This window comes from Liolophura sinensis, chromosome 1 (genome assembly GCF_032854445.1).
Source record: "Liolophura sinensis isolate JHLJ2023 chromosome 1, CUHK_Ljap_v2, whole genome shotgun sequence".
In the NCBI taxonomy this organism is placed as follows: domain Eukaryota; kingdom Metazoa; phylum Mollusca; class Polyplacophora; order Chitonida; family Chitonidae; genus Liolophura; species Liolophura sinensis.
The window spans coordinates 66,011,804-66,083,892 of record NC_088295.1 but is presented as its reverse complement, the minus strand read 5'-3'; the positions used below and the strand labels follow the sequence as shown (position 1 = coordinate 66,083,892).

At 39.8% G+C, this 72,089-nt stretch overlaps 5 protein-coding genes across 7 annotated transcripts; 4 read left to right on the top strand and 1 right to left on the bottom strand.

Moving 5' to 3' along the window:
- The first annotated feature begins 16,325 nt into the window (after positions 1 to 16,325).
- On the top strand, positions 16,326 to 36,219 carry LOC135481846 (ras-related and estrogen-regulated growth inhibitor-like). Of its 2 annotated transcripts, none has more exons than XM_064761580.1 (5): positions 16,326 to 16,462; positions 25,832 to 26,131; positions 29,374 to 29,433; positions 31,333 to 31,406; positions 33,930 to 36,219. In XM_064761580.1, exons 2-5 carry the CDS (start codon positions 26,029 to 26,031, stop codon positions 34,371 to 34,373), a joined length of 681 nt encoding a protein of 226 aa, XP_064617650.1. In that variant the 5' UTR covers positions 16,326 to 16,462; positions 25,832 to 26,028; the 3' UTR covers positions 34,374 to 36,219. The 2 variants fall into 2 exon arrangements, with proteins under 2 accessions (XP_064617650.1, XP_064617651.1); XM_064761581.1 differs by lacking the exon at positions 16,326 to 16,462 and adding an exon at positions 25,652 to 25,705.
- Positions 36,220 to 41,529: 5,310 nt separating this feature from the next.
- On the top strand, positions 41,530 to 47,904 carry LOC135481756 (serine/threonine-protein kinase dst2-like). Its single transcript, XM_064761435.1, has 5 exons — positions 41,530 to 41,787; positions 43,261 to 44,774; positions 45,123 to 45,205; positions 46,952 to 47,058; positions 47,610 to 47,904. The coding sequence occupies exons 2-5, from the start codon at positions 43,327 to 43,329 to the stop codon at positions 47,829 to 47,831; spliced, it is 1,860 nt and encodes a 619-aa protein (XP_064617505.1). The 5' UTR covers positions 41,530 to 41,787; positions 43,261 to 43,326; the 3' UTR covers positions 47,832 to 47,904.
- A 453-nt stretch (positions 47,905 to 48,357) lies between these two features.
- On the bottom strand, positions 48,358 to 51,908 carry LOC135461713 (protein LTO1 homolog). The gene is made up of 6 exons (XM_064738914.1): positions 51,799 to 51,908; positions 51,267 to 51,372; positions 50,629 to 50,699; positions 50,071 to 50,185; positions 49,652 to 49,804; positions 48,358 to 49,196 (listed from the first exon to the last, which is right to left on the bottom strand). Exons 1-5 carry the CDS (start codon positions 51,906 to 51,908, stop codon positions 49,727 to 49,729), a joined length of 480 nt encoding a protein of 159 aa, XP_064594984.1. The 3' UTR covers positions 48,358 to 49,196; positions 49,652 to 49,726.
- A 2,847-nt stretch (positions 51,909 to 54,755) lies between these two features.
- LOC135462134 (uncharacterized) lies at positions 54,756 to 63,235 on the top strand. Its single transcript, XM_064739503.1, has 3 exons — positions 54,756 to 54,885; positions 60,878 to 61,117; positions 62,706 to 63,235. The coding sequence occupies exons 1-3, from the start codon at positions 54,879 to 54,881 to the stop codon at positions 63,074 to 63,076; spliced, it is 618 nt and encodes a 205-aa protein (XP_064595573.1). The 5' UTR covers positions 54,756 to 54,878; the 3' UTR covers positions 63,077 to 63,235.
- A 901-nt stretch (positions 63,236 to 64,136) lies between these two features.
- On the top strand, positions 64,137 to 71,185 carry LOC135461379 (uncharacterized). 2 transcript variants are annotated; one of them, XM_064738444.1, is made up of 6 exons: positions 64,137 to 64,399; positions 66,675 to 66,901; positions 67,753 to 67,890; positions 68,141 to 69,407; positions 69,707 to 69,758; positions 70,407 to 71,185. In XM_064738444.1, the coding sequence occupies exons 1-4, from the start codon at positions 64,335 to 64,337 to the stop codon at positions 69,211 to 69,213; spliced, it is 1,503 nt and encodes a 500-aa protein (XP_064594514.1). In that variant the 5' UTR covers positions 64,137 to 64,334; the 3' UTR covers positions 69,214 to 69,407; positions 69,707 to 69,758; positions 70,407 to 71,185. The 2 variants fall into 2 exon arrangements, with proteins under 2 accessions (XP_064594514.1, XP_064594513.1); XM_064738443.1 differs by lacking the exon at positions 69,707 to 69,758.
- Positions 71,186 to 72,089: the final 904 nt, after the last annotated feature.

Sequence of the window (72,089 nt, the reverse complement as noted above, 5' to 3'; positions counted from 1 at the left end):
CCGCGCTCTTGTAATCAATACGCGACTGGGAGGGAAGGCTTGGGTGACAGCTGAGTCTATCAACTCTTTGGCAGGTCGTTGTCCCTCTGATAAATCATCACCACGTTTTATTGTTTTCTTGTTATTTTCCCAACCCAGCGCTAAAGCTCTTTCCCCAGGGGTAGGGTTTCTGGGTGCAAACTTATCCAAAGTCCGCCTCATTGGTAGTTGTCTTCCGAATCCGCCATATAGGTCAGGTTTATCTGACAACTGCCTCAGCCATCTTGGGCTTAACTCTTTATTAGTCTGTCGAGAACTGGGCAGATAATAATACTCCAGGTTATTTTGCGTGACAAGGTTTTTGTTCAAATGATAAGGATAACTTATTTCCGGGTGCCGGTACAACTTGTCGTAAGTTTGATTTTCGATTTCCAAACCGTACCGTTTAGAATTTGCACCATTTAAGTGTTTAATACTACTGTCTGCGCGCAGGAACAAAGCCGGTGTGGTTGCAGGACCGCAGTAGTCTCCCCCTGGCTCGGGCGTCTGTTGCAGAGGCAGGAGGTCCTCTAGCGACACGTGTAACTCGTCAGAACTCACGGAATAATGGTCATTATCTTCTTCTCTTGTGGTTGCCATTACTGTTTCTGAAACAGAAAAGACAAGTAAATTTTTTTGCCATGGTTTTCATTTTTTTAACAATTTGTCTTACTAGTAAGATACAAGTAAAAAAACGTTTTCAAACCTTTGGCCTATTGATACGATATTTCAAGATTTTTTTTCCTAAATAATGGGAAAAAAACGATGTTTTGTTAAAAAATCTAAAAACGGTATCCTACTCCAGTTACATTGAAATATCCTTTTTGCATTAGACACTGTAGAGTGGGGAAATCACTCTACCATAAAAGTAACTTTCTGAAAAATTCTTGAGCTGTGCACCAATCAAGAATAACAAATATCACTTTCAGCCTCATACTTCCGCTCCGCGTGTTAATATTAATGATAGTTAGACGACCACAGGTACTATCAACAAGGATTCACGTATGATTTCGCCATAGTTGTCACACGTTGCATAATACCATACCTTAACATTTATCAATTCTAATTCATGATAACACTTATATAACGCAGAACGGTCTATATATGTACTCACACAAAACTATGTTTCCAAAGAAAGGAAGAAAAACTACAGCGATTCCAACTCTTACTATAGGAGCAACTTGTTCTCCGCAATGACTTGGTTTGTTCACTGTGCTGTGGATGCCACACAGATTATGACAGAAATACAGGTTTCAAACTTGATAAAATATGACGACAGTGATCACATTATATGTTTATGTTTTACGTATGAAGACAAACGTTGAACAAAACGAGGCTTTGACAGCACGATGAAACACACACATGAAAGTTTCAGTACAGATATTTTTCTGGTTAACGTTGATCTCTATACTTGTAGATTAAGAACACAGAAACGTTGAACGAAAATCGGCGTTTTTGATCGAGAGTGCATTTTTGGCAGGTTACTACAAAACAACCATCTTTTTGGACCAAGTTTTATAGAAATCATTTAAGTTTTATTTTACATTTAAATTTACAGAACTGTGCTGGGATTGTGAAATTTGCACTTTTTTATCGTACCTCTCTGTGGCTGATTCCCCGCCTTACCCGTACCAGGTCCTTTATAGAATTGTGCTGGGATTTTGAAATTTGCACTTGTAATATACATTAAGAGTAAGTCCGTAGGGCTTTTATAATACTCGTCTAAAGTAATAGCTATACCACTACGTTTTTCCATATCTTGTTCACGTTGAAGGAAACCACAGACTCTCCAAATGGCACATCGTTTCTGGGCCTATATTTTCTCAAAGACCAAAATGGTTCCTCTCTTTATGACAACAGAGATAGTTTAAATTTTTGCATTGTATTAAATATCCCTTACTTAGACATCAATATACCGAAGGGTCCTGCATATGCTGGTATAATTTTCGTGTAATTAAATATGAACAGTGCGCCCAGAATCGCTGACAGTTTGTTTCATGGTTATGTCTAATTCCGCTTAACTCGCGGGAATAGAGACTGTATAGTCATCATGTTAAATTACATCGCCACAGTGGATATATCAACGGTTGCAATCACAGCGCAACTGAGATATATATTTTGTTGTCGACAGCTTTTATACTAGCATGGTACACGATTTTGAACACTCATTTCCACGCATACCTTGCGTCTTTTCAACATCACTGAAAACTGCTGACTGCCTAACGTGGATATTGGTCGACGGCTGATATACGGACTGATATACGCACAGATTCACAACTAGCAATACAGCTGCTCATGTAAGAAATCCTTTATCCGACCAACTGAACATATAAGACTCACCAGTGACTGGCCGTCTGTCGCTCTCAGTCCAGCAGAACTATCTGGGAGAGATGTGTTGGATCAAGATAAAGTACAGCAGAAATATCAGGTGGCTTTGGAATTTTTAACTTCAAGAGTGCTCTCAAGAGTTTCAATAGTTTAAACGCTGACAAGCATATCTACTTTATATATGAGTCTTTGTGACGTGAATGATCATCGATCACAGTCACCGAGCATTAGATTCGCTTGAGGGTTATAACGAGGTTAAACATCGCTATAATTAGGGAGGTTTTGAAACTCCTACATTGACACTCTTCCATGCGAACACGGTTTGTATAGATGTAACGATGTAATGAGCTCTCCCTTTTTGTATAACTACTGTCGATTATTGTAAAAAAACAGGATCTGTCGCAAGGTGTTTATTGGTGTTTAAATAAGCCTGCATCCATTCAAGCCTGACTGCGGGTTTCAAATATACAAATATTCTGACAGTTTTGTTGTGCTGCACGGTTTTTGACGGCGACATATATGTTTATGATCGGAAACAATGTACTCTAAAGGTCGCCATCTTTCTTTACAACAACAGACTGTTAGCCTTTAATCAAACCGTGTACATTCCTGTCACAAAGTTATAAATTACCTCCCTCTACACGCCTAACAAGGCCAAGGGTTGACTATCGAACTGAAGGTCATATCACATATCTCAAAAAGGGGGATGTTTATGTTTCCTGGTAGAGTTAGCTATACTTTAATAACCCGGCAAGACTGACATTAGTTATGAACATCGCGCCTTATCACTACCCTATATCTGTCTCCAAATTCACACCACGCTGTCGTTGGTATATATAAATGAGATGTATATTACACTGTCAGCTGTCGTGTAAGTAATAAATTACCTCAATGTGGTAAAATCTCACCACGATCTATACATACATTGTCAACTTTGATCTCAACAACTGATGAACAGGTAATCAGGCAACGGAGCAATTTATAACAGGTAAAGATGAAGCACTATAATAAAGACGATTTGCAGCAACCTTCTTAAAATGATTTTATAAAACGTAATAAAACCACATAAAAATAAAACGCGTTCTGAGACATTTTCAGAATATTTTTAATTGTATCATTTGATCAAATTGTGACCTTTCATAGACCTGTAAGACGTTCGCTGGCAAATGGATACGATGATTTCTACCGAAAGTTCTCCTTATCCTTGATCAATGCGGTCGTAGCTTCGAAGCCAGCTCCGGCTAGTTCGGCTACGATTATAATTTAATAGGTTTGTCATCTTCTTGGCGACAAACGGTACCTTCACCCAAATATCTACCCGCTTTCCTTCAGTTTCTACCACAGTTGCCATCGCGTGAGTAAAAAGTTCTTGAGTACAGATTTTGACCCCGTTAAGCATTGGTCAGATACACAATAGCACGATGGTAATACCGTGGTCTCATCAAGTTATAGTATACTACTTTAAGATGCAACAAAGCAATCAATCACGTTACATTTATACCTGGTTGATCAGTTCTTTACAATTCATCTCACCATAGAGTGCTCGAGGAGAATTACATCTGAACATTTATAATCTCATTCTATATCCTTTTCCACAACACCGCTGAGAGTCTAACCGCGGCGTCTGGTGGCAAAGACAGAAAATTCCCTCAATACATGATCTATGATATTGCTTCACTAATGGTCATTCTACTGATATAACAAAAGACTTGCACAGAGAGTAAATCAGTACTGCGACGACAGTGTGCTAGTTGGTAAATGATGACGCGTAACCGGCGAAACACGGCCTCTTGTTAATGTCACGGCCTCTTGTCAATGTATATATATATATATATATATATATATATATATATATATATATATATATATATATATATATATATATATATATATATACATTTGTTGGTCCAATAGATATTTATCCGTTAGCAGCAAAAATGTAACAATATATCAGCCTTATTATCCCAACATACCGAAGCCGAAATCCTCATGGTGGATTGACAGTCTTTAGCCGGATGTATCTTGGAATTTCGTCTTGATCTGTTTTGCGCATCTCTCGTTCTCCTCAGAATTGTTACTGTCACATCTGTCTGAAGTATGAAGTACGATACATCCCAAACTATTCTGCAGGTGCTACTTCGTTCTCCTATCGTAAATCCACCCATCAGTTTGACTCCTTACAAGTGTAAAGTCTTGCATATGTATACTATTTACCAGTAGCGACCCCGTGAAACCTATATAATATAATACGGGTATAAAGAAATAATTAGTATGATCATTTCATGGTTCTACATGATTACCTCCCTTGACGTCTTTGACAAGGTCTAAAGATTGTAATACTGTCATATTAATGGGTGGCTACAAAGTCTTACAAGTCTACACACGCTTATCTGACAAAATAAATCTATCAGCACAAGAGCTCTTCAGAAGACTTCTATAACGATTAGTCACATCCGTAGTCCAACTGACCCCGGGGAGGCCTGATCGACGTACAGGGCTTGTAAATGTACCAGTGCACACGTCGAGTATATACTCACGTATATACACAGTTTCCACTGTTTCCTTGGAGTGTATATAGATTGATTGTTTGTAGCCTTTAGCATTAGTGTTAGTAAATAAAGAATGCATACCAGTCCTGCGAAACAAAGTTAAATTGATTTTTCAGAACGGCTGGCTTTTGTTTTGATAAAGTAAAAACCGACAAATCTTTCACAGCCTTGATCGTCAAGCATAGGCCTACAATGGACCTTAATGGAAGCGAAGTTCCCCACAACAATACCGCTATGACATGTATGTTGTCGATCAATATGGGATATGGAATGGCCACATATAACATGTTTTCCGCCGTTACTAATTCTGGACAGGTTTGTTGACAATTAGTCAGTATTTTTTTTCGCTTAACCAATGAGTTTTTTTCCTTTGTCTTCTGTTTTAGTACATTTATTTCAGTTTTTCTCATCATATGATGTTAAGCCCATATGTTGTTTTACATGTCGTTGTTTGGTACAAACATGTACATAATCATGGGTAGTTTTACCCAGGGCTTCGCGGTATGATAACCCTTATTCAGATCTATTCAATACAGTTGTTCTTGGTTCAGCGAGCCAAGTAAGAGCCTCTTTGCTGTACTCGGTGGCATAAATTATCCAACTGTAGCCCCTGTACAACATAATTCCTGTCTATCCGCATGATTTGGTACCGTTGTAGCGCGTATAAACTGCCCAATTATAGGCTAGTCATTGTCAACCACCTAGTGTGACGGAACACGAGTCCTAAGAGAGCGTAGACAAGATACAAACACACGAGAAGAATGCTTAACCTTATCGCAGCTTGTATATCAGACACTTGTACTCTATTCCTCGAAGGTCCTTTTATTAACTGCACAAGCATTTTCATAGGAATTTTTCAAGCGTCCGGTATTTTTGAACACCAAGCTACAGGGTATGAACGTTTGCTGAGAAGACGTGCAGACTGGTGTAAGGGTGTGTTACAACCTTCACATGCAAGATTGTGAGATCAAAACCACTTTTCGCTGAATTTTATTTATACATGATTTATGATGCTTGCAACCTGATGATATGAACAGAAGTAAATGTTGAGAGTGTATGATCGACATACAAACCAAGCCAAAATAAAAAATATATGTCTTTTATTCAGTCATTTAATCGACAAGATCAGAAATTTGTTATTGAAAATGCAACGTACTTATCTGCGAGCTACCTATCGTAACAGACATCCGTATAGACCCAAGATATTATTAGTTTGTGGTTTTGTAAGGAAAACTGCAGGTAATCGTTCATTTTTTTGTTTTTTTCGGTGGCCTCTGTGCTCTGCTGGCTAAAAGATGAGCAGGTTGTTAGTTACTCAAAGCTTGTAGAAATGAGCTTAGCTTAACGGAACACTTGTTCGTTCTCCGTATATGTTTCCTTGATGTCACGTAGAATGTCTTTAGCACTTCTCAATTACCATCCTCGTTCTGGTTGGCGAGACGTCAACCGGATCCACAACTTACATAAACGCCTTACATCTCTTAAAAAATGGAAATCATATTCTTGGGATGAACGCGGGTGGTGGAGATGGGGGTGGATGCTCATCGGGACTAATGGCTTCGGGTGGTAGGAAAGTATCAGATGTAGCCATGTAGAAAAAAGCGGTGCCTGGAGTTGATTGTTTTGACTGGCGCGAACCCCCGGGGTTATGTATGCCCCCAGCAAGAATAACATTTTTGGCAGGAGAACATTTTTGCTTCCGTTACTCTCTTTAGGCTCGGCTTGTACACTTTGCCGTTGGTATTTTGACACAACAGCTGCTTGGCCTAGCCTTGCCTCCTGCCACAGGTATCAGTTTGGATCGAGTCAGGTACATTCATTATCAGTGGCTCGTTATAGGACTTAATTATCCGCAAAAATACTAGAACCAAACAGGAACAAAGCATAACGCAGATATTCATCTTCAAAAGACTTCCAAGAATATTACGGAGTGTTATTTCCGAATCCATGAAAAGGCAAAAATCAACCGCTTTTAACAGCCAAAGTGAAAATGTAACATCTTTAATTAACTCTCTTAAATTACAATTACACTTTGGGAACTGTAAAAGGGACAATTAAAAAAAAATTATATATTTTAAATATATATATATATATATATTTATATTCACACAGTCTCGGATCCACAATATTTCCATTTTCATTGAACCAATGAGTCCAATAGCAGGTCATTCTGCATATCATGTACTCGTACCTTAGGACGCCTTATACGGCAAAATAAAATGGTCATGGTGAAAAGGCAAGATCATCGTCTCAATAAAGGGTAGTAATGGCAATTCCGTTTTCGTACGGCTAATACAGGCAACAATGTGTTCGGTGACCAGTAAAATTAAAGCGCAGTTTTATAGGTACACAACTGAGGAAATGAGCATATGTAAATAGCCACACTCGTTATTGTTTTGGTACATACTTTACGTAATGGATTGATAACAGTGCTGCTTACCTTGTTAACCGTAGAAGTAAACTGGATTGACTAAAACACTAAATTATAAGCATTCTTACTTAATTGTATTTTAGCAAATCTAGTAAATTATTTAATTAAGTAGGGTAATTATTTCGACAAAAATGTTTTGGCTTTAACATCATGCAGTTTCTGGCGAGATTTCCATGTCTGTCCATGTGATACTAGTAAAAACAGTGCCCAATACATGGCTGAGAAAATACAGGCCTACAGTTGTCACTTTCTCGGAGTTATGGGTTTAGTTTGGGTGTAAAAAGCCGTCTTTTGTTGAATATAAATCAACGTTACCTAACGTGTCAAGTAAGAATAACGTCGTCGAGCGGCTTATATGGTCTCAGCCAATCGTATCGGTTCCTGTGTTCGTTTCGGCAGATGTATGAGTGGGCAGAAAAAAGCAGAACATAGGCCCATCATGACGTAATCACAAACATTTTCGGCTTGTTTATTCTGAATCCTTTGTTGTTGCAGTGATTTTATCGATAGACGTATTAGTATGTTCTAAATGTGAGCCCTCATAAATACCCCACCCCACAGCATGCCCCAGGTACGGTACTGTATGACTGCGTAACGAGTTGATTGTTAAGTCAATGTATGAATGTCTTCTACTTTCTCTCCCCTTGTAAATCGGGTACCTGACGTTCGCCATACGTCACCCACAACACTTTCATTACCCTTGTGATTTAGTATGTACTTTAGATTAATCAAATTAACCACTTAAGGACTTTCATAGCTGGTTTACCTTATTCCCAGTAACAGCCGGATAATTATTTGAGTGACTTACAGGCATTACCTAACCCAGGTTTCAGGGAGCTTAATAATTATATTCTCCAATGCAAACAATTTAAGTGCATCCTAACTTGTGCATAAGTGGTGATACTTGGATCTACAGATCTTCAGCAAAGTATCAGCTCCTCTTATTAGCTGGGTATACGTAGAATGTAAGGCAATTTAATCAGTCCGATGTGTTGATGTACATTTAACACCTCAACCATGTGGTCGCATGGCAACTGCACTCTACTATAGTTGCCTGAATTCATTATATCAGTGGCTCTCACTTTTTCGGTTTTCTTGGGTATGTTCTCAATGCCACACACAATTACTCAGTATTCTGTCTGTAGGCATATACAGCTGAAGGCATTAGGCGAGGTTCGCGTTTTTTCATTCTGACATCAGGTATGATTTCCTTAACGAATCACCGCTTTATGCGAAAAAAGGAAACGTGCATGGAGTAAATGTGATTTTTGGTGTTCATCTTTAATAGCATTCTGCTTTCAGTTGTTATTTTTTCCGTGTGGACAGAGTTTTCGATAACCTTGGAGAAGTACTTAGTAATGAGTTATACAGGTATTCTTCACATTACTCATATATGTATATTAGACATAAATGTCGTTAATAAGACAAATACTTGGCAGCTAATTGATCGCTGTCATAATAATAAACTAATCTTGTGTAGCAGGTTAGGAGATAATCAAGTCACTCAAGCATGTATAATATACTATCCCGTGGCTTCAAAAGAGATACTGGGAATAATATGTTTTTGAAGCGAGAGAAGCATTAAGTGAAGAAGGTAAAAAATGTAATTTCCAGTTAATTGTCCAATAATTTACTAAACATGTCATTTTTATTAGAGTTTCCATCATAGTTTCTCTCTTCAAACAAATTTACTTCTCGCTTTGAAAAAATATTTCACTTTTAAGAAATATTTCATCGATCGCCAGAATTGTCCTTGTTCATCCTCAATCCAGATGTTTTCCGTTTCATTTACAAAATAGAATGATCCACATGTATGTTGGAAGAAGCAGGTGTGCAGAATTGAACTGCCCCGTGAAGCAGCTTGATGCTATTCTTAGTTTTGAGCTCAGTTTGTGATAAAAAAATTTCAAGGAGCAGATACATTTATTTATTTATTTGCTGCGTGTGGCAACTGTGTGTTTTGCACAGAGTTTAATAATCACCATGCTGTATGTACTTGTATTGTTCTTTAAACCATATTAAAAAAACCATAAAAACCATACTGAAATGTTTCAGTACGGCGTAAAACACCAATGAAATAAATATATAAATTAAGTAATTACTTAATTAAAGAAACATTAAATATTGGCAGATGGAGATGAAGTAGTGGATTAAATATTTGCATGGTTTAACAATACTCCGTACAAGGAGATGCATTCATTGGCTTATAAACGACAGATATAATTATGAAATTTTTTGAAGTCTGAATTCTGAATGTCTGAAAGATTTACAGAGACACTTGGCAAATATTCACAAAGAATTTCCGGTCAAATCTGTCGTCTGCATGACAGAAAAGCATCATCTAGTACTTCCGCTCTACCACACTCTATTTTTCGTTCTTTCGTCTAATTGTGTGTCAGTCGTGTCTCCAGCTGTCAGAGACAGCTGATTCCGTTCTCCATTAATAATGCGCCACAGATGGTGCGCATGTCTGTAAAACATTGCTTTCTCTTTCCGCCCTTCCTTCACCTAATCTGTAACATCGGCCATCGTGTGTCAATAGAAAGTATTTCTTAACTAGAATACGTCCCAGGTAATCTCGTATGTATTCTAGTTCCAAACCATAAATTATAGGTTAGAAGTACTTTCCATAGCAGCCAAGTGCAGAAGTCTGCTGGTTATCTGAATAAGCATATATTTGATATGAAAGTGAAAGGTAGCTAGCTATACAACGAAAGGGTTTATGTCGACTCACTTTTTCCATAAAAGTTACATTATACATGAATCTCAGTATACACTGACCACATTATACAGGAGTTTCGGTATACACTAGCCACATTATATAGAAGTGTCGGTATACGTAATTCACATTATACATAAACCTCAGTATACACTGGCCACATTATACAGAACTCTCTGTATACATAAGTCACATTATAAACTACCGGGCAAAAGAAACGCCTAACTTTTAAATGCAGTTTTTTCTATGGAAAAATAAGCTGAATAAGTTTGAACGTTGTGCGAATACGTTTGCACATAAGCACCCTGTGCACACGTTACTTTTTAACGAGATTCATTGAAACTGGTGTAAGACATCATGAAAAATAGGAAAAACAGAGTTTCGGGCCCTGTTGAAAATTCTCGATAATGACCGCCGTATAAATACCGATGTAGCACATGGTAAGGGTGCAATACCATAAAAAACATCTAAGAGATGCTGAGACTCACACAAGCAGAACGTGATAGAGCCACTGGTATGGCCGACATGGGGGCCAGCCAACACCACATTGCCAGAAGATTCAATTGCAGTCAAGCCACCATCAGCAGACTGTTGGGTCGTTACCACCTAACAGGCAGGACACAAGATCGTCCAAGATCGGGCAGGCCAAGTGTTACAACGCCTGGCGAACACCGGTACATCCGCACAATCCACCTGCGTAACCGGTTTGTGACGGCGACGTCAACGGCGGAAATGGCAGTGGGACACCCCATCAGCAGACGCACAGTCTTACGACGACTCCGCGTGAGTGGTATCAGAGCCTATCGCCCCTTCCGTGGAATGGCATTGACTCCTCTACACCGTCAAAACAGGCTGCGTTGGGCAAGAGTTGTACGTCGATGGCAGCGACGAGACTGGGAAAGGGTGCTGTTCACTGATGAAAGCCGATTTAACCTCTTCAGAAATGATGGTCGAATTCGTGTGTATCGACGCAGGGGAGAGCGATTGGCACAAAACTGCATTTAGAATGTCCACCCTTTTGGTGCTGGTGGGGTGCTTGTATGGGGCGGAATTTGTGGACAGGTGAGAACGAGATTGGTCATCATCCAGGGAAATCTGACTGGCCAAAGATACCGAGATGAAATATTGGAACCTGTTGTGGTGCCATTCGGGCATCAACAGCAAAGGGGTATCCTTTTGCAGCAGGACAATGCACGACCTCATACCGCCAGAGTTGTACTAAATTATCTGGACACCGTTGATGTCAACGTATTGCCTTGGCCAGCACGATCGCCGGACATGAATCCCTTAGAGCATCTGTGGGATCATCTTGATCGACGTCCCTCCCCAACAAAACAGGCAACAGCTCGAACAGGCTTTATTTGAGGATTGGGACAGAATTCCTGATGGCGTCATCCGGCGGCTGACGAATTCCATGAGGAGACGTATTTTGGCTTTAATTGATGCAATGGGTGCTCACACACGCTACTAACGATCTGTCTTATGACATGATAGGACATTAGGTACACCTTTTTAAGGGAGTCCCTTTACTTGCATTTGTGTAATTTTTCAGATTTACCCCATGCCTTCTTTACTCGGCCTGACAGCAAGTGTAATATCCATATGGCTTTGGATTTTTTAACAGGACTTGGAAAATGGTTTATTGCAATATAATGCTTATCATGTTGATACTGTCTGTCTTTCTTTCTCTTTCTTGTGGTGCTGAACAAGATTATACGTTTCTTTTGCCCGGTAGTTTACATGAATCTCAGTATACACTGGCCACATTGTACTGAAGTTTCAGTATACATGTCACATTATACATGAATCTCAGTATACACCGGCCACATTATACGGAATCCTCGGTATACACTAGCCATATTATACAGGAGATTCGGTATACACTAGCCACATTATACAGAAGTTTCGGTATACATAAGTCACATTATACATGAATCTCAGTATACACCGGCCACATTATACGGAATCCTCGGTATACACTAGCCATATTATACAGGAGATTCGGTATACACTAGCCACATTATACAGAAGTTTCGGTATACATAAGTCACATTATACATGAACGTCAGTATACACTAGCCACATTATACAGAAGTTTCGGTATACATAAGTCACATTATACATGAATCTCAGTATACACCGGCCACATTATACAGGAGCCTCGGTATACACTAGCCATATTATACAGGAGATTTGGTATACACTAACCACATTATACAGGTGTTTCGGTATACACTAGCCACATTATACAGGAGTTTCGTTATACACTAGCCACCTAATTCATGAATCTCTGTGTACAGCCCCATGATACACGAGTCTCTGCAACAGATTTCTCTCAGTCAAACCATTCCTCAAGGTCTCTTTGTTGAATATGTCTTTTTGTTTTCTTACGAAATAGTAAAAACAACCAAAGCTATTAACAGTAAGTTGTTTCAAAAGTCGCCCCAACATTCCAAGAATTTTCCTTCATACCTTCGGTCTAATTGGGTGTATGGTAAGACAAGATTGAGACGACTATCGGACGTGCAGTGACAAGCGCTTCCGAGTGAACGTGTGGAAGCAATTAACTTTTAAAATTCTTCACCTGACTTTCTTTTGATAACAGACAAGCCTTGATGAAAATATAAACGTATGAACATATTTTGTGTCGCATAGCCTGCATGACTAGACTAGGAAAGCGAAATCGCTACTGCCTACCGTAGAAACATAATCAATGCCATTTGAAAATTTTAGTGTGTGTGTGTTTAATTTGACATCTGGTGAAGCAAGGGTTCGAAGTTGTACACACCAGGCTATCTTTGCTGGCATTATCCTTAAAACCATGCTCGTTTTATAGTACATTTACATACATCCTTTAGGTTCACCAACGTTCAGCACCTCAATTTTTTCCACCGTTCGTCTTGCCAAATATTTTTTGTAAAACTTTTTCAGGCTGTTATTTTATGGTAAATGTGGTCAGCGACTAAAAGGCGCGAACTCGAAACTTCTGTACTGTACTCACCATTTACTTGTACTCACCATCCAAATATATTCACCGTTCATTTGTACCTACTTTCCATTTTACTCACCCTCCATTTGTATTCGGCCTCTGTTTGTACTCACCGCCATTTGGTATACCCACTGTCTTTCTGTGCTCATCATACATTTGTACTCACGGTCAATTATTTTGTACTCGCCATTCATTTGTGCACTTATTCTATGTTACGGGTTGTCATATCTGATGCTCACACACATCTATTTTGATACCGATCGTTATGCTCTAATTTTCATCCGAATTTAGTCAATTATATTTTAAATGAGTACTTTTAGTCTATCTTTGTTCACTAACAAACGATTTTGATCTTATGACCATATTGCAACAGGAGTTGGGATGATTTGTAACAGGAGTTGGGATGGCTTGTAGCAGGAGTTGGGATTATTTGTAACAAGAGTTGGGATTATTTGTAACAGTAGTTGGGATGATTTGTAACAGGAGCTGGGATGATTTGTAACAGGAGTTGGGATGATTTGTAACACGAGCTGGGATGATTTGTAACAGAAGTTGGGATGATTTGTAACAGGGGCTGGGATGATTTGTAATAGAAGTTGGGATGATTTGTAACAGTAGTTGGGATGATTTGTAACAGGAGTTGGGATGATTTGTAACAGGAGTTGGGATGATTTGTAACACGAGCTGGGATGATTTGTAACCGGAGTTGGGATGATTTGTAACAGGGGCTGGGATGATTTGTAACAGAAGTTGGGATGATTTGTAACAGTAGTTGGGATGATTTGTAACAGGAGCTGGGATGATTTGTAACAGGAGTTGGGATGATTTGTAACAGGAGCTGGGATGATTTGTAACCGGAGTTGGGATGATTTGTAACAGGGGCTGGGATGATTTGTAACAGAAGTTGGGATGATTTGTAACAGTAGTTGGGACGGTTTGTAACAGGAGCTGGGATGATTTGTAACAGTAGTTGGGATGATTTGTAACAGGAGTTGGGTTGATTTGTAACAGTGGCTGGGATGATTTGTAATAGAAGTTGGGATGATTTGTAACAGTAGTTGGGATGGTTTGTAACAGGAGTTGGGATGATTTGTAACAGGAGTTGGGATGATTTGTAACAGGAGTTGGGATGATTTGTAACAGTGGCTGGGATGATTTGTAACAGAAGTTGGGATGATTTGTAACAGGAGTTGGGATGGTTTGTAACAGGAGCTGGGATGATTTGTAACAGGAGTTGGGATGATTTGTAACAGTAGTTGGGATGGTTTGTAACAGGAGTTGGGATGGTTTGTAACAGGAGTTGGGATGATTTGTAACAGGAGTTGGGGTGGTTTGTAACAGGAGTTGAGATGGTTTGTGACAGGAGTTGGGAAGAACTGTCCGGCTTTTGTCCGTTGCCGTTGCTCCTGTTGCTCCCAATGCTGAGTCAGCGAAAAAGAATGCTTTATTCGATTCAATCTGATTATTATTTCTTTTATTGTTCTCACGAAAAATGTTTTTCTTTTTTCTCCTTTTTTATACTCGTCGTGAGTGAGCAATCCACTAAATTCCTTGGACATCGGCCTTGGTAATTGTTTCATTATACAAAAGCTATGTATATTACTTATGAGTCACAGTTGAAGTATCAGCGTTTACCAGACAATCTACCAAACTGTTTCTTATCGTGAAGCAAATCGTACGGTTATATAAGTGAATATTTCAATTTCTTCGTCGCTTCCTTGATTTCACATGCAAGACTATCCGAATTGCTCATAAATCCATTCACAGTATAAGCCGTAAACATCCCCCATCAGTTTTAGACGACCCTTCAGAGCAGTACCGTTAACGGATCTTTGCTTCCGTTATCCTTCACACCTTTCCTTTGATCACACTTAAGAAATATGTAGTTTATGAAGACAGGCGCTGTGTAAATTAGAGTTAGCCGATGGCCTGTGGAGAGCCCGTCCGCCTTCGGTCGCTCAGGGAACACAAATAAGAGGCTATAACTGTCGGCTGTGATTTGTATTTCTTGCAACCACGTGCCACATCCTGGACTTCAGACAGACAAAGACTGACAAGGCTTTGGCTTACTTCACCCGAAACCTGGACCATTTAAGCTTTCACACCGCAAACTTGAACGAATTTTAAACGGTAAAGTATGGTGAAATCATGTCTTGATGGTATTGCGTACATGACACAGGTTTACCTGGTCTGTATTTTCCAAAAATAATAATATAACTTCAATTATCCATGACAGTCCGATTCAGGTACGAACATCCACCAACTTAGGAGCTTAGCAATTAGCCTTCAATCAGTTGTGGAGTGTGTTTGAATTCAACTATTTACAGTTAAGCTGCGACTTTGTGTCACGGGTTGTCTATAGGTTATAATTGTTTGAGATGCATTGGTGCTCGTTCCACAAAGCGCGCGTAACTGCGACATGCGCAGTCTTATGGCGACACATCTCTTCAGTATGTGCTACCATGAGAGTTACGCTTGCGCCAAATTGCGCATGTTTTGTAGGATGGGCCCCTGGCCTTCTGAGTCCGATTCCTTCCAGCCAGAAAGTGACAGCTGTCATATAAGAGGAAGATATTCCTCAGTTCGACATGAAACATCAATACACTAAATGAATAACGGGCAAATATTCTCGTGACGTTCTCGTAAGTAACTCCACAGGAGTTTGTCTAGTTTAGGTGTTCGGAAGGTATGTTAATTGTTTATTTATTTATTTTTGATTTCATTTTTGCCATACCCAACACACTTTTCACACCATGCACGATAACGGTCAGTTTTGTGATTCGGCTGAATGATACAGTGTTTTTCTGCGTAAATTCTGTTAGTGTTTATGTGACTTTCCAGTACCGATGACTCATACAGAATGGTTGTTATTATTGCCATTAGTAATAACAATAAATCTTGAATGCGTGTTGTTGAGATTTAAACAAGGTAATGTATATTTGAAATTGTTTGGTAGTGCAGAGAGTATTAAAATTTTTGCCTCTTCTTTAAATACAATTAATACGTAATGTTCAGTTGTATTGCTTTTTAATATCGACTGACATAGCACATCTTGGAATGAAGTGCAATACTTGCGATGACGAGTTGGGATGAATAGCATAAACATAAGATTTCGAATAGTGACATGTGAAGGCGCATGCACAGTGATGAAATGTTCCCATCACGGTATGTGTATGGAATCTCCCAGAATAGCCTCATTCGCTCTGCGGGATTCCCTGTTGGGCGAGGTGGCTGGGCTTGGTTGCCTGTAGCCAGTAGCCGCACGGCCTATATACCCAGAGCTCTCTTCAGATACAGACGTATCCTCTTGCTCCACAGTGTTATACGATTACAATATTAGCCTGAAGAAGTTAACCTTATTACAAAGGTTAATTGTAAAGCTATAGTCAGACTCAGCAGCCATAGAACAGGAGACATCCACCCTCAAGGTAAGCCTCCCAGTGGGTATAATGTATGGAATTTGGTCTTTTTAGAAAAACGTTTCCATTGATCTTGAATCCGTTTTACCTTTCGGTGTCTGTGAACAGCCCAGATGTTTTCTAACACTGCCAAGGCAATGATATGCCTGCGAATTTCTTTTCGGTGTTCTCTCCGAAAGAAAAAAAGAAATGAAATGATTCGCATAGTAAAGATGCATTCTCCATTCATAAATGTTCTTACGCAAATAATGCTAAAACCTAGGAATCTGGACCGAGCGTTTTTTTTTTTTTGTTTTTTTTTTTTTTTTAGCATCTTGTTCGTATTAAGGTGTTTGTGTTCGGTTGTTTCTATTCTATTCCCTATTCATGAGGTAACGGCGAACCATAGCATTCATGCATTACTACTTTGAACTGATAACTGTGCATGGGAGTCATTGCCTGGATGAAACCCTACTGAACCGTTAGAGAGCAGTTATGTCTGCACTGATAATACACGAATATTTAGTAATGCAGAGGAAGCATGGTGAAACGCATCAAAACTCATTACCATCTTGACAATCATTATAGAATTTATTCATTCGAGTTTCCGGTGCACCTTGAAGTAGTAACAACATTTAGATTGCGTATTTTATCAATGCATATAGATTGCTTGAGACCCGAACTCATTTTCTTTTTGGCAGTCATTCTTTCATGTTGTTATTCTGCTCCGCATGCAATGTGCAACTGAAATCCATACGTTAAGGTTCATGGTTGCAGATTGAGTATAGATTGAAATCAACGAAATTCTTTGCCCACAGTGCCCTCTATAAGTAGTTACGTTACACAGGTTCAGTTCAAAGGCAAGATGAAGACACATACTATGAACAAAGAATTAATGTTGCACTAATTTTACAACACTTTTGTATATAGACTTTAACTTTTAATAATTAGCCAGATCGTACAAAGTTTAGTACTAAATCTCAGTGGCGATATTTTGAACATTTAGCTTAATGTTCCTGCTTTTTTAAGAGGAATGTCCCAGATGATAAAAATAAAAAGACGCTATTGCTTGAATAGACATCGCTTTCCAAGCACACATCCAGTTAATTAGGACATTGATTATTCCATTAGCTCGGATAATCACATGTCTGTTGGCTTCATATTTCACATCTGATTATATGGGCACCTCATCCAGAATCTGTAAACCAACAGGGAAACGGCTAAACAAGGGATTCCCCAGTACTTCCGTAATCCAAGCGAATTGTTTTATCTGTGGTTACCTTGATGGCTAATATTTACAAGCAGTCGCCATGTTTCTCTGAAACCAATCTGTAGGCCGGTAAAGAGGACGAGTTGTACAATCAATGGTTTACACTATGCCTCCAATTAAGCTATCTAACCCAGTTCTGTCTGTAACCCGATTTGACCGACATCTGTAACAGTGTGATCCTGGGTCTTTGATAACTCTAATAACAGTAGCAAAACACTTTACCTATATTGCATTTTAAGGACTATCTCTGTCGTTACAGAACTTCTTACAAAGATAATCTAGCCTAGACAAGCCGAGTGGGAGATGTTATAGATTTTTTTTTTTTAGAAAAAGAGAAATAAAAAACTGTGTAATAACAGTTTGGACGTTCTATTCACCGCTATCCAGTATAACAGTAAACCTACATATGCCTATTAGATAAAGCCCATGTAGGCTATATCAACGCCATAGTCACATAATCATACACCAATGTATCTATGTTAGTCGCTTTTAAAATTAGTAAATATTATGATGCTGGGATATATTTGATGCCAAGACGCTCTGGGTTGTGTCATATTCCAGCATACAGTAAATGAGCCTGTATAAACCGTGTTTAAATATCGCCTTACGTGTTTACATGTTTAACTGTTTATAGAGAGCGTGTCTTGTTTTTACTCCAAGAGCCTCTATCATCGTCTAGAACCTTTATGCAACCGACAGGTCTATCTCACTACAATTATACGTCAGCTTACTCCACCACTGTTTGGCTGGTTGCCAAGAGTTGAAATCACGAGCGAGACGTATGTCGTTATGAACGCCAGAGATGTAGTTATATCTGTCTGCTAAATATCCAGCCTGGCGGATATATAAATATGATATGATATCACGTGATATTTATACTCATATTTATCGGTTAGTGATACGTATATCGCTTTGGACACCCAATCGTCTTGGGCAGGTAAACACCCACCTTTCTGAATCCGCACAGAGCAGCACATGATCTGTCTGTTTTCCTATTACCATTCTTTGCAATTATACATCGCCTTCTAAAATTCCTGGTTATCGTCAGCCCTGTGTGATGTTTGCGGCCATTTGGGCTATTTTAAGCTTCTTTTATGATCAGTGAATGGCAGAATCTCCCGTGGATATATGAGTGTTGCTCAATTTTGGGGAATTTAGGGGAGGGTTTTTTTTTTTCTTTTTTTTTTTCGCCTTCCTCCAAAACATGACTACGAGAAGACTGCCAAGAAGTACAAGAACTCTGGCAAATGGCATTAAACGAGTGCACACACACCGGCAAATTACGTAAACCTTAATGGCTGAAAAACTGACGCCTGTTAATAAACTGTTTGTACCAGATGAAGATGTGAGTCTGCCTGAATAAACGTGTCTGTCACTGCATGTAGAGTTTAACAAGCCATGTCTGTTCCTAATTGTTGAAAAACACTTTCCTGCCGTTGATGATCACTTATCCACTGAGGTGGAAACTCTTAAAGTGTGTTGATAAATATCCACGGGTCCTCAAAAAGTGCCTTATTGGGATGTGCCAAGAATTTAGTTGATAAGTTCTCTTTCACTATGGAAAGAGCACTACCCTTCCTTTCTGTTATGAACAATTCTTTTTGGACATTCATTACTTTTTTCAATTCTATCCTGGCAAGAATGAAGTGAACATTAGCCCTGGCTGCAGAAGTAAGCTAATCTTTACGATCCTTACATGTTGTTCTGTACAATTATTCCCAAAATATAAGCTATATTATACCCTATTTCACCAATGTTCTGTTCATCAGTTGAAATCAGTTAACAGTGTCGACTGTAACTTGTGAAACTGTTGTCAAACAATGGGTAAAATTCCTGCTCGCCTGTATCAAGACGATCCAAAGCTGTTTGTATCAAGACGATCTGAACTTATTTGTTCTTTCCTCGAGTCTTCCATTCAGACACTAGCTGTGTAATCTGGTGTTCTTTCCTGTCTTTCCAATGGTAATTTGTGGGCAAAATGGTAATTTGCACAGTATATGGTTCTTATGTATCACAAGAAAACAATACCGTCAATCCAGCTTGGACCTGAGTCGCCATTGCGCGGGAACATATTTACCCCTTTTATACCCAAAGTTGTGATAGAAATTTAGTGTGTCTGCTTCCTTAGGTTATAAATTCTTCTAGACATTCATAGTTTGTTTCTTTTTTTTTTCTTTTTTTTTAGTCTACTCTAACAATGATGAAAAGACCGGCCTTAACAATCCTTGCTTGTCGTTCTTTACAAATATCCTCATAATATAGGCTACATTGAAGAGTATTCTAGTCATCATTTGAAATCCTAAACAGTAGATAATAAATTTGAAAACTGATGTCGAACAATTGGTTTAAAGTAATTCGGTTCAAAATATACTACCAGGCAAAAGAAAGGTTTCACCCACTTCTTGAGCCCATAAAAGAAAAACAAAGGCAGATATAAGAATTAAGAGGATTGGTTTATAAACAGGAATCATTGTGAAATATTCTCTGAAAAATGCTTTAAAATATTGGCATTCAATTGGCCACAAAACACAATGAAAGAGACAAGGGGTAAGAAGAAAAAATTACACAAATGTAAAGTTAACTGGCAAGTGCATGTAAAGTCACAGTATCCACAGAAATGAAGGACTACAGCCATCAGTAGCGAGTGTGGCCACCCTGGGCATCAATGCAAGCAAGCACACGCCTCAGCATTGACGTCGTCAGTCGCCGGATGACGTCAACAAGGATAAGGCTCCATAGGTTTAACAGAGCTTGCTCAAGTTCCTGTTGGTTAGTTGGAGGAGGCACCAGCTGTCTCAAACGGCGGTCAAGGTGATCCCAGAGATGCTCAATGGGGTTCATGTCTGGTGAGTTGGCTGGCCAGGGCAACACGATGACGTTTGCGGTCTCGAGGTAGTCTGTAACAATGCGGGCAGTGTGAGGTCTTGCGTTGTCGTGTTGCAAGATCAATCCTCTTGGCTGTCGTTGGAGGAATGGAACGACGACAGGTCTCAGTACCTCATCAACGTATCGCTGGCCAGTCAGATTACCTCACACAATAACCAGCTGCGTCTTCATTTGGTCATAAATCCCTCCCTAAACCATGACGCCTCCGCCACCAAACTCTTACGCAGTTTGGCGCGAGACGCTCGCCTCTTCGTCGGAAAACTCGAACTCTGCCATCGTTCCTGAATAGACAGAACCTGCTCTCGTCTGTAAACAGCACTCTTGCCCAGTCACGTCGCTGCCACCGACGTACAATACGTGCCCATCGCAATCTGCGTTGACGGTGTAAAAGGGTCAAGGCCATCCCACGGAAGGGGCGGTAAGGTCGTAAACCAGCTGAACGAAGACGACGCAGTGTTGTTCTGGGGCTGATGACATGGCTTAGTGCCGTCGACGCTGTTGACGTCGCCGTGACGAATCGGTTTCGAAGGTGGATCTGCCTGATGTAGCGATCATCAGCCGCAGTTGTTACCCTCGGTCTTCCCGATCTTGGTCTGTCTTGGGTCTGGCCTGTCTGCTGATAGCGTATCAACAACCTCCTGATGGTGGTTTGGCTGCAGTTGAACGTTCTTGCAATGTGACGTTGCGAGACTCCCATGGTGGACATACCGATGGCCTGGCCTCGTTGCGTTTGCGTAAGTCTTGGCATACTGTTGGTGTTTTTTCGGTCACTGAATGTCTGCTCTTTCGAGCAAGAGTATTTATGCAACATTACCGGACGTGCATCACGAGCCATGCCTCAAAAGGACGTTTTGTATGTGGTGGCAATTTCACAATTCCAATTGCTGCGTTCGTGACGATGCGTTCTGGTAGAGGAAACGATGCAGTCATACACTAAGTCCTACTTAGAATCAAACCCGGAACCGCGCTTTTACTTTTTTTATGACAAAAATACGGTGAAACCTTTCTTTTGCCTGGTAGTTTAAAACTGAGACCTCTGTCTAGGCGAATTAGTTTGTTGTTCATGTATACATTTACGATGTTGATTTGTATGCAAACTGGCAACAATACGGCCAATCCAGCTTGGTCCCGGGTCACCATTGTTCGGGGAAAGGTATATGATGTGTAGAAATCTCCTCATTCTTTTTTATCATTGTAAACGGCCTAACTTACTTAACAAGGACAATGTGTTTGAGAAAAGTGAAAATGTCCTATGTGTAAAACATATCACCTATATCTACATGTACCAAAACAAATTCTTAAATTCCGGGTTGAGTTTCTATAAAGCTACGTAAAAAAGCACGGTGACCGGAGACAACTACAATTGTAATACTTCCAAAAGTTTTCTTCATGAATTAGTCACTGTTACTTATTGACAAGAAAAGATTTTTTTCCAAGGTGCTAATATTCGGATATTTTGAGAGCATAGGTTGGTCTTGCGCGGTGCCAAATTCCAGTTATATCACAGGCTGGAGTAAACAGAGGAGGTTGAAGATTTAAATAAACGACCTGCATGGGGGTTATTCCAAAACGATCGTCTTGGGAGAAAGTCTTGTGTTTTCACAGAACGATGAACTTCTGTTAGCGATAAACATGCTGAATTCCTCGCTACTGTACTGACCGGACTCTCAGGTCAAGGTTAACTGGTTGTATGTACCAGCTGTAGTAGTAAGGTAGAGATAAGAGACAGGCAACAGGTTTCCTAGGCCACGGGGATAAAATCTGTTTACTGAGTACTGAGTGAAAGTGATGAGAGAGAGAAAGTGAGATTGGATAGGAACGCAACAACCTAATTGTTAAGGAAGGTAGGGTAAGGGGGTGTTATCCCCGCTAGAAAATGTCCGATCATATGTCCTTAAAGTTGAGCACTTATGAATGCAAATGCGGCTTGTTTCAAAATTGCAAGAAAGGATAAAGAAGAAAATTTTTAATAATTAATATCAAAGCCTTTTATGGTCCAGCCATAAGGACAAGTTTATTTCTATATTTATTTGTTTATTTGCATGTTTCATTGGTATTAAAAGCGGTACCGGCACTGCAGAATTATTAGCTCATTCACTTGACGGGGGCCAGGCTTAGGTGGGAGAAACCAGGCAAAAAACCAAGCCCCTTACTTAACGCACCTACTGACTTAAAGGTAAGGCCTGTCTCTAGACGATTTGATTTGACTTGACTTGACTTGATTTAAATACAGATTTCAACTTGTCTGTAACTGTAACAGTCAACGGGTTTACCCTATATTCAAATATGACCTGATATTGAATATGACAATGAGCTGTAACACAAAAACTGAAATCAGTCCTTTAGGAGTGAAATTTTCAAAATAAGCCTGAAAAAGCTGTATTCATCTATACTCGCCTGTTTTAAGGATAAAACTATATGACATATGGTGTTTCTATACCAGCAATCTACGCGCATCACTCGCCTCAAAACTTGGTACATGAAAGAAACAGTGTTGATTGAAGTGAATGGTTGAGATTGGGGCAATGTTCTATGGCCAATACGGCATCCCTCCAAAGCAATTCCATAGAGCAATGTTTGGCGTTCCCTACACCCACCCCCTCTCTCTCCTCCTCCTCCTCCTCCTTCCCAAATTCTCTGCCCTCGTGTGACCCCATATTGTTTCCCCACGTGTTTGGAATTGGCCGGGTATCACCGTTTGTTTACAGGATTCCACTATATGACATTATGTAAAACACACATCGGCTGATGAAGTCTGTAATCAAACAGGGTTACTGTGTTACAGATGAGCATCGTTCTCTAAGCCTTTGATGGTGGAATTTCTGTGTGAGGTAAAACACAAGCTTTCTCAATGAAAAAAAAAACCTTCTCCTCTGACTTCGTGGTACCAAAAACCTGTAGTCGACATCAAGTGTTTCTCATTTTTGTGCTCGACACATCCCTTCTCGGTGTCATGTTCAAAAGCACCGACATCGCTTTGACATTATACAAGAGTTTTCTGTTTGCTTTTACTGATACTTTGAGTGCAGGCTGCAGGTTCTTTGTACACAAATAGTAACAGGGCCTTGTACTGTCTCAGAGACAAAGTGTTTATGTATTAAGATGTACATTAACTATGTTAACAACATCGAGATGCATTTCCTCCAAGCATCTCGCGATTCGCCAAACACGAACATGCACTTACGTGTACAGGCAATAAGTGTTGACAAATCCACTGTTCTTCAAGCTGTTTATATACAACTTTGAAATTTGTTTCAGAATTTGACTTTTTAACCGGTTGGGCTTTCCAGGGGTGATAGAAAATTACGCCTAGGTTAAAAACTAAACACTGTTAAGCTCATCTTGTGCATTTTTAGAATAAATACAGAATATATAATAATTCTAAATATATTTAGAGATGATAATTTTTCTTCCTTTCATGCAAACTTAAAAGTACGACATTTATAAATGTGGACCCTTTGCATTGTATATATATTGCTTCTTTGGAGTTTTCGCTTTCAACGTTACTTCTGTTATTTTACGACAGTGCTGGCTCACTGCAAAGCCATGCCCAAGGTGAGGACAATTGACGTGACACCCTACCAGTCACTGTATACTGACACCTTAGTGTCAAGCTAGAGAAGAGCCAAGATTTTCCCTTATACGGGGTTGAACCCCGCCTCACCCGCATTCGAGACAGACGCTCTTACCACTCAGTTGGCAGCAGGATAATTGAATGAGCATGGCATTGTGTTTCTATAAACAAGACTATAAAATGACTGAGTATTTATTGTTTACGACATGGTATGATATAATAAACATGATTACAATCCTATAACACATTCCGTATGGCCAAAACAATTCCATGGCAACATGTGGGAAGGGGAATGCTCACACTGTCTGGCGATGTATTGTGTGGAAAGAATGTGTCAGTTGTTTGAAGCCCAGGTTATTACTTAAACAACACTAGTTGGTTAACACGCCTGAGAAAAACCAACGAAGCCTCTATATAGCTGACCGTGCTGTTAACTGAAAATGACATTCTTGTTCTTCCTATGCATCGGCTATGTTCAATGTGGCAAAAGTTAGAAATCCACCGACGCTATCTCCAAAGCTAACATGATGAACTCATAGTTTCTTATATGATTCATTCATTCATTTATTCATTCATTCATTCATTTATATTCAGACAGATGATGCGGCAGGGGCTTAGACATTACATAACGTGATAAAATACTCCTGGAAATATATATCTATATATAGGTCATATATCAGTTAAGATTTCTTGAGTGCGCCATTCAACACCAATCAAATAAATATATAGTGTTTATTGTAAAGCTATGTACATATATATAAACAAAAATATTGTGAGAGCAATGGCGCGAAAAGTATCTCATCAGGCACGGGTATGTCTGGTATTTAATACAGTCCATGAGGCATAGGCCTATATTGACAGGTAAGAATACTATACCTGTACATACATTGTAGGTTAGTGCCCAACTAAATTATGTTCCTGGAAGCGTTAATACAAGGTTGTTGGGCAGAAAGGACCAGACGTTCAGTATCATAGGAAACCGATAAACTGAAAGATACTGTGTTATTCTTGAAGAAACCTCTTGTTGTGGATGAGACCGGTGAGGTAGATTGAACGTAACTGCTAGTCAATAGGACTGTTAGTTGTATATACCAACATATAACTTGTATATAATCTGACTGTCCATATTTTCATCTTAAGCTGTCCATTATAGTTTTCAAGTAGCACTTACAATATGCACATGCATGTGCCCAAAAGATTTTTAAGACAATATATGGGACTGCTACGCAGGGACAACGAAAAATGACGAATCTTTAGTGATTAACGCTGCACTCAGATAACTTAGTACTTAGTGTTTCTGTAAAAGTTCACCTAGTGTAGTACATATACATGTAAACTATAATCGGAGGTATAAATAGCCAGCACGTGTACTTACAGGAATATGGTTAATTTTTGTGGAAGTTATTTTCGAGTTAATGCGTCTACAGGCAGCCAGGTTTCGGGCCATAATGCTTATGACAACACGGTCATCCAGGACACCATAGGTCCAGAGCCAACGGTATAGAAACCCGGAACAGCAACATTTCTAATAATAGCTAGACCAGTAAGGCGAAACTCAATTGTGGCTTTTTGAGAAGATTGACTTCTGAATAACGCACATTCCGTGTTTAACTGTTTGTGTGCTGCTGGTTTGCTCATTAAACAGTCTCCGTGTTTGTTTTATTTGCAGGCGCACAAGGCTAGCGTTTGCTACCGCTTGTGAAACTGTTATCTCTGTACAGTACACATATAGTGTGGGCAGTGCACAGCTGAGGTGAGAGAAGTGTATATACCCTCTGGGGGACGTCTGAAGGTGTACTGAGATAACAGATCACGAAGATCTCAGTGGGGGATGCTGACCCGATCAGGGATGCTCCGAGGATCATAATGAACGGAGTACGCGGGAAGGCCCTGGCGGTCAACGGTGGCGAAATGAGGGATGTGAACGTGTGTAGGATGGTGATTTTAGGCAACACCGGGGTGGGCAAAAACAGGTGAGGCTTAAAAGAAAATGTCTAGTTTCCTCAAAGGAAATGAGGATCATACATCGAAATCAGAATCCATCTTTAGTGTCATTTTATACGCTAGATTCAGCTAAGCCTCTCAAAGCCTCATTCATTATGTTCTGCATATAGATAGCGCCGGCATTCGTGAGCGTATGGTTAACGGTAGAGTGCAATGGCATATGGACGTCAGCAATCATGAATATATTTCCAGTTTACTCTAACTTAATACGAGATAGAAAACACTGAAAACACCCAACCTGAAAATACTCTGAACACAACTTTATGTAATATAAATCGAATAAAACGCACATCGTATGTTCATACCTAATGGTCAATAAATATTCTCTGACAACTGCATTATGACTGTTGAACAAATTTTTTTCTGAAAAATTCAGATGTATTACGACGGTATGAAAGTATATATGAATCCAAAGTAGCAAAACAAATACCATATACATTTGTTATTTGTCAGCGATTCTCTGCAGGCGCTAAGCAAACTCATTTACGCATAATATTAGTCCATGCATGTCTTCTCAAGGGGTATGTGCATGTACCAATGGCTAGAGTATGTTAGTCATAATTCTAACCTGTAAACAAAGCAACGAGATATTCCCGTCTACCTGCATCTATATTGATATATCCGCATGGTGAAGCATTCTACTGATACATGAGATAGTGAACATACAGTACGCGTAAATAGGTTGTGCTATTATATTGTGTTTATGAGAACAACAGACCAGATGCTTCAAGGTTTTTCACATTTCGTTTTTCAAGTACGGTTTGCAAAGATATGAAAATTGTCATGTGGATGGAGCACATCATTAACTTTACAGCATCCAAATTGTTCATCAGATTAATAATGACTTCATCAAACTGAAAAAATAAACAAATTGGATGTCATAAGCTTTTCTTCAGACCCCTACGTTCCTTTTCCAGTAGTGAAGTTCTGTCTCAGTAATTAATTCAGCGGTAGAAAACAGAACATCTAGAGCTTGGAACCTAGAAGTATGGAAACGTCCTGAATGGAAAGTCAGAGAAACTACCCTAAATATTCCATAAATTCGACCACGCACAACGTGAATATTTTGGCATATCAGAGGAATGTTATTTGTCCAGGTTAGTTTATAATTATACTTTACTGGTCGAATTTATTGAAGGTCGAGGGTATAGACTTTAAAAAAATCTATTAAAGTTAACAGAAAGTCTCTCTATCTGAATGATGGTAGAATGTATTCCGCTATTGCAGCCGATTATTCTGTTAAATATTACACTCATATTCTAATAATTCTACATAAATATTCTATTACTCTAAGAGGATAGTATCTTGAAAATGACAGAATATTGTGTTATGATAACAGAATATATTCACTCAGACAAGAGAGTTTCTGTTAAAATTGACAGATTATTTTTTTGAGTGTACCGTTTGGGTGAGCTTAGTGTTTATTATGTTGCCAGTTTCCCAGTTCCTACTGTTTATTTAATCTGAAATTTGACACGTATTTTGTATTAATGCATGAGGAAGTCGTTATGTGTATTAGAAGGCATGTGAACTAGTACAGAGATTTACGGTTGTGTTGTTAATTTTATACAGCAACTCGCTGTTACCCTAATTTAACCAACTTGCCCTCACGTCGTTCCTGTACAAGGTGGTGGCAAATATGGTTTAACATAGGACGGAATATGCATATACTCTAACTAATTATTGTGGACACAGAAAGAAATAAAATAAATATTACCAGATGTTTACAAACTCCCTGACATGCTTAACTTTCTGTGTCCGTCTTACATGAATCCCACCACTAGCATATTTGTGGACAGAAATCTTTATCTACTCCAAAAATACTCGAATCGCGTTGATGAAGCAGGAATTAAGTTCAGGAAGAAAAACCTAAACACTTTGTTGCAGATCCCTTTTATTCAGGTAATGATTCCAGTGGAGGTTTTTGAATGGATTTGAATTGATGGAAGTCAGTGTAAGGACAAAAAAAGTTTTGAAGCTCAATCTGCACTAGATCAAGGGTACCACAAGGGATCGACAGGTCAATATCGTCTAGTGCATATGGTTGTGGTGATATGAAGCCAGCGCATGCGCTTTTGGAGAGTTGAATGAACTGTATGTTGTATATATCACTTTAAAAAAACTTAACCTGTGCACTTTTGGTGCCAATAAGGGAATTGCCAAGTTGCACATGTCACTTAAAAAAAAACATGCGGTGGTATCAATAAGGAAACTGTTATAAAAGTCTTGAAAATTGGTATATATGTGTTTGACCCAAAATATTATATGCACACACTGTAAACTACTAAAGCATGGTCAAATTTCCTCATTGCCAACATCAACATTTTTTTATGTAATCACTTGCTCATGGCTAGTACGGCACATTATCTTAATTAAAACTGCGAAGTCAACGTCAGCATGCAATATCACCTTACAACTGATGGTTTTTGTGTATAATTAGTGTAGGTGATGAAGTTATGATAACATTGGTCACGTGTTCACAGTAAACACCTAGCCATCTTCTCAATTGCTAGCAAGCCTTGGATAACTTGTAGTGTGAGAGCGGGCAAAAAATGCGTGGCAGTTGTCAGTCCGTGAAGAACTCAAACACACCCTATCTAGCTAGGAAATGAACGTACACCGAATACAGGATGGAGATATACTGGTATATGCCAAAGAATGAACTTTGAATTACATTCAGATACCTTCAAGGCCAGACATGTATCATAAGTTATGATGATGTTAAAGATTGCTGTGTGCTGTGTTGTTGTTGTTCCATGTAATGCTATTTATGCCAATATTATATGCATGGTGTTGGCGTGGAAAAACATTAAAATTAATGATACTAATTTGCTCTTTGACACCTCCTCGGCAATCTGATTTTCCATTTGACTGCATAACGATGGCTGAGTGATTAGAGTGTCCCGCTGAAATCCTGGTCTTTAACATAATGGGATATTCTAAGTACATGTAATTGTTATCCCTTTAGTCCGTGTGACGTCGTTTTTTTTGAGAAAAATTACGCAATATTGATTTGCAAAATGTTATGAAAGCGGTTTCAGCATTGTGTAAATGTCCGAGCTGTAATATATGACATAAATAATGTTGAAGGTGACATTAAGACGAGAAGGAACGCTACCACATTTACCAGAGGGAATATACGAAGAAGTTCTACCTTGTACAAGTTGTTCTTGTTAAAATAAATCAGTTTGTCTATCGTTTACATTTCAGCCCTTACAGTGCGTTTTCTTACAAAGAGGTTTATAGGAGAATATTGTCCGACACTGGGTGAGTAGAGATCATCTTTTTGTAAGATACAGTGTAACATGCAGCTTGTGTAACATACAGTGTAACATACAGCTTGTGTAACATACAGTGTAACATGCAGCTTGTGTAACATACAGTGTAACATGCAGCTTGTGTAACATACAGTGTAACATGCAGCTTGTGTAACATGCAGCTTGGGTAACATACAGTGAACATGCAGCTTGTGTAACATATAGTGTAACATGCAGCTTGGGTAACATACAGTGTAACTGCTGCTATGTGTAAGATGCTTGCTGCAGGACAGAGGCTTTGGTTTGAATAGACTTTTCCGAACTGTCAATCAAGAACACGCAATTGACCAATCATAAGTAGTATTGTTGCAAAGACGTCAACCGGACACTTTATGCGACGTCATGACGTTACAATTGGTTCCACCAGGAAAGTAATGTTGTCACGAGAAGGGGTGGTGTGACATCGGATGTGGTGGATCAGTCCATTAGGCACAGCAAAGATGTCCCATTTATTTTGTTTATCAGAGCATAGTTGCTTGAAATAAATCTGCTATATCCAATTTGAATAAGTTGTAAACAAGGAGCTTTTCCAGAAAGTATGGACTCTACCCTATGCTTGCTTTGAAATAAGCCTATACTCGGACGTGGTTTTGTTTAGGGCTATAGATATAACAGTGTGTACGCTGTTCAAAATAGGTGAAGAAGGCCAAAGAAACGTCTCCAGAAGAATTTTTCTGACTTAACTGTAAGGCCCACGCAGCTGCTCTACTAATCAACTCTCTTAATCACTTTCAACTCCAACAGGATAACTTACTGCCCTGTTGTTCAACTCAAACATATGCATTAAGGTGCAGCAGCTTTGCATGCGGAGAGCTGCATCAGCGCAGACTTGCACTTCGACGCCAGACAACTATTTTTATTCGGCCTTTCTATGCACTCTCACATAATTCTAACTCTTGCACTATGTAAAAAAAAATGTTGCAATTTTCTTTCCTTCATCACACACGTAAGCAAACAACAATTTACTCTCAAAGATGGGTACGTGTGCACAAGTCAGAGGTTCACGAAGTAGAACAGAAACGGAACACAGGTTTACAAGCATATAATATGTACATGTAGGTACGTGGAAATATGCCCCGCATAACACATTTTATGTTTCCCTAATAGACAACGTTTTATATTTACCTTCGGAGTGCACAGCTACATTATTTAGAGTTATTAAATTTGACGTACTTGTGAAAGTTACAACTCTAAAAGAATACATTTATTTATTTATTTGATTGGTGTTTCATTTAAAACAAACAGATACACTCTGAGTTTTTGCAGAAATTCTGTTGAAGCTAGAATGTATTCTGTTTTTATAACACAATGCTGTGTCACATTCAACATAACATCATTTTATAGCCTAATAGAATCTGTATGTTGAAATAACACCATGTCCGTGTTATATTTAACAGAATAATCCGTTGCAAAAGCAGAATACATTCTAGTGTGACTCAGGCAACAGACTTCTTGTTAAACTTAACAGATTAATTTTTTGAGTGTACATGCACTTATGTATCCAAAAACACACATACTGTGTTCTAAACCTGGTGGCCTCCGTGGCTCTGTTGGTTAGCGCGCTATCGCAGGAGCCTCTCACCATGCGGTCGCTGTGAGCTCAAATCCAGCTCATGCTGGCTTCCTCTCTGGCCGTACGTGGGAAGGTTTTCCAGCAACCTGTGGATGGTTGTGGGTTTCCCCCAGGCTCTTCCTGGTTTCCTCACACCATTAATGCTGGCTGCCGTCGTATAAGTGAAATATATGATGGAGTAAAACACCAATCAAAATAAATAAATAAAATAAATATTCTAAACCTAGGACTGCTATCCATCGCTATGCCATTCGATGTTGTGACCTTCTGTTTCAGAAAGTATATACAAGTATAACACATGCGTGGATGACGAAGAGGTTCGGTTAGAAATACTGGATACTGCTGGCCAGGTATGTTATTCTGACTACCAGAAAGCACGTAACTCCGTTAAGATAGTGCAATATGGCGTGTGCGTGTGTACGTAACAAGTCACCTAACTTGCCAAAGGGCAGTGGTTTAACCCAGGCACTACGATTTCCACCATTTACAAAACTGGCCGCCATTGTCTATGTAGGTGAAATATTATTAAGTATGGCGTCAGGGAAGTTTTGTTTTTCCAGATTAGGTCTGGATATTACTTGATTTTGTTCTCCCGGCAAATTTAAGTTTCTCTTAGCGTGTATGTTATTTGGATCGTGGGAGCCAATATCATATCTTTTGCGTATTCTTTAAAAACACAATTTTATGTGCAGTGAAGCTCTTGTTAGACAAAACATTGTTAGCAACGAAAATACTACCTCCAGTAGACTTATCTATGTGTTGTGTGTTTAAATTTAAGAAATCAAAACAAATAGTTGACATTTACAAAAGCTGGATTTGACCTCACATCCGACCCATTGTTGATGGGCTCTATATAGTTTTAGGTTTTAGACCTCTCCATCTATATTCTTTGCCAACAAATGAGGAACTTAACTGCATTAGCCAGTTGCTCTTTAGGCATATTAAGTCATGCTTTTAAAATCTACGAAAAGGTTTGTAAACTTTAGATTAGGCAGTGCCTAAATGTAGTAATTAAAGGACACGCAGCAAAAGATATATATTAAATTATAGGAAAAAGGACTGTTCAATTCATTCATTATTTAACTTTTTGTAAACAATTGTTACGGAAAGGCACGAGTGGACATTTTAGCTCTTCTGTCAACTCATCTTTACTTGCCAGTGTTATTGTAGATATTATATTGGCTAAAGGCTCGTATGGAATGCCAGAGTACATTAAGATGCCTGCTAAAACGACTCTGGGTTAACTGTGATAACAGTGCAGGGGGTGCCACCGACAGCTGACCTATATAATTCGTTACAGCTATCTCCCCAGCCACGTGCCAATCAGACCTTCAACCGGCCCTCATTGGTGTACTCTAAAATAAACTTCAGTTCACCTGACGCGATGCAATCTCTGGCTTGCTATACCTTATCATTTCATTAACAGCACCGTGCAGTCTGCGGGCCAGCTAGTTTTATTAGGCCTTGATACTTAGTTATAACGCCCGCATCTCAATGAAATTGCTAAATCGTCACTCGTCAAGCACGCTATAAACCGTGATTCCTTCGCAGCTGTCCGCCTTGTATATGTGCCATGATAAATAATGGTGCCCATGGAATTTATGCCCACGGCTTCAGTTTAATATAATAAACAAATCTAGGTCATTTCATCGCTAAGGTGCATCATTTTGACAGATTCGTGATATAGTTCTGAGAGCTAACTTTCCACACCGCTTAACACAACAGCTTTACCCCTCCCCCCCCCCCCCCCCCTTCACACCCAGGAGTGCTATATGGTGGCATCTCCAGCAGGGATCCACATATTTCCAAAAGTAGTTTAGCAGGGCTGATTTAGTGATGTTCATGTGCCGTAGGTTCCCTAAGATCAGTGACTTATTACCGAGGTTTTCGTACCTTTGGTGGTCCATGATAAGAGATTTAGTGAGGTTTGTTGATTTCTTAGCCTGAACCATTCAGTATGGTTTAAGTTCTATGGAGTTCTCAAGATGAGAACACTGGTGATGATTTACGATCATATAGTCCTTCATTTATCTATTCTCAGTACTCTTTTAGCGTATTTTTCTGGTCTGCTGAGGTATGTTGTGGTTTATTTATTAATTTGTTTATTTACTTGATTGGTGCTTAACGCCGTTCTCAAGAATATTTCTCTTATACGACGGCGGCCAGCATCATGGTTGGTGTCCTGGGGAAACCCACGACCATCCGCAGGTTGTTGCCTGACCTTCCCACTGACCGCCGGAGAGGAAGAAAGCATGAGCTGGACTTGAACTCACAGCGACCTCTTGAGAAGAGGTCTTGGAACATTGTTGATTGCTTATGCTGGACGATTTTGAGAGGGTTTAGTTCTGAAGATTTTTTAATCCTAGCTGCTCTGCGTTGTACATGTTCTAATCTTCGCCTAACTTAGTAAGGTTAGCCCTGTAATTATCAAATATCACATCTGCGTATTCTAAAGTATATCTAACAGTATTGTAATATGGAGTAGTGTTTTACTCTTGCCATGAGACAAGTAGCATGCAGGTTTAAGATTGTCGGGTATTATGACTTAAAATGTTGGACAAATTTCGTTTTTATGTGTACAAACGTATAACAAGGCAATTCCGTGTTTGTAGCCGTAGAATGTTCCAAAGGGAAATAACATGGGAGTAAATGATCTCAAAATTTGACGAGTAAATAATTTTCAAAGTCTTTTGGCCGCATTGTCGACAACAAATTAGACATTCGCTGGCCTGGGGAGGCCTGGGCCAACAGTGTACTCAAAATGAAAGTCTATTTCTGGTCAAGTACAAAAAATTGTTGTTGTGTTCTTATGGTGTCTACAAGTTGAACCCTTTACAGTTTCTGTCACTTTGTTTCCTTCTTCTGTTTTGCAGATGAACGAGGTGCACAGGGACGGCTACGCGATGTGGGGAGATTGTTTTATGTTTGTATACTCCATCACGGACAGGCCAAGCTTTCAGGAGCTTGCTTCACTTAAAAAGTATGTAGAGAATGCCAAAAAATCGACCAGCATCGTGGGCATGGTTGTGGCGAACAAAGTGGACTTGCTTTACTCTCGGACAGTCTCGTGCAGAGAAGGGCGAGAACTCGCCGAAGACTTAGGATGCAAATTTCTAGAAGTGTCTGCGGCTGATTGGACGCAAGTGACTTGTGTGACAGACATGTTTTTGGATTTGTACCGGGAGTACAGGAAAACTAAAATCACTCATAATAGCAGGCAAAGAAAGACAAGTTCGTCCCAGAAATTCAAACAAGCGATACAAAAAGTGATCTCCGGGAAGTCGTCGTCCAGTAAAAAGTTGAGTGTGTACCAGTGACACGTGACTGGAACTGAAATTGCTTGGAGAAGGGAAAGTGAAAGTGACCTGACCGTGGTATGCAATGAGTATATTATATATGTACACGATTCTACAATCACGTAGCCTAGTAGAATTAAGTGTGATCTCGACTAAGTACTGCAAGTTATGTACTTAAGGAAGGAAACTTTTTTCATATCGTGTGATCTCGCTCAGAAGTACAAGAGAATTTATCGCTTTCGACAAGATGCCCTTGTCCAAAACAAGTGCAACAAAGACAAGCATACGACGTGTATTTCTGAGTCCACCAAGGAGCCCGTCTAAAAACTCGAAATCAGCCCAAACATATTACCTCACAGCAACGTTCTGACATGGCGTGGGTAATACATGTCTCACGAAGTTCACGTAACGTCCTATTTGGGCTGACAAATTGCCTGTAGACTACGTGATAGCAGTTAACCATGGCGACCCACCCGTCATAATGGAGGTGCCAACCATTTATACAGCTTTCCCCAAAGACTTAACATTCATTACAGCCAACAATACACCCTGGCGCGTGTCAGTCCGTTACTGAAGTACCGACTTCTGGTACACGCTGAAGGTCCCTGGATCCCGCGCACGCTGCGGTTTTATGTATTAAAACAGATGCTTTCGGCGTTTCTCGGTGGAAAATGCTGTCTGACAAACAGCGTACAGCAATTTTCTTTCATCCCTCTTAAACATTCGTTTAAAGGATTTTGTATTAGAAACTATATATTGCACTTATGTATGACTAAACAACTGTGTAAAGTACGGAATATATGTGTACTACGTTAACACAACTGACCTTGCTCTACTTGACTTTTATCACGACCAAGCGCTATATTCATTTATTTACTTATTTATTTCATGAAAACATTTTGATTGGTATATACATGTAGATTACCAACGGATTTTTCTAAGCCCTTGATTCGTTCATTTGATTGATTTGTTGATCCACTGATCGGAATTTTATAAATCAAACGAAAAAAAAAAGAAATATAAATTTTTCAGATTTAAAATGTAAACATTTTGTATTGTTCTTAAGAAGAGATTCAGTTTTATTAAGGTCAGTCAAAAAATTGAGTCACGCCTCTTCAATTAGAAGGCCTAATTCGGAGGGATCGTATTATTTTTTGGCAATAAACGGAAATGTTACGCTACATAAGACGTAGGTTGAACCTCTTTGTTGCAACTTCGGCTTCAGGTTTTGTGTATAGTATAAACGTAGACGCGTCTTCAGTCGTCTGAAATAAAACATTTGCGTAAGCTGGGTGCAGACAGCTGTTGTGTCGTGGGTATATTTATCAGTGATCATCATGTTATTTCAGTTGTTGAATGCAGAAACCTGCCGGGCATAGAACAACATTATCCGATTTTTTGTTGCTTGCACAAAAAGAAATATCCGTTCGTTTTATCTTCACACCAGCGAGTTCCAAGTCAAATATTACAAAACCTCGTGTAAGTTTGCTTGTCTAATGTATCGTCTCTAGGGCAGCTACTGGGCGTGTGGATCTTTACCTGGTTCTCTTATCACGCCGAACAAGAACACCCAATACAGATAAGAGACTATCTTGAAGACAAGAAAAGCCACAGCTTTACCACGCATGTGTCACAAGGGGGCGCTGTTTCTCCTAAGACTGACTAAGTGCCAATAGAGTCATCGGGGAACGTTTTGCTAACCCCTTCTGACGTAACTGCACTAGCTCTACCTGTCAAGGAAGCGCTTATCTGAGAAGTTACGGCTATAGAGTAGTATGCAAGTTGCTGTTTTCGTGCACTCACAAGAATAGAACATGCTGTGTAAAGCACGTGGGCTCTGCATGGTATACGAGATAAAACTGATTACAGAACCAACAGGACTTGTTATCATTCTCCCTAATAAATGGATCGAAGTCGTACACAGAAAAACCAAAGTCGAGAAACGTTCATTGAATGAGCTACTAAGCTTTAACAATGAAAGTATTTCTCGGATAGAATGATCTAAATATGCGCTGTTTGCTTATTTATTTATTTTTTTATTTGATTGCTGTTTTACGTCAAACTCAAGAATATTTCACTTATACGATGGCGACCAGCATTATTGTGGGAGGAAACCGGACACAGCCCAGGGGGAAACCCACGACCATCCGCAGGTTTTTGCTAGACCTTTCCAAGTACGGCCGGAGGGGCCTCCGTGGCTCAGTCGGTTAGCGCTCTAGCGCAGCGTAATGACCCAGAAGCCTCTCACCAATGCGGTCGCTGTGAGTTCAAGACCAGCCCATGCTGCCTTCCTCTCCGGCCGTACGTGGGAAGGTCTGTCAGCAACCTGCGGATGGTCGTGGGTTTCCCCCGGGCTCTGCCCGGTTTCCACCCACCATAATGCTGGCCGCCGTCGTATAAGTGAAATATTCACCAATCAAAAAAAAAAAAAAAAAAAAAATCAAGTACGGCCGGAGAGGAAGCCAGAATGAGGTGGGCTTGAACTCACAGCGACTGCATTGGTGAGAGGCTCCTGGATAATTACACTGCGCTAGCACGCTAACCAACTAAGCCACGGAGGCCCCTCGCTGTTGTATATTATTAGTATTATGAAGTATGAAAATGTTTGACTTTAGGTTTTACGGTCGAAACAGACTAGATGTAAAGGACTACAGCATATAGAGTAAAATAAGAACCGCTCAGTCAGTGAAATACGGCCTGTTGCCCACTACCTCAGTCAGGATTTTATACTGATTGTTCACGAAAATGTTTAAATAGTAGCAAATGAGATGTCTCTATCCCCATGGCCTAAGCAGAAATAGGTTAAAAAAAGTAGCAATTTAACTGTGCAAGTTAATGATAGACTATAACCAGTCGCACCTAGCTGCTCGTTTTGATACAGTGTAAGGTACATGTACATGAAAATACGTTGATACGTAAAGATATTGACTGATAGTGTTTATATATGTAGATCTACGAATAGTTCCATCTAAGCTCCGCTCTGGTATACGTATGCTACCAAATGTGTATAAGTATCTAAAGAATGACATCAGATCTGAATAACTTACATAAAAACATATCGACTTCGAAATTTCTCATCCAACTTGAGAACTTCTAAATTTCTCATCATTTCATTCTGAACTACCATTCTGCATTACCATTCTGCATAGTTATCTCCGTGAATAAGTATTCATGGAGCCCATGGCGCCTGTGCTTCAAAAGGTCTGCACCTGCATGTGTACTTACATGATTTCAAAGTGCAGTAGGGCGGTAGTGGCTCAGTCGGTTAGCGCGCTATCGCAGCGTAATGACCCAGGAGCCTCTTTCCAGTGCGATTGCTGTGAGTTCAAGTCCAGCTCATGCTGCCTTCCTCTCCGGCCGTAAGTGCAGTGGGTCTGCAGCAACCTGCGGATGGTCGTGGGTTTCCCCCGGGCTCTGCCCGGTTTCCACACACCATAATGCTGGCCGCCGTCGTATGAGTGAAATATTCTTGAGTACGGCGTAAAACACGAATCAAATAAATAAACAAAACAAATCAAAGTGTAGTGGAAAGTGGGTTTTCCGCGCGCTCTGTCCGGTTTCCTCCCTCGATAATGCTGGATGCCGTCTTATAAGTGTAGTATTCTTGAGTACGGCATAAAACACCAACCAAATAAATAAATGTACAGCTTGCCTGCTATAATCGTCTGAATATAATGTTATATTTTGAAAGCATTTGCGTGGGAGTCAAGAGAATGTAGGTGAACACTAATGTGCTAATGACCGGCCGCTCACCACCCCACACGAAGCCTGTCTAATTGTGTGTGGGTACTCGACGGTAGATGTACACGGTACATTAAGGCAGATCCGAACTTTAGTTGAAGCTGCTAGATGGATGATGGAGCATCTCAGAAACAATACCAGCCTGATGATAGCCTTGGACAACTCTCGCCTAAACCATGTTTGACACATCAGACCCAGTACCTTTTTTTAACCTCGAGTACCTCGACTTCCTTTTCAGCTCACATCCGCTCCCCAGAACAAATTGCTTTGCTTCTGGACGGCCATCAGGTATACAAACCAGCAAATTAACACGGGCAGCTCGAAACGTGCCTGCCTAAAGTTACATTTCCTTCAGCCTAATGAAGGGTGTAGAACGATGTGGATACAGCCTGCTGTATGTGTGAGTATTGAAATGTCAGCTTTAGAACATACACGGGGTTTGTTAACGTGGCAGTACGAAATGTGCATGCCAATCGTTCGTAACGCTAGATACACGTTCCTTGTCTGTGTGTCAGAGATGAGTCCATCGTGGCTTCAAAATTCCAAGTCTCCTTCCTAATTTAATACATGCATTTGGGTCTCCTTCCTAATTTAATACATGCATGTAGGTCTCCTTTCTAATTTAATACATGCATTTGGGTACTTCATGCACGGTGAAATGATTTAACTTCCGTACATATACCGGATTGGTTGTTGTCATTATGAGAAAGTGTCCACTTTATAAATGTCCACTTTCCAATTGACATTTACCAGTCTGATAGTCTCAGCTATTATCACTGGGGTAATGCATGTTCGCCGTAAATTCCGCCGGTCAGTAACTCCTATCAAAGACCGGTTGGTCAAATAGCCTAGGTGGCTAACAACTATTGCATTCCGTTATGTCCATGACTCTGAGGTTGTGTGTTACAACACGGTGTTGTCACCGCCGATTTTCAGCACTAGAACATGTGTTACTATTATATCCAGAGAGTGGAAATCCCAAATTACAACCAAACTGTTTCTTCAGATACGTCGACAAATCTTCACGTCAAGGATACGGCTTAATTGTCTTGTATCAGTGAACTTTGTTGTAAAAGTAGTGTACTAGAGATAAGTTGTGCTCTAAATCTGAACATTGTGTTTAAGGTAGTTATGGAAAATATGCGAGGACATATTTATAGTTAGACGTTAATGCGTAGTGTCTGACGATGACGGTTTGCTTTTCACCTGTCTGAAAGAAATCCCAGTCAAATCGGATAAAAATATGCCATATGACGATGTTTATTTATTTGCTTGGTGGTTTACGCCGTAATGAAGAATATTTCACTTATGCAACGGCGGCCAGCTTTATGGTGGGAGGGGAAATCCACGACCATCCGCAGGTTGCTGGTAGACCTTATCACGTACGGCCGGAGAGAAAGCCAGCATGTACTGGACTTCCATATGGCTATATGATATGATGTTGTTTGGATCTTCGTGTTGGAGTGAGTGACAGATCTAATAAAAAGACGGGTTGTTTGATTATTGTTTTAATTTACCCATCTTTTGATTTTAACATAATCTGCTTCAACATTCGAAATCATTTCAAACAAGACTTACATATAGCAATAACAATGTATGTGCTGTCGGTTAAAGGTTTAATTGTACTGGATACTCCAGGTGACAAATTGGAATTCTTATAATTGGGCTATTCTATAGCATTCTTAGATGGCCCATTAAGGAACAAGCGTACATATATCCTGTATAGTTCTAACCGTGACTCCGGGGTCAGATTGACAGCTGCGGGAGATGAAATTACATCCTTACACTAAATGTACACTACAAACGTGGATCCGCATAACAATGTCTTTACCAAGCACATTGAATATACTCAACCTCAGACAACATTGTCTGGTTTTAACACATCGCCGATAACACAAGCACTGTCCTCTAGGTTCCAACTACAGCAAAACAATACAGAAGGACATACAATAATATCATCATTACAAGCCAACACTTTGTCTGAATATTCAACTTGCAAAATCAAAGTCAAAAATATAAATTTATATTTATAGATTTAACAAGAGTTAAATCAAGGCAGCGTCCACAATGTGACAGTTAGCAAATGGCCACACTTGCCAAGTGAAATAAGTCCTTAATTTACCTCAATCCGGATTGCCTTCTAACTGTTCATGTAACTGCTGAGAAACTGTTGCTCCATACATGTACGGGAGAGTGGATATAGCATTCAAAGTGCTCTACATGTGGAAGACAGTTCGTAAAAGATGTAAATGATTTATAGATTATGCATTTCACCTGAAAGACGAACAGTACATCAGTGCATATGGCATGAAAACTCCACTGAACATTGTATCATTCATTAATTATATTTATATTAATAATATGAAAACATGTAAGGATCAAGCGCCAGTGTATCCAAGCGTTTTAGAACAACAATGTAGTAACCAATGTGGTATTACATACGAGATATGTAGTAACCAATCTGGTATTACATACGAGATATGTAGTAACCAATGTGTTATTACATACGTGATATGTAGTAACCAATGTGGTATTATATACGAGATATGTAGTAACCAATGTGTTATTACATACGTGATATGTAGTAACCAATGTGGTATTACATACGAGAGATATGATGCCATCATCAGTTAAAAATATCCTGATATATCATAATAGTACATAAATAATAAAAGTATGCATTGAACCGTTTAAAATTCCATTCGCATCATAATATATTTCGCAATAGTAACTCCTTGTTATCATAGGCTATATACATTGTACACTGTCGCAGCTGGGAAGATGATATGCTAGCGCCCATTACAGCCTTCCGATGGACACAGCTTTGCGCAATGGCGAATCAGGTTCACGCTGAATATATCATTATATTCTTCCTATGATTAATATGTTACACAATTTGTCCACAAAACGGCATCGCAAAGTTGTAAGAGAATAAGACTAAACAGCCAAGCCCCGAATTACTTTTGGCGGGAAAGGTTTAACATTCTCAGATAGTTAAGGACAAGTTCGTGTTACATGCACTACATTCGTGAAATGCAATAAAGAACACGAAGCTCCAAGTGAAAGAGCCTTTTGCATCGTAAACTAAAGTATTAACTCTTCCATGTATATTCAGAAAGTCCTCCAAGATACTAATACGCTCATGCAAACTTTATTGTATATCTTATTGATTACCTTTTCATAAACAGTCTGTATCGATCTTCATTATGAACGGCATTGTTTCGTTCAAAGAAGCACAGTGAAAACGCTACTCACAGGAGAAACATAAGAGCGTGATTATGTATGGCATGCAGAGCTCGATGACACAAATAAAAGTTGAAGAACGATCCAAGTGGGCGTACACCATTCACAAGAGCTTCTATACGAGTCGCCGGTTGACTGATATTTATGGCGGACTTTATTGATACATGATTGTCCTATATCCTGGCAGGCGTGTAAGGGGTCTTCTGTTGTTCGCTGTTAATGTATGTCAATTCCGATAGTAACTGTACGCATGCATGGTGAGTGCCCACGGACAAAAACCAGCACGTAGTACACATAGCGCTACAAACATGCTTGACACTCTAAGTCAGCGGTATGAGGACATGTAGCATGACAACATACCTAGATAAATATGTCACTGTGGCGAACCGCTTGCAGTATGTGCAAAGGGTGAACATGCAACACATAGGGGCCTGAACTACAGGGCTGATAGGTATGTACATAATGTGTCATCACTGATAAATGCTTGTAAAGGCAAGAGTTTCGCTATCGTAACCTATGTAGCACAACTCTTTATACATTTGTTAACAGTATTGTTACCTGTTACTCCAGAGCATTCTGTGTTTCTTTTTCATAAATGTCAACATTCAAACGGGAATAACAGCAGTTTCTACTAGGCCCTACTACAGAGAAAATAGGATTTATTTATTTATTTATTTGATTGGTGTTTTTCGCCGTACTCAAGAATATTTCACTTATACGACGGCAGCCAGCATTATGGTGGGTGGAAACCGGGCACAGCCCGGGGGAAACCCACAACCATCCGCAGGTTGCTGACAGACCTTCCCACGTACGGCCGGGGAGGAAGCCAGCATGAACTGGACTTGAACTCACAGCGACCACAGAGAAAATAGGAGGATGTTGCCTTAACTCCGTGCACAAGAACGGTTCAGTTGCACGACGGCTATCAGTTTTGTGGGTGGAGGACACCGAAGCATTCAATCTTAATTAAACCCTCGAGATTTAGCATATTATTCACGAACTTTCATCACGAACATGTACATCTTATTAAAATTGGTGGAAGGCAAGTGGTCTTCGGTGAACGCTATAGATTGCGCAAAGGGGGCGTCGTTGGCTGCTTATTTTCACCAAGACCACATGAATAGTCAGTGAGGGAGAAGTTACAAAAACCCTGTCCAGGGCCGGGATGGAACCTGTGTCTCGTGGGTTCTAGCGATAGAAAGATAAGCGTCATACCACACGGCCACGACCCCATCCCTAAATATTTATAGGTCCGCTGTTTCGAAATCATCAGGGGCCCTCGCTGGATCTGTCATCTAAAGGGGTCTGTTTAGTGCCATTTGTCATTGCAGCTCTTCTCATTGCAGTTTATCAGTCACTAATAAAATGAGACCGCAGTTTTGGAACCAGCTGTCGTCAGTTCCGCTGCGGCTTTAAGTCAGTAAGTTTGTAAAGTCGCCAAAAATTGTCAAAATATTTTTCTTTCTTTCAAAAGATTGTTCTTGTGACACATTCCTTTAGCGTGATATACCTGAGTACAAAACGTTGAATATGAGTACACTTACAGCCGCATGTACCAGCGCTAAATTCACCAGTTCATACAGGTCAATGATTAGCGCTCCTTGAGAGATACACGGGGCTTCCGTGGCTCAGTTAATGACCCAGAAGCCTCTCACCAATGCGGTCACTGTGAGTTCAAGTTCAGCTCATGCTGGCTTCCTCTCCGGCCATACGAGGGGAGGTCTGGCAACAACCTGCAGATGGTTGTGGGTTTCCCCCGGGCTCTGCCCGTTTTCTTCCTACCATAATGCTGGCCGCCGTCGTATGAGTGAAATATTCTTGAGTACGGCGTAAAACACCAATGAAATAAATAAATAAAATTGAATCTCTCACTCGTCGCGTGTCTAATGCAACACAATTATGATTGCCGCTTTTGTCATTGTAGGGTCTTGGCGTTCCTGCTGCAGTTGAGGCAGAGGTTAACATTATACTAATTTCATGGCACACAGCCATGGAATGTGACAATCCCCAGGTTTCACCAGTACAGGAAAATAGTTCTAACATTCCGTCAAAGGGAGACGACTCCTTGAGCCAAATATCTGAGATGGACATTCCCAGTGGAGTGGAGATCACATGGGACGAAGGAAAAAGCAAAGGAAACGAAGAAACAAAAGAGAAAATGTTAAATAAACCAGACGACACAGAACCGCCTGTAACAAGTGAAATAACACACGATGACGACAAAAAATTAGTCGAAGACAAGGAATTAGGTGGTGCAGAAGACAAACAGACGCTGTCAAAAACAAACTACAAACAACTGGCTGTGATAAGAAACAAAACTCAAGATGATAATGGAGAAGAGCTCGATGAGACAGAGGACAAAGTATTAAATGACACAAACGACAAGAAACAGGCAATGACAAATGGAAACAAACATGATGAAAGCAGAGAATTACATGGAGACGATGAATTGGAGGCCGATGTAAACACACAAGATGTAACACCTTTAAAGACATCTAATAAAACACAAGAGAAGGTAACGGAACAGAGTGAACACGATGTTGAAATATGTTTGACTCCTCATTTAGGTAGTGAATTACAGCTCGATGAAAGTGATGTGGATAGCATTGCTGAAGAGAATTCAGTTTCTGGCGACATAATTATAAGCAAGAATGAGAATGAATCTCTGGTGGCTTCTCCTCTTGTGAGATCTAGTACAGTAAATCCATCAGTAGACGGCGTCAATCCAGACAACGCTGAGGAAGTCACAAGGGCTGTCGACAGCGAAATTGCGGTCCAAACGATGTCTAATGAAGATCATGCCACCAATAGCGTCACGATGGAAACAGGGACTCTTAAGCAAATAGGTTCAGAGGAAAATGAAGGATCTGAATCAGGAAACCAGGAAAAGCCATCAAATCCCGATGTTAGTGACAAATCTGGTCAAACAGGCCAAAAGGTCACATTTTCCAGCCAAGGTATGAAGGTTGCCGAATTCAGATTAAGCGAGGGAGCACTACGGCTAAAACAAGAACTGGAGGACATGCGTCTTGAGGAAGAAAGGCAAAATATGCTGGAGAAAGAAAAGAAAAAAGCTGAAGTGGCAAAACTGAAGGCGAAGCTAGCCAAGGCTCGCACCAAGCGAAATGTAAGCTTAGACATGAATACGGATCTCTATAAAAAGTTCATTAGCAATGAGCTGGTAAAAGAGGAAGTAATAGCACTTACAGACGAACGAGAGAGACAAAACCAGCAGACGAGACAAATGGCACGTGATATAGACAAGAAACACGGCATCAGCGAACGCCGGAAAGCCGGGAGTATGAACAAAATCATTAGGAGACTGGAGGCAGAGGCCAAACAACAGGCGAGAAACGACGAGATCACGCGAGAGCTCACGAGAGAGGAAATACAGGATCTTCACATTGCTTTTGATATGTTCGATACGAAACGAAGAGGGTAAGTCTGCGATGTTCTGGTCTCACAAAATCTATCTACATGTCTGTATTTGCTTACACAAATGAAAGTTGTAAGCAGTAAGTTTGCAAAGAACGCGTCAACAATGTTAATGGTGTAGTCTTGACCTAATGCATAAGAGATCGTTACAAAAGAGAAATTTCAGACATTTGCTTAGTTTATTGTGATTCCTTATCATTTGCCTTTGTATATAACACAAAGAGTTTGAATTATTGAATTTTCCCTAATTCATGTTCAAACAATAATGCATGCGTCCTATAAGTTTAGGTGAACATCTACTTGCGAGTTTCTTAGGTTATGAGCCAATACGTGTGTTATCCTTGTTTGCAGACTTATCACAATATCTGACCTGAAACGATTGTTGAAGATGTTAAAATTTGGTGTAAGCAAAGGAGTACTCAAGGATTCAATCTGTGAGTATATGAACAAGCATTTTAGAAGTATTGCTTTTCACACAGTCCTCCTGACTTAAAACAGGAACCGAACCAGCAAGGGTTGTATTCGAACACGCGACCTCATTAGCCAAGGAACTGACAGCTGCATCGAGCCATGTAGGCCCTACCAGTTTGAGCACGTCAGAATAATAGGTGCATGTATGTCTGAGTTCATAACTAAACGAAACGGAATCTTGGAGAATATATTTCATTTCAGTGACACTTATGGATTGAAAGGCAGACGAGGGGATGCACTCCCACCGGTATACCTGTATTGAGTTAGTTACCGAAGAGGCATGTACATATATACGTGTATGCATCTCCTGATGTATAGGAGTAAAGTCAGAAGCAACATATCTTCTGTTTTTGCTCATCCCAAATATTCATTAACTAACGCAGTATATCTTTCCATTACGGTATGTTAGAAGAAACAAGGATAGCGTGGAAATAAGGATGCTTTAAAAATTCTGCATTCCATTCAGAATTTCCATTTAAGAATAGATTTAATGACTGATGTTTGGGCTAAGTATTCAAGAATATTGCATTTATAGGACGGCGGTCAGTTTCAAAGAGGTGTGGATGGAGATACCAGGGTAAACGTATGGTTGGTAACTGACGAATCTTGTCAAGTGAAACGCACAGATTTTCAACCACATTGTGTGCTGTACGCCATATTTGTGGAATGCGTGGCCTCCTAATGGAATTTCATGTAAAACCACACCAAACCGAACTACGACCACAGGGAAATTTCTGAGATTCCCTCCCTAGGCAGAGAATGAATACACATCGACACACATCACCACTGGCTCAAATTAATATTACAAGGCAGGTATATATATATATTTATCGGTGTATTACGCCATACTCATGAATATTTCACTTGTACGAGGGCTGCTAGCACTTTGATGGGAGGAAACCCGGTAGAGCCCAGGGAGCCATGTTGCTGACAGACCTTCCCACGTAAGGCCGGAGAGAAAGCCAGCATGAGCGAGACTTGAGCTCACAGCGACTGCATTGGTCTTCTGTGTCATTGCGCCACGGAGACCGCACAAGCCAGGCATAAGATTAATATCAGATTAACAAAACTGGCACCAAACTACTGACATATTTGAACAAATATATATTTTTTGGTCTTTTAGATACAAGTAGGTTACTTTACTCCCATCACAATACATATCCATACACGTATGTATAATACAAATTTTTACTAATATATAAAATAGAAATTGAGTGAGTGAGTGCTTGGGGTTTAACGTCGTACTCAACAATTTTTCAGTCATATGACGACGAAGGAATCATTAGGGTGCATGCACGTGTAATGTGCCTCCTTGTTGCAGGACGGATTTCCACCGCTCTTTTATTTAGTGCTGCATCACTGAGACGACTTACCGAAGGCAAGTAAGCCGCCCCGCCCGAGCCATTATACTGATACGGGTCAACCAGTCGTTGCACTATCCCCTTCATGCTGAACGCCAAGCGAGGAAGTTACAACTTCCTCTTTTAAAGTCTTAGGTGTGACTCGACCAAGGATTGATCCTGGATCTACCGGTCCCGAAGCGGACGCTCTACCAACTGTGCTATCCGGGCCGGTAAATAGAAATTGAAAAATATAGCCGGTGTGTATGTCATTAAAAGGAACTTATCAGGTTACTTGGTCCCATAACTGTCTTCAATAAACGTCAAAAATTTCCGTGTACAGCTGCATTTGGTGTCTCTCTTCTTCAGCCAACTTGGACAAAACAAAGCGAGGTATCGTGGACTTCAATGATTTCCTCCAGCTAGTGGTTATTGGTCAAGGCGACGGGCCTGATCCCTTCGAGGAGATAGTACAGGTAGGCGGAATGTGCTCACATTATTTAGTCAGAGTTAAGTTTTACTACATGTATACAAGCCGTTAAAGTCAAAATTCATTTTTCCATAACTAAACTCTTCCATAGCAAAGCCGGTAAGGAAAAATCTCAGCCATAGTACACTTTCAACATAGAGCCACCTGAGGTTAAAAACTATCATAGCCGAAAAACAAACTTAATGGCGTAGGCCTACTGTATAGAACCTGCTATAGCCCACTTCTTTTAGCCAGTCTCCTATATTCAGCTGTCTGTAAAATCAGCAGCACTATCTACCAAAATTGCCTTTAGTAAGTGACACGTAACAACACGAGCTCTACACATGGATTATTACAAACTATTCACCTTCTGTTGTCAAAACCCATAACGAGCAAACAGTGGGCCAAATCCTATTTATAATTCGGAGTGGGGGGGAGGTAGTAACGCTGTAAAATTTCACTGACTGTAGCATTGAGATGCTCGGAAATTTTCCCTTTATCTCTAAAGCTAATCAATGCCAACGAATGTTTATAGGGTCACATCTTTCCTCATTTTAGGGGTTTAATTTGATTGACACAGAGGACAAAGGTTACATTACATTCGAGGACCTTCGGGCGGCCGCTGACGTCACAAACGCCATGTTCTCGAACACGATGCTGCGCGAGATGATGGAAGAAGCCGACGTTACCGGAGATGGCCGGGTATCGCGGCGGGAGTTCATCAGCATCATGCTGGATACTAACAGATATCGGGCCATCAAACGCGCAATGTTAAGCTGAAACTGTGGCTTGAGTGTATCTTTTTTTTTTTTAACAAAAAGCTAATAAACATCAAAGCTGACTTTGCTGTGTATTTACGTTTTATTTCAATTAATTCCTGACAAGTTTATACCAATAATCTACAGATAGCGAACACGATCCTATAGTAATAAAATGACCATGTCTCAACAGTAACTCGCCACTGCATGGGTCAACCGTTTATTTATTTGATTGGTGTTTTACGCCGTACTCAAGAATATTTCACTTATATGACGGCGACCAGTGGGGGGGGGGGGGGGGTGTTAACCCAGAGACCTTTGACAAGTTACTGGCGAATTTTTCCACGTCACATACAAATATGAGTAGTCTATTGTCAAAGACAAGTGGTCTTCAAAAAAAATTGGACTTCAAAACAGAAACAGGACCAGCATTGACCACCTACTGTCACGAAGCTGTGAGAGTAAAGGGAATTCACAACTATTTTTATTTATTTATTTATTTACTTGATTGGTGTTTTACGCCGTACTCAAGAATATTTCGCGGGCAGCATTATGGTGGTAGGAACCCGAGAGGAGCCCTGAGGAAACCCATGACTATCCACCTCTTGCTGACAGACCTTCCTACTTACGGATGGAGAGGAAGTCAGCATGAGTTGGACTTGAACTCAGAGCAACCGCACTGGTGAGAGGCTCCTGGGTCATTACACTGCCCTAGTGAGCTAACCAACTGAGTCATGGAGGCACCTTAACTATTTTTAACAGTATAACCTAGAGGCATTTTACTGAACCATACATGTTCATACATGTTATGTTTAAATTACATTCCCGGCTTCCACCCACCATAATGCTGGCAACCGTCGTATAAGTGAAACATTCTTGAGTACGGCGTAAAACACCAATCAAATAAATAAATAAATTTAAATTACATTCCTGGAACTATAATATGAACATACGCTATGCAGCATGATGACAAGATAAGCAAGATTTGACTTGAGGTCCAACATTGGGAAACACGCAAAAAGTATTCATCAAGGTGCTTCAAAATCTATGTGAAATTTGGTATTGATTCCAAAACACTTATTCACTTGACTTCCTCTTCATAACTCTCCACCATTCCAATCTGTCTGATGAAATCTCATTTACAGTCTGTCTGATGAAATCTCATTAACAGTCTGTCTGATAAAATCTCATTAACAGTCAAGTCAGCTCTCTCACAACCACGACATTCTATCTGTGTGCCAGCTTACTGGATATTCTACACCGCCTTTATATATCCACCAGAACTTCGTTGGATTCACCAGAGTATTCAGTGCTTTGCCAGGATACTTGGGTTGGCATCTTCAGCCTGCCTTCTGTTCATCAACCGAAGTAATACATGTGTAGGTGTCTAATGTGAAACAGAGAACAGTAACAGTCAACACAAACGTCTCTATATACTAACATTTATTCATAGCCTATATTTTTCTGATCGGGTTTTAACACTGTACTGAAATATTTTCCACGGACGTTATTGAAAGTATTAGATTATATAATGGCTGTCAGGTTTATGGGTGAAGGGAACTCGCTAGAGCCCTAGAGAAACCACTGCCCTTTTCTGGCTATGGTGTAAAGCTGCAGACAAACCGAAAGCACAATTCAAACAAAACAACCTCACCAGTCAAACACAAAGCAATTTTCCACCACGACTGATTGAGGTGCCATGCATCTATTTCAGAAAAATGGCATGATTTCCCAGTATATATCAACTTGGAGAGGGCGGGAGATAAAAAAATTTATTTAAGAAAAGAAACATGAAAACCATGAACGCTGGCCTACCGTCTCAACAAATAAATTTTTTCTTACCTGAGATAAAGTATGAGATAATGTGCCACAACGCTTGGGCAGGGGAGGTAACTGATAGATTGTCTACAGCACCTATCAGAAGGATAATTTTGCAGGAGTGCCCTCCCGTTCTCCCCCTCCAAATTCTGTCTGAAGATTCAGCAAAGAAGAAATCTGTGCCAAAAATAGAACGCAAGGAATTAATACTGTAATCATTTCTACATACAAAAGCATAAACAAAATGTGAAAAAGAAATGAAAAGTTTCAGTTAATATAAAGCGACTAAAAACCCCTTATTGCTTACTGCTTCCTTCACTTTTCTTGTGACAGCTGACACCTAATCAGCTACATGTAACTAGATGTGCCTTCAGTTATGCAGTGTAGCGTCAGAAAGTGTTGGAAGCATACTGTGTGCTGTGCTCTCTCTAACCTGTTCTCACCTGTTTGAATTTTCCCCTGATTTGCTCCAGCTGATCTTGTAAGGACTGTGTCGTGGGATCACTTAGTGGGAACTCGTCAATCATCATCACCAAGCTATCCAGAGCCTTGATAACTCTGCACATAACACGAAAACAAAAAATTTTTATAACTATTTGACTCCTTTGTTAGTGTTTGCCGCCATACGCAGGGATTTTCCACTTTAATGACAGATTTGGAGATAGAGGCAAATCACCTTGCCGTGTCATTTACCTGACAAACCACTTATTCACAGCTGTAGCTGTACTAACGGGAGTGGGATTTGAACCCATAACCTCATTCATCAAGGGTAGGGGGATATCCAGAAGCTGTCATTCCCACTGGCCAGCGAGATCTGAATATATATGTATGTGAACTAAAAGGCCAACTTTAACCATTACTACATATTTGTACGTTGTAATTACTACTATGATATATTCAGATAATTATTTTAGGATAATTTTTATGTTAAAATATGGACAGATATTTAATCTTTTCTATACAACAAAACTATACAACCATGTCATCTCATGTTCGCTAACCTCTGCTTACTGTCTGGATACTGAGCTGCCAGTTTTCTCCAGGAGGATGCAAATCCATGATAAAATCCAAGCTAATAAAACAAGATACAAGAACAATGAAAATACTGGTGTAATGCTACAAAAATACAAATTTAAGCTCTTAGCTTTTATTATACCAAATACTGGCCCTACAGTGAACATTGGAACATTCAACTTCAGTGGGTGTTAAACAACCAAATAAGATGTTCCACAACTAAATATATATTTTGTTCTCCCTTTTTCTACTTTATCTAGATGATCTTGGAGTGCTGTTTTAGGACTCTGACATGAATAATTACACTCCATTAGTAAGTGAAGACAATTATTGTATGTGCTCAACTTCAACCTAATTAGAAATTCAAGATGCCCAAGACAACCAATGATATCGCTACTGTCATGTCAGCTAGACAGCTTTGTAAATGGCATTTAGAACAAGGAGCTCAATGTGTTCTCAAATTTGTGGGATTAACCCCATCCATGAAATAGTGTCTTAAGAAATAAGTCAAGATTCCATGAGGAGTACAAGAATGTACGGGAATGAAACTTTCACCAGGTATTTTAGAAGATACCAACAATCTCAGAAAGAATAAAGGACAACATCTGTAAAATGACCAACCTACCTCAGAGCCTATTTTCCAGCCCTGTTTTTTCCCAATCGTGACACCCTCCTGATACCCAACAGATCGTCCCGCATCAAGACCCTCCATGTAACCTTCATTTCTAAATCTACAATACAAAAGAGTCAAATTGACCATAAAAAATCGAGTCGTAAAAAGGTGAATTAAAATGCTCCCTTTGTATCCTTTTCTCAAGTTTGAGCTTTGTAAAATTATAAAATTTAAAACTGAAAGCACAACCGCAGCGTAAAAAGTGAATTTTGAATATTAGTTCAACGAATATTAAAAAATAAAAAGTTTATTTTATGTTGTTCTTTTTTTTTTTTTTTTTTGGCTTTTTTATTTTTCACATTTTGGTACTAGATCAGCCATACTGACGTGCGGTTTGGATCTGACATGTACATGGAATGGCGCACATGCAAGTGTGACGATTTTTGAACGCCCAGTAACAAGGAACAGTGGTTAATGTGAGGGCCGTTTACTGTCTCGTAGTCGTTTTAATCTGGTACCAAATTTGACATACCAATAAACGTACCTTTCTCCTGCCATTTCAATGGCATCGAAACAGTCGTTTATGTCCACATCATCACCGTCAACCAGGCCCGTGTTTACATTTCCACTCACAGATCGTCCGCCGTCAGCCATTTTCACCACCGGCAGTGAACAAAGAGCAGATAACTCTAAGAGCATTACACGAGCACCAAACCCGGAGTAACCTATACTGGGTTAGGTGTCCTAAATGAGTTGCTAGAGTACAGGCCTCAGACCCCCATTAAGTTTCCATAAGCGACAACGTTAACGTTTATCGCTGTTTCTCAGTCTTAAACATTCCGTGGCCAATAAGCTTTGGTGCATATCTGGCCCAGCTTGTGAGAAACTAGCCGTAAAAATCTTGACCTAGGTTGACCGTCAAAAATCTGGGGCCACTTTTACAAAGCGGCGTACGACATTTATTTATCGTACATTTGTCGCACGATATTTTGTACACGTCACTATTAACGTACCATTGTTCTATATGAGCAATGTCGGGTCTCGCTGGAAGGTGTGTCTTGCAACGCCAAGGGGACGTCACTCGCAGCCGCCACACCACTGGTCTCCTTGTGTCCTCTCGCCTGGAATTTCAAACTTACATCATTAAAACGCATACTTGCCCAAAAGCTTAGACAATTCCCATCATTCTGATACCAAGCCTGCACCTGTACACCAGGAATCGCACGCTGGCAGCGAAAAAAAAAAAAGACCTTATACCCTAAAATACACAGAATTACATTACATTCTTCCGAGAAATGGAAGTGCTAATGGGATCCTGATTTCAGTTGATCTTGAAACTCATAGCATTCAGAGATGGGATAGATGCTTGAAATCTTGTTCACCTTAGGACGGAGACAGATTATATATGTAGTCCAATATTTTAAACTTTTATGCAAATACAGTGGAGACCGATCTGTGATTTAATTTCTTAATTTTTTTTTTCCAATAAAGAAAGTAGGCCAATAGAATGGTGTAGGTAACGTGCAGTCCGAGTGGGCTATTAAACGTAGGCCAACTTAAACATGCAATACATGGTGCCTGTTACCTTAATTAATTCAACAAAAGAATCATGCAGCTTATACTTTATCGATCTCCATTCCTACCGGCTTTTGCCAGCCTGTGTAAGTCATTTAGAGGCCTTTTTCTGCCTAGTAACTATAGCATCTTTGATTGAAAAGGCGACTCCTCATCTTAACCCTTTCAAATGCAGGACACCTTGACAATCATAAAACTACATGTTATCAACCCACACTAGACAAAAGGCTTCTTTAGTACATGTACATGTATGGGCGACCCTTTGGCAGATTACATGGACTAGACCTATGTGTAACTCCATGTACATATGTACAGATATGGTTAATATTAAGGGCCAACTCTGTAAAGGCACATTAATTTCGTAGAATTTATGGGGTTTCGAAGCGGTCATATTTTGAGGATACCGGTAGCTTATATTATCCCAAAGCAACGTTAGAGCTCTCCAATACAAGTATTATTCGCTCATAATAAAACAATTTCGGCTTATATGGAGGCCTATAATTCTCAATGCTTAGTAATTTTTTTTTTTTTTTTTTTTACACTCCGACTCCCACTCCGTTAAAGGACTGTAATTAGGTCTGTGTGTAGAGGAAACCAAAGTGCAATCCAGAGCAAATTATTACGTGTGTACTAGTATTGATCGGGTGTTGCCGATCGCCATTTGTCGAGTTTAATTCGTGCGAATACACTTTACAAAACTCCTTATTGACAGCGTTAATCTGTAGCCAAATCAGCGAGAAGTGAATGCTTCTTAATGGCCAGTATCGCCTTTTAGGCTACATTCCACTCAACAGTACGACATTCTACTCTCCATTCTTAAAATTCCATAAAAATTGTCCGAAAGTTTATATAACCGTTACTGCACGCAAAACACTGTAAACACCTACACAAGTACATATGTTTGGCACAGTGTTCAATTACAGAAGTCAGAAAACTGCCTTCCTCTTTCAAGGAGAGCGAGGTGGATTCGAGCCCGCGACCTCGTTAATCCGGGACCGGCTTACAGTATGCCTTGCTATATCGTAGCGAGGATAACGCCTTAGGTCAAGCACCATACACAGCGTAATCGTACTTCACATCCACACTCATTTGTTTACCACAAGTCCATCCCAAAAAGGCAACTGAACCATACGCCATACACATTTTCTCTTTGTACCGTAACTTGAAAGACTGCATTTACTATACAATACTTCAACCCAACACCCAGTTTTGTAATTGCTACATATATAGAGACAACTCTTTCGAACATAAATCATGCATAATTGATAGCCTATAGATTTACACCTGGGGTACATGCATGTGGAAACTAATATGCATGTAACCCCGGGCTCTTATAGTCTCGTTATATTGTACATGTCAACCAATGAAAACAAAACAAGTCCTTCTCTGAATGATGATAACTGCATGTTATATATATTTTGTACTCTACACTACCCATAAACATATGTATCTGTACCTATACGTGTGCACATAAACGGTATGTTTTTGTTCATCGCCGCGTATAGCCTAGTGTATACATTAAAGCTTTCCGATATATTTACATAACCTATATACACGTGTTTGCGTAAAGTAGCTGATCCTATTTATCAAATTAGGAGCGATGAATACGCGATTCATTTCTCTATATATTCAGTTTGAATAGCGGCAGTACACACATCCCTTTAAGTATATGGTTTCGCTCTGCAGTGACAAGTGTAACAGCTGGCTGCGACGAATTGGTATGTAACAGATGCAAGAATACCGTTATTTAAGTTGTAAAAAAGCCTGCAGTCATCCATCGACCGCAGGCAAGTATGAAGTACAGAAAACAATTGTATTTTAATAGATGTATTTGCACAATGTACGTCTACACTAACAGCACTTGAGACAGATGTTCAATCCGGCATGTATTAAGCTGTGAAAAGCAGTCAGTATTGCAAGGAAAATATGAGGGAGGAAATGTTACAGAGGCCGGTAATTCTACGTGTACAACAGTGCACTTTATCATCTGATTAATGTTGGACCCAACGCTTATACTGTTGAAGAAATATCTAAACGTAGGCCTCCACTATGGCGGGTAAGATTATGGCCAAGATTATGTTTTCTATATGCACGCATGGTGTGATTTTCTCTGATCCATTAATACACACTGTATGTGTAGGCATGTGTATGTATATACATGCACGCATTTATTCACAGGAACTGTTATAGCTATGCACATGTACATTTTTACACGTACAAGTACTGCACGTATCCGGCAAAAGTCGGTGGTTCACCTGGAAAAATGCTTGAGTAATACGAAACTACGGTGGCTTATTAGTGCCATGCCATTACATTTAAATTTTCTGGCAGTTGTATAGATATACTTGCTAGTTAGGCGGCTCATCAAGCCGTTTCATCAGTGACATTAGTTGACGCTTTGCGTTTTAGCGAAGGAAATTACATGTAGTAGTAGCAGTCCAATTTTTTACATGTGAAATAGTTTTTTTGGAGGTTTTTTTTCTTGCGAGGAAATTATTTTTTACGAGGAAATCATTGTTCCACATGAAAAATACCGCGGTGGACATATTTTTCATGTAGAAAAAAAAATTTCCTTGCAGAAAAACAATTCCCTGTGTGAAAAAATTGAAAACGATTGTGAAAAAGAATTTTCTTCGCTAAAAAGTAATATTTTCTGTGCAAGCCGATCAAATACCTTTACTGATAAACAACTTGATAAGCCGCCTTACTAGTAAGTATATGTAGGAAAATCCCCAAAAATTCAAATGAGATTGCACGACACTAACAAGCCAACGTAAGCACCAGGTAAGTAAATAAATATTGACTAAAAAATTAATATAAACGAACTTTGAACTACAGTCCTCCTAAGGCTCACGTCCGGAAATTAAATAGTCTGCTGTGCTGACGTCAAGGGTGATAGTTGCCAAAACAACTTTGTTGGGAGAGGGCCCGTATTGGGGGCGCTATGCTGGCCTCGCATTCCAAGTACGTTCACTGATGACGCCAATTCTGAACAGAATGTACGAAAAACACGCATATAACAGAGAGGTTATTAAGCGATATAAAATAGTCCTTTCTCTAATTTATCTTTCATATCTGTCTTCATTTTTCCTTAAAACCACACTCTCCGTCTTATAATACGTTTTCATGTATCCTTCAAGATACAGCTCAGGATTCGTGGCGTTTACTCAGCGACATTGAGCGTATTTAAAAAGCGAATAGAAATCAGCGTGATTTAACATTAATGTAGCCCCCGGACAGGCGGCATTGGTATTAAAACACAGCTGTTGACATAGGTAACATGTTTACACCATTTGTTAAACAAACTGCTCCGTATATATATATATATATATATATATATATATATATATATATATATATATATATATATATATATATATATATATATATATATGTTGGGATAAAATTTGTATGCTTTTACCTTTTATGTTCATGTATACCTAGGAGGTAATACGGTGATATCAGATCAAACGCCGCTGAAATAATCTTACGGCTTCCTTAAATTCACTGTATGATATTTTAGCATTAAAATTATTGCATTCCACAATCTATGTTCATCGTTCTTGGTCACGTCCATTATTTGTCAGGATACCGCCTTCTGCTTTTGCACAGGAAAATTTGCATGCGTGGGCATCTTTGGCTGATGTATGTAAATGTTTCATTTAAATTTTTCCAGGTGTTTAGTTTTTTACGTACGGTAAGGCGTGTCTCGACCGAGCTGACATGAGCTGGATTCGAACTCGTATGCATGTAGAAGTAGTCCTGAGTTCGCAAACTGTCTGCACACTGTTACGCATAAACAAGCAAATATTAACAGTGTGTATATTTGTTTACATGGAAGCAACAAGCTTTATCATTTGCAAAGATAATAAAGTCACCCACTTGTATACAAGGGACGATAAAGTCATATAAAATGTCTGACATATATATTCTCGCATCAATGATGTTCTCTTCTTTGCAAATTGAAAATAAAATTAATTTGTTAATGCGTGTACAAAGGGATTATATAAAGACTCGATGGCAGCGGGTTTATAGATCCGAGGTCTCTTGGGGATGTAAGGTATCTGACTTTGTACATTATTGATCGGATAAACAAGAGCACAATTATCGTTAATAGGTCTAGTCCGCCGCGTATCGTGGGAAAGACCTCTTAACCACATATAGGTACATGTATACATCAGTATCGGAGGTTCATATTTATTAACATATTTATTTATTTGTTTGATGGGTGTTTTACGCAACAATCAAGAATACTTCACTTATTCGACGGCGGTCAGCATTATGGTGTGAGAAAACCGAGAATAGTTTACATGTTGACCCTATAATGCGACCAACCTTTAACCAAGCTGGAAAGTGTAAGTTAAGAGCTGGGTGATTCGTACAAAAAATATCTGCAATTCTTCTCATATAGTCCCGCGATGTAGTTAGATTCTTAGATTCTTATATATATATATATATATATATATCCCGTCCAGTGCAGATGGGAATTTGGGAATTGCATACAGTTGATCTGATTGATCGAGTCACGTTCCAAGCGAGTTATCTTTCATAAAAGTGTAGTGGGCCTGAGAGCGATGGATCAATTTGCCGCAAACCACGGTTTCGCTTCCGCTATATATGTATTGTCAATCTCCAAGTGCGCGATATTGCCCGACGCAAAGTGTATGACTGTCATACATGCATTAGCAGAAGTAAATACATGTCCATAGACGAATAAACATTGCGACAGGCCATGGGTCCGGGTTTTATTAGCGAATTAATGACTGTTCCAGACAAATGGGTTAGGTGCTCATAGGCCTACAGACCAGAAGCCATCCATATACATAGCTAAATCTCGAGCAGAGCGCAGAGCCGCAGGCTATGCATTTGTATGTACTCTGTTCTAGTAGATAGCTTGTTCCGAGAACGATACACGGACTTTTTTTTACCTGGGAGCATCGTTATAATGAAATATAGAGGACCAAGAGGGCTTCTTGAACGATGTGAGTAATTTTTCAGTATTTTAACCTCAGATAAGTGTAACTATAATATGGGGGTCAACATGAAACAAGTCATCACATGCAGCGTTCAAAATCTGATGCTCTTGGCAACGTTATTGAAAAGCTCCTTGGTAAAATATCTATTTCACTTTATCAAGAAACATTTTCATTTGCATTTTGCTGTAAAACAAAGGTTAGAATTTTGTATTTATTTATTTATTTGATTGGTGTTTTACGCCGTACTCAAGAATATTTCACTTATACGACGGCGGTCAGCGTTATGGTGGGAGGAAACCAGGCACAGCCCGGGGGAAACCCACGGCCATCCGCAGATTGCTGCCAGACCTTCGCAGGTACGGCCGAAGAGGAAGCCAGCATGACAGAATGTTGTAATCAAGACGTGTATGTACACTATTTCTTATAATATTTGGGACACCTGGTCTGCTCCTTTTAGTCAATGTACATGTACCTGTAGCGGGAATATTTAGTTTCTTTCTTTCTCACATGATTAGACCATCTAACAAGCAACTTACCCACAACCTTACTTTTTAAAAAAGCTGAGAAACAAACGTAATATTCTGCTTTCAGCGCTACTAATATTTGTCCTAAAAATTAGAAGGATTAGGGTTCTTTTTGTACATCATTTCGTTCGTCAAATTCTTGACTTGGTTATATCAAAGAAATAGGGGGAAAATAGAACTGCCAGCTGTTTCATGGGTTCCAATCAATCTGCACTAATTGCCTCCAGCTTTTGTGTCAGTACAACATAATCGTTCAGCACCAGTGATGTTGGTATTTTAAGAAAGTCAGCTTTGGGGAATCGTGGGCAGTAAAGTAGGCATTTCAAGATCATGTAATCCTCTGAATAAATTAATCAAAGTTCAGTTATCCTCTAGCTCTATGTTAAATGAATAGGCTTAAATTTGTATTCCTTAAACACAGTGTTTTCATTTAAATAATTATAGCGAGAAAACTATTACTCAAATATCAAATTTATTCACAGACCACTGGTACAGAAAGCACTTACGATGCTTGGGATACAATTCAGTGCCAATTACAAATTTCTCGCTCTCATAGTTTTTTTTTTAGTTACAAACAATCGAAATAACGTAACAGCAATATCATAATACCTTAGTATTTGATCATATCAAAACGTTGCACACATGTATAGACAAACTACAAAAACAAATTCGGAAACACTGGCCCATAATACACCTGAATATATCAAAGGTTTACAATGGCGAGCTGCTTCTAAAGTCTTATTTAATAAAGTCGGATTTTATTGTCTTTTTCAAACGTTATATATGTAGTATTGATCGACCTGGATACAAAATTTCAGAAGGATCAGTCCACTGGTTCCAAGATGTTCAAAGGTTTTGCCCAAATGCAAAGTAACCTAAAAGAACACACTTCAAAGCCCTTACATATAATATCCCAACTTTGCTGCAAAATCACACATGAAAAAAATCTAATTTAATATGGCAAGCAAAATATAAACTGTTACGGTGAAAGGAGCTATACACGAATCCAAATAACACTAATTCAGTGTTGGTTTTTGTGCGTTATTCGGCCCGAGAGAGTAACGTCGTTTTATGCACAAAGCGTCTATCTGCTTAATCCATGGTGCTAGGAGACGTGCAATTGCTGGTGTGTAAGCATCCTGCATAAACTGATATTCTGGTGGCGGAACCCCTTACGGAGGTAAATTGACAAAAGGCCGTATTTCACCATATTACATGTGACCATTTCTCAAATAACACACAGTCGTCGCTGCTCTGGATTTAGTCTCTTTGCTGTAAGTCTGCTCTAAATTTTTATTGTTTTATACAATAGTTCATTCTAGATTTAATACAGTCAACATGCAGGTTTGCAATTTTACAAGAGGAAATAATAAAGTGGATTACGAGGCACTCCATTCAACCTAGGTCTTACACATACACTGTATTACGTGAAACTAATTAATAAATTAGCATGGGACAATGATTGTCTTAAACTGTGTGTCACGAGATTTAATCGCCAACTTTTTGCCATTATTTGGACTAATTTAAACATGAGGATCTTCATCTGTATATTTTGAGGGTTATGAGCAAACGGTTTCACTCTTATATATAATTTCTCCGCAGTCCCAATTTTGAACACCCGGTCGTGTAATGCTACACACTGGCCTATATCTGAAATGCAATAAGGTTGTCCGCACACTCCCTTTAATGCCGCGACTCGACCAGAGTGACTCGACCAGAGACCAGAGTATGTCCGCTAGTACAGGTATGTCTAACCGTGGGAGATTAGGATGCTACATGACTCAGTTCACATCGTGTGTCACGACCAGAGTATGTCCGTTGGTACAGGTATGCCTAGCCGTGGGAGATTAGGATGTTACATGACTCAGTTCATGTTGTGTGTCACGACCAGAGTATGTCCGCTAGTACAGGTATGCATAACCGTGGGAGATTAGGATATTACATGACTTATTTCACGTTGTGTGTCACGACCAGAATATGTCCGCTAGTACAGGTATGCCTAACCATGGGAGTTTAGGAGATTACATCACTCAGTTCACGTCGTGTGTCACGACCGAAGTAGGTCCGCTAGTACAGGTATGCCTAACTATGGGAGATTAGGATATTACATGACTCAGTTCACGTTGTGTGTCGCGACTGGAGAATGGAATGACCGCTAGTACAGGTATGCCTAACCACGAGAGATTAGGATATTACATGACTCAGTTCACGTCGTGTGTCGCGACCGGAGTATGTCCGCTAGTACAGGTATGCCCAACCATGGGAGTTTCAGAGATTCACGTCGTGTTTTCAGGAGATTCCTTGACTCAATTCACGTGTGTGTTACGACCAGAATGTGTCCGCTAGTGCATGTGTATCATAGAATGGTATGTATGGCAGTTTGAGTAAAGGACATTACATGGCTCAGTTGATGATGTGTGTCTATGACACTGACGTCGCTGCTCTGGATTTATTCTCTATGCTGTAAGTCTGCTGTATCGGATATCCACTAGCCAAAACATTGCTGGAAGCCAGGATATAAATTGCTCTCTTTCTTGTTTCTTTCCAGGTGCTCGGGTGAAAGCAAATCCCGACTACTCCCAAGATGGTAATAAGCATGGAAGAAGATATTCCTCCATGGACAAAACACGAAATGACGATATCCACATTCACGCAAATTTCCGATTTTTTGAAGCTGATAATGAGGATAGTGGCGGCAAATTTCTGGAATGGCTGCGACCCTGCAGGAATGCCAAACGGCAGAAATATTACGCCGAGGGTTTTCTCCTGAAAAGTCTAGAACGAGATCGTAAGTATTGCTAATCGATTGCAAGTTTATCCATTGGATGTGCCTTCAATATATCCCTGAACGATGTCTCTCGTGCTGTCATAATGTGAGTTGTATTCGAACATTTGTACAAACATTGCCGCTGAATTGGGTTCCGTCTGCATGCTGTGTGGCTGTCTTTACCACTGCCAAGGAGGTATTATGTATTTGCCTGCGTTTGTTTGTCTGTCTGTTTGTTAGCAACTCCATAGAAAAAGTTTTGAACGGGATCGATTTGGATGAAACTTTTGTGCACAGTTAAATTCACTTTGTGCCAAGCACCAGTTCATTAAATTTGATGTTGATCGTTATGACATAGGAGTTTGTATTGTCTCTTGTCACGACATTTAGCTGCAGAGGAGATTTGCGTTCTTGGGGTGCCTTCTGTAGTTACCTACACCAAGGACGTTATGTCTCAATGGGCATTTATCAGTCTGTCTACGTGGTAAATGTTGTTGATGGATTTGCCGCAACATCGCCTTTAGGTCGCTCACCAGTTTGATTCAAGCCTGGTAGTGTGATCTGGATGCTTGATCGAGATTCAAAAATACTTAAAACGAATCTTTACAATTCCAAGCAGGGCACCTTTATATGTAGTGGGGGGAATTGTTCATTTAGCTGCGGTTAGTGCCGTCCAGTTTGACCATTTTATCCGAAAATGTCAAAAAGCACAACAAATATGATATTTTTACAATTGCCTATAAATACTGTATGACGTCGTCAGTTCTGCGCATACCTTTCAGCGATGTTCCAGTACGTCAGCATGACGTATTGGGACGTGACGTCATTATTTCCGAAAGAGAAGAAGCCACCAGTCGAGATCATCGCTCGGTGTACGGGAGGCCGGCTGTATCAGCCCGTTCAGCGTCCTGAATATATATCCACAAAACATGGTGAGCTCCCACTGAAACAATATGGAAATCCAAATTTGACGAAATCAGACGTTATGATCTGCCTTCGGACCGATAGTGGGTAATGTAACTAGCACGTAACTACGCTCGTCAGAGGCCATTTTCACTTAACCTTGCGATATTTGCAGGATTTCATTGGATTCTTTAAGTAAAACAACATCCATATAAGCATTCGTGAGCTGGCCGTAGCCTAAGGTTAAATTAGCTGACGTCCGCATATCTGCCACCAAAATGAGGGGCATACCTGAGGGTCCCATGTGGGAAAGCTCCTCACTGACTTTCCAAAGGTCAGTTATTTACCCTGGACACTCCGTTTCAATTACCTATGAAAATGACCGCCATGGTATAAGGGAAAGATTTTTACGTTTGGCGTTAAACAACAAGCAAATAAATAAATGATTATTTTATTGGGGTGCCCTTCAGTGAGACAAAGCGCACGAAAGAGCCATTTTGTATTCCTGCTTTCTCTGAATCGGTTGCAGTTTTATTTTTATTTTATTTTTTTTTTTGTATGTTTTCTACTGAATTGGTCAGTAACGATGGGTTCTCCCACTCACAAATCAGACAGATACTGTTTTAGGCCAAAGATAAAATAATTTGAATTTAATTTAAACCATTTAAATCAATATCGAAATAAATAAGTTTGTCTGTATTTGAAGGTATGTATGAAGAAGAAGAAACTATTGCCAGAGAAGGCACGACAATACTGCCGAAACGGCCAACAAGTGACAACACAATTTATTACCTAATGGCATTCAAGACGGACGGGAACGCTGAGAGTTTGGCGATGTCATGGCGAACGTGGACAGGGGCGGATTTCGTCCTCTGGAAATGTCCAGAAGAACTCTGCCTTCAGCGTGTTTCATTTTACAAACACTTAGCGCCTAACACTGATGACGTCATGTTTATTCTGCTAAGTGAGTGCTCGGATGGATTAACCAATCAGCAAGCAGCTCTGCACTTCCTGGGACGTCTTCGCGACAGACGTTGCGGTCACGTGGGCGTATATAAACTCGACCAACAGTATTAGAACGTTAAACAGTTGTGGATCTTCTTTAAGCATTTCTGACATTTTACATGTACGGTCCATTCACCGTGTTCCACGCTTGTTGATATATGCTCTGCTTGAGCTAAAAACTCATCCAAAAATAGACAGCAGGTTCACTGGAACAAATGTATGGCTGAATAACTAGAGGCGTAAAGCCATAATCATTCATTTATTTTGTATCATGTGAGCCAGTATATGTGTAATCATAGTCTTGAAGAATTACGTTGTTGTTGTATTTGAAAGCGAGAAAGCTGGGCTACGTGCACACGCAAGCTTCATTTCCTGCCTCGCCCCTTTCAAGTATTCTATTCGTTGTTTGCTTTATTATAGAAACTGTCAGTGATTAGACACGCTCATAATTTCAGCGGGTGTAGCTCGTCATACTCTTCAGCCCTCTAACTGATAGACTCATAGCAGCATTATCCGTTATACAGGCTGTCATGGGAAATCATAGCGACATGACTATTTACAAGCTATGCCGGCTACACACCGGCTGTTGGATGAAGAATTTTTATCAGTAGATAGTATCTGCCCTGACTAAATATCCACCACATCTATGGGTGGAAATCCACAATGTTAATAAGACTGACAGGTAAGCTAATATATACAGAATAACCTTAGGACAATTCGAGTGAATTGGTTGGTCGGCTGTTGTTGTTGTCTTGACTTCATGTGTCAGATGATCGACAGTGTTTCAGTCATGCGCACTGACATTCCACTGTCAGCCGATACACAAACCGGCTTTCTGTTGGCTTGACGCTTTTCAATTCATAAAATGTAGAATATTTTTTTATATCTTTAGATAAGGAATAAAAAACGAGCAATTCTGTACAATATTTGAAATGAATAAAGTCAACACTATAGGACTTTCGTGGACTAGACGGAGTTCATACAGTCTAGTAAGCTCTATTTGATATCGAATTCAAAAATCACATATGGTTCACACTCGGGGACTTTCTACTCCCAACAACAAATAAAGGCCCTTTAAGGCAGCGCTCCAACTTTACAAGGTAACACATTTGTATTTCCATTTCGTCGTTCCAGCGTCAAACAGATTCCCTCAATTTCTACAGCGTCATACTATGGCGTCATACTGTTCTGCTATGACGCCATTTTGTTGACGTCGGCTAAACCGTCGTCCTTTCAAACTGACCCAATTGAACCATGGACGGAATGTAACACCCAAGTGATAGTTCGTAATTGCCACGCGAATACTGTAAACGTCTTTGATTGTCAAACCATGAGAGTGGGTTGCGGTGTCTTTGCTGTTGCAGTATGGATTGTGGTGTTTTCTATGTGCACTCGGTAAGTTACAACGAGTTCACATAGAACGCTTTGTAATCGTGGAAGGGCTGATAAAAGGTCCAAATGTACCACAAAAGTTATCGCAGACTAAGACAATTGTAACTGTCATAGCAACGCATGTTAAAGAGATATGTTGTCATATTTAGGATGGTTTTGTTGACACTGTCCCATGGTATCTCATCGATAAGTACACCGCCATGTAGCTGAGGCATTGTCATTCCACGCAGGCCCTTTATGGCCAAGTGATTTTATATGTCTTCTGCCGAAAGTTTTCTAACTTACGCCTACTGGTGTACTAGTTACGCAAGTCTAAACGAGTTTCGAGTCTGATTACTATTTTTGTTACAGTTAAAACAGTCATGTGACTAAACCCTATATATACCATATACTAGTACCAGCGTCCTACATATATATAAGGAGTAAAGGTATGAAACGACTTTCGGTCGGCACCATCCAATGTCTCAAAAATTAAAAAAGAAATAAAGCCTTCCAACCTCCAACATTTCCACTTCTATCCCTACCTGGGGCTATTATCTTCTCGAATCCACCGTTAATATTCCCAAATCAGTGGTATTTTGTCCCAGTGGCATTTGTATGTGCTTCTGTAAGACCCAGATGACATACTGTATAACATTCACATGGTTTTATTCTGAAGAAAGAATAAAAAGGGAATTTCGTTAGGACATAATCAAAAACGTGGCGATCGTCTCAAGGATGGTAAATGTTTGCACGATTTAAATAACAACAAATCATAATTAATTTTCATGGGATACTGTAAATTAATTGAAATAAAGTAATACAATGTGTTTAAATGAATTGTGACATGAGTTTGCTTTACACAAATATGAACTAAAGAAATAAATCTATATATACTTATACAACAACTGTTAACTCTGCAAAACCCCTATACAGTTTTGGAAAAAAAAAAATAAAGAAAGTTACAATATATTACACTTCCCAGACACATATTGTCTTTTGACATTTAGAGTTAAGCCCCTTATTTCCATTATTCCAACAAAAGTAGTCGCCCATTTTTTTGACATCGCACACATTCGTGGATTTCTACTACGAATACGTAAGGAAATATTCCTCTGAGCCACTCAGGCTTTCTATCTAGCTTTACTGCGTTATAAACTATTAAAAGACACAACTTATCGTTAAATATACTGAGCTAAAACTGTTGTTATTTCAATCAGAAATCTAGCGAATGCGAAGCGTAACATTACGTAATGTTAATTAAATGGAAACAACAACGACGTCTGAAGGTGACCGATAGACAACTACTTTGTAAGCTAATCTACTAATTAATACAACAATGTGCTCATTCGGCATAACTATACAAGTAACTATCAACAACTATCATATGGATAAAGGAATCTGCGTGAATTCATACCTGAAGAAGAATAAAAGGGAATTTCGTTAGGACATAATCAAAACGTGGCGATCGTCTCAAGGATGGTAAAGGAGTGCACGATCCCACAATCCTTTGCGTCTGAAGTCACGCTGCCACAAACACACGGACACTCATTCCTTATGTTATTCATTACAGGTTATGACAAATACTAACAGAAAATTGTGCCACAATGATAGTTAACAAAAAAATGTTACAAAAGATGGTTATTTCACTGTGGTGAGATTGCACATGTATATATGGAGCCTCACATTTCCTGACCTCATAAGACATCGGTTGTGTCCACGCGTCCATATTACTCTACTAAATATAATATATATATATATATATATATATATATATATATATATTATATAGATATAGATATAGATAGATAGTAGAGACAAATTTCTTTCTAAGCAAGATGGCGCGTGGGCACAACCGATGCCTTATGAGGTCAGATAGCACATACGAGTGCCATCGGGACAAAATACCACTGGTTTTGGAAATACTTACAGTGGATTCGAGAAGATTATACCCACAAGTAGGAAGGGGGTGAAAAAGTTGCAGGCTGAAGGCTTTGAATTTTGGAGACAATGGGTGGTGCCAGCCGAAAGTCGTTTCATACCTTTACTGCTTATAAATGTAGGAGGCTGGTATATGGCATTTGTAGGGTTTATTCTGGTTTTGAGCGCCTGTGGTAAGCGTAACCTCGAACAACGAATATACACAAATAAATTTAACACAGTTACTTCTCAATGAAAGGGTATGTGAGATTGAGACTGCAGTTTAGAAGGCCTCAAAAGATTTTGGTTCATTTCGTCTCGTCGCCATTCAAGATAAATGGCATTAATCCGCATTTGCATCTGATCGGTCCTTTCTCAGTGGTGAAGATTGCCTGAAGTATCCTGGAGACGTTGGAAGGAAAGAGAAAGGCATCCCCGATACACTCGGCAAAGTTGTCACCAATATTCTGAACTCGGCGGAACTAGTTCGGAGCGGTTCAGAGAAGACCCAATCGCCGGATAAACATAGTTGTATCTCTTCCTTCTGGAATCAAGTCCGTATTGCTTCCGTCGCGATACCGGCGTGGGTTTCGGCATTTTGGTATGGTAAGGAAGAGCTGATGTAAGAATGATCTTTCATAGTTTACATTTCCAGTTAGCGTTCTGTATAAACGAAGTAAGCCTCACAAGCGTACCACAAAGTTATCACTTTCACTTGTTAAAAAAAAAAGTCTCAAAAGCATTCTCCAAGATCCGATACTCATTTAGCACCCGTCGGGCAAGGAGCGCCTCAGCCTCACTGTCTTTAGCAGTCATTAATGGCCCATCTGCAAAAATTTTTCGTATGAAATTACGGTGAAAATTAACAATATGTTAATATAGATTTGAAGAGCCAATTGCGACTTTCTTGAAAAGAAGTCCCTCAACTTCTGATCGGTTGTTATTACTACAAACTCCATGCGCAGAAAACTATGTCAGACTAGGTTGAAACTTAGTCATACCTTTCGGAATTATTCTTCATCGTAGAATTTAATTTTTGTCACGAAGTTCTAACACAATTCTTAATTTTTATCTAATTATCCCCTACGTTAGTTCCAGTTTAAAGAAATAACTGCTTTAAATATAAAACTACATCTCACACATTCAAACCCAAGTCATCTTCATGATCCTGAGGCCAGTCTCTCTTCTTCGTCTATCTCCTCTTGTTATTTTTGGGCGGCATGGGCTCGCCATGCTGCAAGAAGACACAGTAAATGTACACACCATCTAATGACTGCTCGTCGCTATATGACTGAAAATTTGCTACTTACGACGTTAAAACCCCAAGCATTCATTTATTCATTCATCTTGCGCTGTGTTGCAGTTCTCGCCGTAAAATCTCGGAAAAAATGAAGATAAAGAGCTTACACATTCCGGCCAATCTCAGGTCGTTGTTACATGTCTCTTGTATTTTACAGATGCCTACAATCAAGTCACAAATCTACGCTGTGGGAAAGCTGTGCTGGAGTTTGCCATGGGGTTTGGTCTCACCAGCCTAGTGCTTTGTTTGGTGTCATGCTTGATGGGTGGATTTGATGGGTGCAGTTTTTATGACCGTACGTTGTACCATAATCGTACTGGTATATTCTAAGGCAATTGTTAATCTGTTGAGTTTTTAATACTCTTGCTTTTACTCAAAATCATGTCCGAAGAACTGTCTGAAGTTTTTTGTTTTGTTTTGTTTTTTTCTAGCAATTTTTCATCTTTAATGAAAGCTTACAAACTTGTAATTTTCAAGATTAATTCCTTGCCTTAGAAGACAATTTAAGTTTTGTCTCAAATCAAGCCAACTGCTCTATGTTACAGTTCTCTCCGTAAAATCTCGGAAAAATGAAGATGAACAGCTTACACATTTGGGTCAATCTCAGGAAGATCAAAACACAACAAATAGAGATGAACCCGGCACAGTCCAAGAGGACACAATCGGGTTGGAAGACTTTGAGTACGTCTTAGAGGGAGTACCGGTGGCACAGATAGGAAACTCCGGGGAAGGGCCGGCTAGCGCTGTTACCCAACAAGCTCTTCCATTTTCTGGCGATTTGCACCGAACGGCAGCAGCTCCAGATTTGAACCGAATAGCCACTAGGTCAATAAATTCAGAGACGGAAGATCTGATTGAAGATAGGGAGGAAAGGACCATTAACGATGCTCCTCGACTTGGGCTAAGACCATTCCGTCCACCGCCTCCAACAGTTAAGGTCTATAGTCTACACAAACCACAGGAGATACCAAATGATATCTTGAGTGCCTTGTTGTGCCTGAGGAAAAGCTGTAATCACGACCATTCCAAGATACGGTTGATCGGCTCTAAAGTAATTGTCTATGGGGCGAAATCCCCACGCTACAGAGCTAAACGACGGCCTCACAGACACAGTAGAGAGGGCAGATCGCCCTGGGTGCACAGGGAACCATTTACCGTCGTCGGGGAGCAGGTCTTGTCTGACGAGTTTGAGTTGGAAGAGGACCTCACGTCGGTGTCCACTCAGACAGAGACAGCAACAACACCCCCTACATCCGTTATCATCCGGACAGAGGCTTTCTTGCAAGATGAAAACTACGAGTCGACGCCTTACTTTCGAGGCAGCATGACGGGTACTTTACTCCTGGCCAAGGACAGTTTTGATACTAAATTCGTCGGTGGAAGCTGGAATCAGTTGTGTCAAACCAGGTCAAGGGATATTCCTTCTCAGTACTCAAACGTGCGCGAATCCATTGTGAAATCGCGCCCAGACATTGCTGATCTTGACGATCATTTTGCAGACCTTCACGAGAAACTGGAACTCCCCAGGCGAATTCGACAATTAAAGAAGAGGGTATTCCCGATCCAGACACAATCGAACCCGGTAAATTTTTCTTCATCAAATCGGAGGGCTGTCTGAAGAGCTCCGTTGCAGATTCCAGTTTAGAGCCATCGTCAACACAGTGTTATCAACAAGAGGAAGTCAGTCACAATTTGAACAAATCCGTGGACAAAATGGATTTCGATTTCAATCGTTCACATGACACAGTGAACTGTACTCCAAGTCCGACGCTGAGACTAGCTCGGAGCCTCACGTACACGGGATCAAATACGGTGATTTTTTTTACAATTTTCCACTGAACGCGACAACCACAACAACGGCAAACCACAGCGTTTTTTGATTACGTTATTTAGTGAAATATCGACCAGACGTAATTTTCCCATGGGGAATGCTATTAAATTGTAAGCATAACAAACACCTGTAGTTAGAAGTTACAACTTGTAACCTGTAACCTCCAAATTCAAACTACAAATTTTCTTTGTTTACCTAGTTTGGAGTTACATGTAACCAGTTGAACTTTTAACTAAAGGTCTCTATTGTATAGTCACATGATGTCCCTTGTGGTTTGTAGTTGCGGCTGTCTTTGTCGCTGTGAGTAGAAATCTTGAAGGACAGTTTAAAAGGTACTATAAAACAAAAAGTATGGTTTTAAACATAACGAAGAAACAGCAAAAACAAATGAAATTAAGTTTCATTTTGAGGCATATTATATAGTTTTTATAACCAATCTGTTTTATGCATATATTCGGTGAGTGGTCGGAAATGCCCTCACTGATGAATATACTGGGAACATACTGGAAATGCCGAACCAGCTTACTATTGGGCTCACCACCCAACTAAGTTGTTTTTGACAGCTGTCACCGTTGAAAGTCACCACAGCCGTACGCTAAGATTAGATAAAACAGAACCGTTAAAACCTGTTCTGAATGTTACAGTGAAACTATAGACAGCAACTATGTGCTAAAAGTTACCCAGTGGTCAATTCCACAAGACCAGTTTTGATGCTTATTTTTGGACTCAAGGAGTTAATTTAAAACTGGGAACACGGTGTGATATTTAGATAAATGTAGCACAATGAGAACTTTTTGGAACAAAAAATAAACAAAATAATTTAAAAAAACGCTTTCTGGAATCGGCCCCTGTCGGGATGCTCGCGTCTGTATATATATATATGGTGTCAGATGCAATAAGGTTGGATAGGTGGACCTGTCATTTGTTGCACTATTTATGTATATACCTGCATGTATAACCGGGTCTGTATATCATTTCAGGAGTTTTACGAGAGGCTCTCCCTGATCGTTGCCGACATAGCCTGGAACAAATACTCACGCTACACATCACGATCCCTCGGAGATCTACGAGAGCAGAGAGAAGCGCCATCTAGAATTAACAAAACTGTATAAAGGGAGATAACTTCCGTACTTTCTGCCAACATATGTATGATGTAATAGCGTCCTTCAGCGCTTGAATATATGTTTTTAAAAAAACCAATGTATTATTTTCGGTTGTTGTTTGCTTACCACGTGGATCTGCGTATATCGTGACAATCGTGTGTATTGATCAAAATGTTTAAATGTTGTAAATAAAGTTAATACACGTTTGTAACAGCTATTAAAACCCCACGGGTATTACAAATTATGTACAAGGGGAATTTTTTGGTGTTCACTGACGATACCTTGCACAACCCATAAATGTGATCGCCGTCAACCCTTCTTAAGTATGGCCTTAAACTCCCGCCAAATACTCTAATAGCACTGTATATTTGCACTTGAAACAAATAATTCCATTGTTATATGTGATTCCGTAATTCCGTAGGTCAAACAATGTCCAGGCAATAAATTATGTGATTGATTGCTTTCCAATATCACATGGAAAGAGATACGACATCAATGAAAGAGCGGATGGAATTGGTTTTCAGGGATGTGCGCCAAACAACATGACTGCCAGAGATATCTCTGTTTCCCAGTTGGTTAACTGTATACTGAGAGTGACTCAAGAACATTGTGACTGATTGCTTTCAAGTTTGGACAATGCGTGTGTAACATCATTTAGTGAGGTGAATGGGGATGTTTTTTGTTTTGTTTTGTTTTGTTTTTTTTTTTGTTTTTTTTTTTGTGCATGAAAAGTAATATGACTTTGTTTCCAGTTGTTTAAAGTTGAATAAATCTAGAACGATTCGACCGATTTTCTTCTATTCTGGACAGTGATATGACATTGGTAAGATTGGTTCTTGTACATATACGTGTTTACAGTGGTGACGATGACCGGTTGACGACGCTCGTGTGACTGTTCGCATGCACAGTCAGTAATGTTCCTTGAAGATCGCTTATCTCCAAACCATATCGTGGTGTGCAAATCTGTAGGCCTACGTCAAACGTGAGAATGTTCATCATTAACTTCTCAAAGGTCGATGGTTTACCCCAGGCACTATGGGTTTCTTCCTGTGAAAAAAATTACTGGTGTAGCATTCTTGAGTAAGTTGCCACGAGAAACAATGAAATGAAAAATTAAATAATACATTTTTGCTCATGTGTATGTTATACGCTTTCACAGGATATACCTACATGCATGCGCCTATATATGTATTTGACCAACAACTTTCTTCCTCTGGCACCAGTTGATGTTAATTGGTGACAATGTGTTCTAGACCTGAACATGAAACACGTGCACGAATAGAAGATGTACTTCTTTACCTATTGTTTGTATGCGATGTGTTGACAGTGACTTCGATGGTTTATTTTCCTGGGTAATCATTCCATTGATTTTGACGTGCATGGTAATATGTATTTTTAAAAAGAGTTGTATGACCAAACCAATAACTGACATAGCAATCTCCCTTATATCGCAAACGCCCAAACGATCCGGTGAACTTTGTCAAGGGAGGCTACTTTGAGGAAACAATCCATCCGTTTGAGTTACGGTAGAAGGACGCATTCTTTGCACAGGTCCCTTCA

Coding starts and splice junctions, on each gene's coding strand:
- LOC135481846 (XM_064761580.1), top strand. CDS start 26,029: ATGAACGGAGTACGCGGGAAGGCCCTGGCGGTCAACGGTGGCGAAATG. Junction 26,132..29,373: donor CAACACCGGGGTGGGCAAAA/ACAGGTGAGGCT, acceptor TCGTTTACATTT/CAGCCCTTACAGTGCGTTTT. Junction 29,434..31,332: donor AGAATATTGTCCGACACTGG/GTGAGTAGAGAT, acceptor CTTCTGTTTCAG/AAAGTATATACAAGTATAAC.
- LOC135481756 (XM_064761435.1), top strand. CDS start 43,327: ATGGAATGTGACAATCCCCAGGTTTCACCAGTACAGGAAAATAGTTCT. Junction 44,775..45,122: donor TTCGATACGAAACGAAGAGG/GTAAGTCTGCGA, acceptor CCTTGTTTGCAG/ACTTATCACAATATCTGACC. Junction 47,059..47,609: donor CCTTCGAGGAGATAGTACAG/GTAGGCGGAATG, acceptor TCCTCATTTTAG/GGGTTTAATTTGATTGACAC.
- LOC135461713 (XM_064738914.1), bottom strand. CDS start 51,908: ATGGCTGACGGCGGACGATCTGTGAGTGGAAATGTAAACACGGGCCTG. Junction 50,700..51,266: donor GCTGGAAAATAGGCTCTGAG/GTAGGTTGGTCA, acceptor TTGTTTTATTAG/CTTGGATTTTATCATGGATT. Junction 49,805..50,070: donor TCAGGGGAAAATTCAAACAG/GTGAGAACAGGT, acceptor TTTTTGGCACAG/ATTTCTTCTTTGCTGAATCT.
- LOC135462134 (XM_064739503.1), top strand. Junction 61,118..62,705: donor GAAAAGTCTAGAACGAGATC/GTAAGTATTGCT, acceptor CTGTATTTGAAG/GTATGTATGAAGAAGAAGAA.
- LOC135461379 (XM_064738443.1), top strand. CDS start 64,335: ATGAGAGTGGGTTGCGGTGTCTTTGCTGTTGCAGTATGGATTGTGGTG. Junction 64,400..66,674: donor GTGTTTTCTATGTGCACTCG/GTAAGTTACAAC, acceptor GTCCTTTCTCAG/TGGTGAAGATTGCCTGAAGT. Junction 66,902..67,752: donor GGTTTCGGCATTTTGGTATG/GTAAGGAAGAGC, acceptor TGTATTTTACAG/ATGCCTACAATCAAGTCACA.